Source organism: Melopsittacus undulatus, chromosome 4 (genome assembly GCF_012275295.1).
Source record: "Melopsittacus undulatus isolate bMelUnd1 chromosome 4, bMelUnd1.mat.Z, whole genome shotgun sequence".
Taxonomy (NCBI): domain Eukaryota; kingdom Metazoa; phylum Chordata; class Aves; order Psittaciformes; family Psittaculidae; genus Melopsittacus; species Melopsittacus undulatus.
In genome coordinates this window covers 15,489,173-15,548,607 of record NC_047530.1, presented here as the reverse complement: position 1 = coordinate 15,548,607, position 59,435 = coordinate 15,489,173, and the positions used below count along the sequence as shown (strand labels likewise).

General features: G+C 50.8%; 3 protein-coding genes across 10 annotated transcripts; 2 read left to right on the top strand and 1 right to left on the bottom strand.

The window, feature by feature from the left end:
* Positions 1-2,951: 2,951 nt before the first annotated feature.
* On the top strand, positions 2,952-26,771 carry GNG2 (G protein subunit gamma 2). Its single transcript, XM_005152331.4, has 4 exons — positions 2,952-3,111; positions 21,840-21,906; positions 23,465-23,580; positions 24,605-26,771. The coding sequence occupies exons 3-4, from the start codon at positions 23,494-23,496 to the stop codon at positions 24,731-24,733; spliced, it is 216 nt and encodes a 71-aa protein (XP_005152388.1). The 5' UTR covers positions 2,952-3,111; positions 21,840-21,906; positions 23,465-23,493; the 3' UTR covers positions 24,734-26,771.
* Positions 26,772-30,645: 3,874 nt separating this feature from the next.
* Positions 30,646-44,237, top strand: RTRAF (RNA transcription, translation and transport factor). The gene is made up of 8 exons (XM_005152332.4): positions 30,646-30,794; positions 31,700-31,824; positions 33,337-33,436; positions 34,623-34,709; positions 35,796-35,884; positions 38,941-39,009; positions 43,102-43,150; positions 43,875-44,237. The coding sequence occupies exons 1-8, from the start codon at positions 30,734-30,736 to the stop codon at positions 44,027-44,029; spliced, it is 735 nt and encodes a 244-aa protein (XP_005152389.1). The 5' UTR covers positions 30,646-30,733; the 3' UTR covers positions 44,030-44,237.
* Positions 44,238-44,424: 187 nt separating this feature from the next.
* On the bottom strand, positions 44,425-58,925 carry NID2 (nidogen 2). Of its 8 annotated transcripts, none has more exons than XM_034062490.1 (22): positions 58,614-58,925; positions 57,657-57,965; positions 54,599-54,831; positions 53,900-54,330; positions 53,094-53,243; positions 52,772-53,017; positions 52,284-52,484; positions 51,895-52,113; positions 51,515-51,658; positions 51,055-51,183; positions 50,824-50,967; positions 50,613-50,732; positions 50,279-50,524; positions 49,431-49,670; positions 49,072-49,293; positions 48,750-48,919; positions 47,805-47,934; positions 47,464-47,635; positions 46,809-46,966; positions 46,117-46,240; positions 45,234-45,346; positions 44,425-45,140 (listed from the first exon to the last, which is right to left on the bottom strand). In XM_034062490.1, exons 1-22 carry the CDS (start codon positions 58,800-58,802, stop codon positions 45,130-45,132), a joined length of 4,101 nt encoding a protein of 1,366 aa, XP_033918381.1. In that variant the 5' UTR covers positions 58,803-58,925; the 3' UTR covers positions 44,425-45,129. The 8 variants fall into 8 exon arrangements, with proteins under 8 accessions (XP_033918381.1, XP_033918382.1, XP_033918383.1 ...); XM_034062491.1 differs by having other exon boundaries at positions 49,431-49,667; XM_034062492.1 differs by having other exon boundaries at positions 50,279-50,518.
* Between the last annotated feature and the right edge of the window lie 510 nt (positions 58,926-59,435).

Genomic DNA, 59,435 nt, shown 5'->3' with positions numbered 1-59,435 from the left:
TGTGAGGAGTTCACTGTTACTAGGAGCAAAATCCTGATTTCCTGCAGAGGATGAAGATCCTGTTCTCCCTTGGGGAAGCAGCATCAGTAAAGCTTCCTGGCTGGTTTCTCCAGGCATGCTGCAGACCTGGATGCTACCCTGTGCCACCCTAACACTGGTACCATGGGGGCTACCAGCATCCCCAGGAGCCTGGACACCCCTGGGACCTATGCTGGAGCCTGCCTGCCTTTGCTATCCATCCCTCATCCAAGCACCCTGGGAGAGGTATGGGGATGGAGATGTGGGACTGTGCACTTCTGGTGTGGGGTATACACACTGCATCCGTTCTCCTGGCATCCTCAGCATCCATACAGGAGCAGTGGAGCATCCTGTGCCTTTTCTTTGAGCTCCAAAAATAACCACATGTTACCAGTGATTTCCCTTTGTCCTCTAAAACCAGCCCTCATCCTCAGTGAGGCGAGTGCTGACCGTGGGGTGGCCACAGGTCTTGGTGCCTAATTGTTGATAACACCAGACGTTGTCAGGGCAGCTGACTGCCTCACGCAAGAGGGAGGAGTATGAGGGAGCAAGTGACTTCTGGGATGGGGAATGCATTGTCTGCTACTAAGTATAGCCTCCAGATTTCATCCTTGGCCTCTAAAACCCCTCAATTTTCCTAAAACCAGATGTTTAATGTTATTTTTCATGAGCCAGCCCTGCCGCCCAGGAGGGAAGGAGGGGAGGGGGGTCTCTCCTCCCCATAGACTGTCTTTAGCAAAGGCTAGTATTCTCAGCTAGGCCTTAAATGAATTCCCCTCTGGCATTTGATGGCTTGGCCTCCATTGCTCCTCCCTCATCTCACTGAGGGAGAGGTCCGCAGGGGGAAAAGGTCCTCCAGTTCCCATCCCGGCACCGTGTCCCCAGGCAGCCTTGCACCCACGCTGGCCTTTTCCCTCAGATGCTCCCTGGTGCTGGCTGCCCTTGTGCTGCTCTGCCTTTACCATTTCAAGAGTTTAAGCTCTCACAGGCACACTGCACTTGGCCCATTTTATCTTCAGCCACTCCACTTCAGATTTTGCATCTCCTGTCACCATTTCATGGCAGCCCAAGTGGTCAAAGACTTGCGATTTGTAGGGTGACAGCGTTCAAATGCCACTTTTATGGAGCCAAGTGCAAAATGTGCTTTAAAAGGGGAATGTTGCAGCAATGTCCCTTTGTGCTTTTAAGTTTTGCCACCAGATGACAGCTGGTGGTGCTCTCTCCAGTGTTACACAGCGATGACTCTCACCAGGCAGGTGCCTCACAGAGCATCCTCCTTCTATCAGCCCTTCCAAGCCAGCAGTGCTGGACACACCCTCCGACATCACCCCAATCATACACCAATGACTAATTGCTGATAATTACACAAACACCCCGTGTGCTCCTGTCTCTTTAGCCCGTGACCTTCTGCACCCTGAAATCATCACTGTATGCAACACTTTCATTTAGTGCGGCACCGCATGTACCCTGCGTAGAGTCTGGGGTTCATGTGTCTGGGGTGGGGGACTCTGCCATCGCTGGCCCCATGCCGGGTGCTGCCCGGGGTGGGTGGTGGTGACAGGGCCCCAGGGGAAGCTGGGGTGGGCTCTGCAGGGCCGAGCTCCAGAGCCCTGCAAGGAAACCCGTCATCAGTGTTGCTGTGGAAACGGGAGGGGAAACCCACCCATAGCAGCCAGCGCCCCACTGCCGGCGGGAGGGTGACACGCAGCCCCTCGCACCCACCGCTGCGGGCCAGGGGAGCTGTCACCCTTTGCAGGATGCCCGTGCCCCCCACCCGCGGGGAGCTGCATCCCAGCGCTGCTGCTGCAATGGGCAATGGCACAGCTTGCAGCACCCTGTTTTGGGGGGCTGTGCAGAACCCCAGCTCTGCTGTGCCCCCTGCCCAGAGATACATGAGCGTACTTTCAGTGTATATATGTGTAACAGAGCAGAATTGAAGCTACAGCCACGTGTAGCCAAGGTACAGCTGGGCTGGCTGCAGATGTTTCCGGTTGCAGAAGAAGGAAAGGAAAAGGCTGCCTTATACAAAACCCAACCAGCACTCACCAGCTCTCTTGTGCTTTGGAAATCTTCCACCTGAAATCCTAAAAAATAAGTCATGCAGGTTTACATGGATTAAAAAGAAAACATAAACTATGGAGTCATGGGTGTTCCCAGAGCTGTGCCCTGGAGAGGCAAGTAGGGAATTGATGAGCTGAGAAGGTCTTGAGGGGCACAGAGAGGTCTGGGGGGTGACAGGATTTGAGCTGTGTGGTCAGGGCAGAGGTGTGAGTGCCAAAGGGTTTTGGAGGCTCAGAGGATAGAAGAAGGGATCCCCAAACACGGGGCATTAAAAAGATGAGGGGGAGGAGGGGAGAGGGCAGGGATGGATGCAGTGGGGCTGTGGGTGCAGGGATGGGTCTGTGAGGTGCAGGTGGGGGATGGGGTGCAGGGAAGGTGGGAGATATGTGTGGGGTGCAGGGTATGTGATGCTTGCGGGGGAGGTGTGGGGTGCAGGCTGCATGATGAGGGGTGTAGAGAGTGTGGGTGAAGGGTACGCAATGGGTACAGGGGGTTGGGGTGCAGAATGCGGGTACAGTGGGTGGTTGTGGGGGCTGGTGCATAGCATGTGTGGGGTTCATGGTTGGGGGAATGAGGAAGGGGAGGGAAAGGGACAAGGTGCCGTTGAAGGGACTGAGGCAGGAACGGGCAGTGACTGAGACAGAAACAGAGACTAGGACATGGACCACGGGCACAGGAAGACAGAGAGGACTGATGCAGGCTGAAAGGCAGCAGCAGGCGGCAGCGGGATGTAGAGAAAAGCGATCTGCAAAACCCGGGGCATCAGGGAGGAGAGGAGAGCAGTAGCCAGAGGAGCAGGACCAGGAGAAGAAGGAGGAGGAGAAGGAGGAGGAGGAAGTCGGGGCCGAGCCGCTTCCTGTAGGCAGAGGGATGAGCGCAGACAAAGCTGGGTGGGGACTCGCCGCTCGGGGCTGCTGTTGACCACCCTCCTCCTCCCTCTGGTCCTCCATCCCTCCCTCTGGTCCTCCATCCATCCCTCCATCCCTCCGTCCCGCCGCCGCCCGCCCCGCGGGGCAGCACCGCCGCCTCCAGGTACCGCCGGGCAGACGCGGGGAGCCGGGGCGGGGGGCACTGGGAGGGCCGAGGCTGGCAGCACTGGGGCACATTGGGGCTGGGCAGGGCGGTCCCCAGCCCCCCGTGGGCCCCCGAACCGCTCCCAAATCAGCAGAAAATCCCCCCACATCCCTCAGGGCGCCGATTTCCGCATCACCCCACGGGGACCCCGCGGGCTCGGGTGGCGATGGCACCTGCGGAGGGGGGCGAGGGTTCCCATCCCGCCGGGGGCTGGGTGCGGTACCGCACAGAGGGGCCAGCAAAGGTTTGGATTCAGAGGGTTTGATCCTCAGTTAATCTTCTGATTTGCCATCACAGAAAAGGCTTTTTCAGCAAATGAATGAGACAGTGTTCTTTCTTTCTATTTTTTTTTTCCTTTTCTCCCTGGGAAAGAAGGGGGAGATTTTCCCAGCCCCAAATCCTTGCAGCAACCTCAGCTGGGATGGATCTGCCCCAGCCTGGCTTGGGGGGCGATTTGGGGGAGATGGTTACCCTGTGCCCCACCCCACCATCCCCACCGCGGCAGCGCTCTCCCCATCATTTCAGTCCAAATCCTTATTCTTAGTGGTGGTTCATGGGGTGAGCACTTCGGGTAAAGTAACCCTAGGAAAATCACCAGTTAATGGGGATGTGCTCCAGTAAACCCGGTCCAGGGCTTGCTTGCCCCAGTGGGCGGGGAATCCATCAAAAAACTTTTGTCCTCTTGCCTCGGTCGAAAATGGATTTATTTTTAGGGAAAATCTTGAAGCACAGCGATGTAACTAATTAGTACTAATGAGTAACTAATGAGTTACTAATGATCTTAAAGCATGCTACCCCAAAGGGTGGACTGGAGCACACATTAACTGCCACTGCTGTACCTGCTGCCTGCAGGGCAAGGGATCATTGCAGGTCTGGTTTGTAATTTATTTCCCTGTTTCCTCTGGGCCCCCAAATTACCAAACAGTGATTGCCCCACCAGTGAGCCCGTGCTCACGAGAGGGAAAGGGGCCGGGGCTGTGCGGGTGGCAGCAGCACGTACCCTGGCATCAGGCTGGGGCCAGGCACGAAGGATTTTTCCTTATAACTGGATTTCCCTGAATGCAGCTGGAGCATGCGATTTTAATCCTCTTTTCTACCATATGGCCCCTGGCTGGATTGAAATATGACTCAATTAATTATTGCCAGGAAAGCCCCGGGGCAAAGCCTTTCTCCAGGAGGATGTTTTGAGGTGCTCCGGAGGTTATAATGGGGCTCTTCTCACCCCATGCTGCAGGGCACAGGGCACATGGCTCAGCCCCATCCTGTTCCAGCTCCCATGTTGGCCCTGCAAGGCTGGGCATCAGCCATGCTGCTTCCTTTGCACCAGTTTTGGGGCTTATTTTTTGCTTTTTCAGCCTTGCATTTGCTTGCAAGAAGAAGCAGGGGCTGCTGCTGGCACAGTGTGCTGCTGGCTGCTCACCTGTGACACAAGTTGGGCAGACTCAGCATCATCTGCATGTCAGCTGGAGTCAGCCTCACGTTGAAATGGGGTATCCCCAGCTTGTGGGGGACACACAGCTAGCACAGTGCCTGTACCTGCCCATCCTTTCTCCCAGATTCTCTGGGAGCTGCCAGCTTTTTTTTCCCAGTGGTGCACATATCAGCGTTAAGGATGCTCATGGCAGTGACCCCTGCGGGGGAGATGATAACCAGTGTGCATTGGATCCTGGCACTGGGCTGCCTTATAGCATGTGGTTATCAAGACCAAGAGCAGGTGATCACAGGGTCTCCTGATGGGATTCCTGTGGGTAGATGGCTGCGAGCTGGTGACGAAGCTCAATTATTAGTATTATTTTTATCCCCGAGGCAGCCTGCTGCTTTGCCAGCCTGTGCCAGGGTGGCTGCGAGTGGGAAATGCGATAAAGAGACAAACTTTGCAAGGATGGACCGTGCCTTCCCACCCAGCAGGTGCAGGCGTGCCTGCTGGGCTTCCAGTGCTTTGGTTCCAACCGGTGGTGGCCGAGGCATCACTTCTCCTTTGGAAACCGTGTGAGTCACCAGAGGAGGACAGCGAGGCGCCGGCGCAGGCTGTTACCATAGTAATTAGGGCTGGTGAGTCGGAAGAGGAGCCCTGTGTACCCCCAAAAAGTGCTTCTAAAGGGCAGCCATGCCTCTCCATCCCGTGTTTCAGTGCCAGGATGCTCGAGGCCAGCCAGCTTGAGATGCATGTGCTGCCACTAAGGACCACAGAGCTGCACTGTCTGCTCCCTGCTGCTGGCCTGCTGCCTCATTTTGGGTTGGGAATAAGGCATTTGCCCCAGAAAAAGCACCGTTGTTGGCACAAGTTGTGTCAGTTCTCAGTGTGACTTCTCCAAGTGTGTCATTCCTGCGCCCAGAGCAGGATGCAGGAACAGGATACAGCCGTGCGCGTTCACAGCTGGTGTGGAAGCAAGAGGAGTGAGCAAAGGGATTGTGTGGGTTTTCCATTTTTCTTGCTTTTTAGGTTCTTTTCTCACTGTTTCTTCCTCTCTGGTTTCTTGCTCAGCTGCTTTGTGGGGTCGCAGTGGCTCCTGGAAGGAGGGGTGGGTTGAAAGGCAGAGGGAGATGGTACCCCACGCTGTGGGGCAGGGCATGGGGTGCAGCATGGTTCATTGGCAAGGGGATTTTTGTGCTTGCCCTTGCACAGTTTTATTGCCTGCTAACTTTCAGTGAAGCTTCAGCCCTTCCTCATGCGTGTTTCTTTCTTGTGTATGCCACATACACGGTGCAAACACCCCCAAAACTGGTCCCTTTAAAGTGCAGGAGCAGCTTTGTGCCCCTAGACTCATAGGGAGAATTGAAAGGGGGGCTTCTGCTTCTGCGTGTCGGGGAGCATGTGATGTCTGTGGGGGAGGTCAGGCTCTCTCCCAGCATTCTGCACACACTTGGCATGGGCCATTGGGCAGGAGCCATGTTTAGAGGCAGGTCTGAGCTGGGGAGGATGGGATGGGCTCCAGCTGCTGGGAGGACACAGATTTGGCACTGTGGAAAAGTAAGGCTTGCTCTAAAACCCATCCAAAGTCATTGGGATGGTGTCTGTGGAGCCTGGGCTTTGGATCAGGCCAGGGTTATTTACTGATACCTTTGACTGGAGTGGTGCAAGTAAACCACCAGTGTTTTGTGGGTCGGGAGGCAGCAGGAGCTGGATGCAGCCAGCCCCTGGGCTGGGCAAAGATGCAACCATGCTGAGGCCAAATGCATCTCCTGCATTTCCCGCAGCTATGATGGGCTTCAAATACCAAACACAAATTTTCACAGGCTCAGTGGGGAAAAAAAAAGAAATAATTCCTGAAATGACATAGTACCAAACCTTAAAAAATTGCTTTTCGTACGCAGTTGAGAAACCCTCAACAGTTCCTGGGCCGCAACTGTACTAGGACCTGCTCATCCTACCAAACCCAATTGGTTTTTACCTTATCTGGTCCTTCCTTTGCTCTTCACATGCAGTTTCCTTTGCCTTTGTCTCTTGTCATCATTGTAATTTGGGCTAATTAGTTTATCCAAGGGAAGGTCCAGGCATTGCTGGATTGTGGTTGGTGAGTGTCAGCAACATAGGGAAGTCTCTGGTCATGGGTGATGCTTTTGTCTAGCATCCAAAAGCCAGCTGAGCTGCAGGTTGGTTATTCTCAGGGGTGCTGCTGTGAGTCCCAAAGTGCTGTACTCAGTATAGCAGAGCACCCCAGGAGCTGGCATGGGGCAGAGGTGGTGCCATGGTGGATAAGATCCTTTATCTGAGTTGGTATCTTGGTTTACAGGTTTATTGTCCTGCCCTTGCTTGCTCTCCCAAGGGCTGTAGGAAGGAAAGTTGACTCAGCTATCTCTGTTCCTCCCCTGATATTCCCAACAAGTGCCTCTCCCAGCTGGGAAGGGCCTAGCTGAGCATCTGGGTTTGTAAGAGAGAGCAACTTGGGTGGGAAGGAGCATCCTTGCCCAAGCCTTGGAACTCATCAGAGATATCAAACGTCAGTGCTTCTTCCTGGATCATGCGAGATCCCACTGAAGAGGAAAAATCCCTGGGATTTTCCTGCTGCAAGCTCCTTTGTGTTGCAGTTTTACCCCACACCATGCTGTTCAGCATCCCTCCTCTTGCTGCCTGCAGCATCCTCCAGACTGGTACAGCTAAACCCCAGCCCTGAATCCTAACTGCTGCCTGTGCGCAGAGCCACCAGCTGCACTGGGGGACTGTGGGATCATCGGTGCCCCACCCCACCACTGCTGCCTTAGTATAGAGACACAGCACTGATTATGGGAGATGCCCAGAGTAAGTCAGTGCCAAGTAATCCCCTTCCTCTGTCTGTCTGTGCTCAGCAGCCCCAGCACTCCCCTGGCTGGCACCATGGGGAAAACAGTGACACTGTTTGGGTGGGTTTCTGTGCTAGTTATTGTAGGGTCATTGCAGTGCTCTGGGGCCTCTGTGTGTCAGCCTGCTGTGTTAGGAAACCTGCACTCCTCTGATGACAGCACAGCTGGATCAGTCCCTGCAGCTGGATTCACCCTGCACACCCCTGGCATGGTGGCCAAGAGGGCTGTGCAGGCCCTGCACCTCCTTGGGGCTCTGAAACCACTTTGGTGTGAAGACTGGTGAGGAGTTCAACAGTGGTTTGGATTTTATGCCAAGTTGTTGCAAACACCAGCATGGCTCCAGCCCTGGGCTTGTGCAAGGGGGATTTGAGCTAACACTGAAACCTGGATTTGCTGATTCTCTTTCAACAGAAACTTGTCTTGGCTTACTAGTCAATAAGGAAATGTGGCATTAAGTCTATGCAGGGAAAAGCAGTAGTTGTGATAGAACCAGAGCACTTACTGCTCCTCCAGCTTGGGGACCTGAGGACAAGGCAGGGTGTCCCTGTGCACCCGCCAGCATCCACAGGGATTTGGAGAAGCATGTTTTCTCTCTTGCCTGCTCCTGTCTGAGCTGTGTCCCAGAGGACAGACCAGGAACTGAAGCTGGATGAACTGCAGGAGCATTTAACCTGTTGTGGCATCACTCTAACACGTGATGGCATGGGGAGCGTGGCTAGGCATCTGAGAGCCACAAGCCTGAGGTGTGAGTCCTTTAAGGGGGATGCTGAAGGGATGCTTCTGGCTTAAATTGCCTTAAAATCCTTTCCATAGCTGTGAATTTCTGCAGACTGAGTGCATTGTGCTAACTGTGGGTTTGGAGGAGTTGTACTTTTTGGGCCATTTTGGGGTAGAAACTGCCAGCTGCTGGTAGATGTGAGATGCTTGGTGCTGATTTCATTCCTTTTTGGTCCCAGTGTCTTTGGTTTTGCTTCAGAGTAGGTGCAGCAAAGGGAGGGAAGCAGGATAAAGAAGGTGTTGAGAGTCAGGGAACAGATCCCTAACATGATAGGGGTGCCAGAAATGTGTCTTCATGATGCTGAAATGTGTCTTCATTCCCTGTCAGCAGGGAATGCCAGGACAGTGCCAGTATGCTTCTGCATGTAGCAGGAGTCATCGTTGGGTCTTTGTCTGGTTTGGCTGGTGTGAGGAGCACCACAAGATGAGCTTTGGTCTCTGGGCTTGTCCCTTTCCTTGACAGTGTCTGGTGGGTTTGGGCTTATTGGGCTGAACCCAAACTGAAGATCTGTGTTGTGGCTGCCTTGGTCATGCAGTGGGGCTGGGCTGGATTGCCTCAAACCCTCTGTAATGGGTTATCATCACCAAATGGGTGATAAACAAAGGGGGCCTGAGAAGAGTGGGACAGTGATTGCCACCCAGGTTGGGGCTCCAGCTTGCTCTCCCCACTGCTGTCAGCAGGAGGAAGGAAACCTGTGGTTCATTGGTGTTTCAAGGCAGAAATCACCTTGCAAGAGTTTATTCTCCATTTCAATGTGTTCCGCCTCAAGCAGACCTTGGGAGGAACAAGATGTAGAAGAGTAATAAGTATTCATCATCTGCTCATGGGGTTGGGGCTGTACCCTGTGGAGAGCCTTGGGTCAGGCATGCAGTGGACACTGTGGGGCAGAAGTATGTGGGATGAGTTGAGGAGACCAACTTCTCCCCCACTGCTTCTTTTGCTTTCACATCTGCACACACCATTCTGGTGGGGATTAGTATGGCCCCAGTGTCTGCAGACATGTTCTCAAGTTAATACAGTGTTAGTGGCTCCTTATGTATGGACTGCATCCAGCCTGTTGAGCTGTATCGCTTTGGGGGAAGGTGAAATGTCCCTGGAGATTCCTTTACAGTTATGGAGCCCAAGAGTGTTGTCTCCTCACTGCATCACTGCTCCCAAACCCTCCTGCCAGATCCTCACTGCCTTTTGCCTCTTGAAAGGGTCATCTCAGGTGGAAGGACACCGAGACCTTGGTCCAAGTCTCCTGAGGACCAAAGTAGCAAGAGAATTTCTCAGTGCCTAGAGCAAGTTTAGAGGAGGCCATGAAGATGCTCAGAGGCCTGGAGTACCTCTGCTATGGAGACAGGCTGAGAGAGCTGGGCTTGTTCAGCCTGGGGAAAGGAAGGCTCCAGGGAGACCTTAGAGCAGGTTCTTGTGAGCCCTGAGCTGCTGCAGAACAGCAGATTCTCTGTGGGTTGTGTCCTCCTTTCCAGGGTCCCAGCAGGTGTGCAGAAAGCATCTGACTATTGTGTTTGCATGGTGGAGACTTCCTCACCTCATATGCTGCTTGCATATGAGGGGTTTGGGGTTTGTCCTCACGGCTGGCTTTTGGCTTCCTTACCTGCTCTGGAGGATGTTCCATCAGCTTGCCATACAGTTTTATCTCAATTGCATTATGGTTTTATTGGTTCCATGGGATCTTTTGCTTGTATTGCCTCTTGGACTTGACCTGTTTTGGCAAAAGCTGTCCCCATAGTGTCATGCAGAAACGTGGCCAGGTCTTCTCCATGTAGCTTCATCTCCTCTACATCTCTACATGTCTTCTTGGGTATTTCCTACCCCTTCGCTTGGTCTGCAACGGTTTGGGGTCCTTAGCAGGGGTCCTCAGCCATCTACAGCCTGTAAACCTATCTGAACCTCTCCTAATTAGTCTTCAGGACTGTGTCTGCTGCTGGAGCAGCTGTGCTCATGCTGAAAAGTGTCTAAGCAGAGCTCTCTTACCTTGGATGGCAAATTGTTGAACGCTGACCAGGTCTGGTGGAGTCCCATCACTTTGTGTAGGACCTTATGAAGAGGCAACAGTTTGTGCCTCTACCATGGGACAGGAGCTGCAGCGTGCCCCAAGGACAGCATTTCAGAAGGGCTTTAGTCTCAGTTATTCAAGTCACGCTGACCTGATTGCACTTCATCTCTTGTATTTTTTATATCATGGAGACGTGATGGTGTTTGTGCGGTGCTTGCAGGGCTGGTACTATCAAAATACGTTGCATTATTTATCAGCTGATTTAATATAATTGCTGCTCAGCCTCACAGCCCTGCTTGGGGGGTTTGCATTTGTGTCCAGTGCTTCCCCCACTCCGCAGCCAGTGCTGGCGGGGGATCCCTGCCTCCTCCCTCTACACTGTGCAAGGAGGGAATAAGAAGATGATTTTAATGCAGCAATGCATGCTCATGGAGAAGTGTAAGCAGCAAATAAGGGAGGCACTGATTTTTAAATTATTATGCTTTTAAAGCCTGAATCTAAGCCCTGTGTAATTTTTGCATTAATATGTGTAAAAGTTAGGTTGGCTTTGAATCGATATTGCTCCTCCATCCTATCTGGAAGCGAAACCCAGCCCCCAAAGAGCAGCTGCCTTCATTGATTTTCATAGCTCATGCTGGGAAAAATACAGGAATCAGGCTCAGAGCCCGTGCTGAGGTTTCCCAGCAGCCAGGTAGGCAGGGAAAGGCGCTTGCCCTTGGGAAAGCAGCTCACAGAGCACCAGGGACCAAGCACAGTGGCTCCGGCTCATTTGGGAGTAAGATTAAAGCTCCGGGAGCAGGCACAGGGAGGATAAATGAAGCACGTGGTGCCCGTGGCATGGCCAGGATGGACTGGTCTCTGGCACAGGAGGTACTGATGCAAGGGAGGGGAGGGAAAACCAGCACGGGCAACACCATCTTGTGCTGTTTAATGCAGGATTTGCACGGTTTCTTTGGCTTTAAATTTTTTGCCTTTATTTTTTTAGTAATGTTTGATTATTACAAGTGTAAAACCACCACCCAGGCTAGCAGCTCTGGGGTGGCTTTCTCCTCCTGCCTGCATAATACCAGTGTTTGTTGAGCATGTGTCATTTCAAGATACAGCCGGAATAATGTGTGGTGGTAAGAGCAAGGCTGTTGACTCAGCAGGAAGCGTGGCAGGGAGGCTTTGCCTCCCTTTTTTAAGGCAAAAATGGGCTGGTTCAGGAATTTTGGGCTCCATGGGAAAGCCAAGATGTTGTGTGTAGAGGTTAGTTAGTGATGAGCACAGTGGAGAGGGGCTGAGGTTGGAGACAGGCTTAACAAGCCAGGCAAATAGCGTGGGAAAGGCTGCTTTGCAGGAGCACTGTGGTCAGGAGAAATGCAGGTGGGTCAGGGCTTGAGCTCACAGCTGTAATGGTGCTGCCTTTTGATCCCCGATCCCCCTCCACATCCCTGTCCCAGTTCTGTTGTGATGGCCATGCCCTCCTCTCCTCATTGCATTGGGAGAGGACCCAGGTGTACTTGCTGCCTCCATTATCAGGTCCTACTTTAGACTGAAATGCATTAGGTTACAGGGAAAAAAAAGAGGCAGCAGCAGGCCACAGAAGTTAAATTTAATTGCAATAATATGGGTCAGTTCACCGACCGAGGATGGAAGAGCAACCTACTTCTCCCCAGCCAGCCCCAGCTAACCTGGTTTGCAGCCCTGCCAGGGCTCTGCATCCCTGCCAGCATCCCTGCTGTGAACTGTCAGCTTGGAGGATGCTGAAGCCAGTGCAAGCCACAATGAATTACTATTCAAAGTTACTGATTGTGAAAATACAGAGTAGCAAGTGCTATTTTTCTTTTCTTCCCCCCTTCCCATTTCTTTCACCCAGAAACTTGCTAAAATCACCCATGTTTAGTGGTGATCCTCCACCTGCAGCTTGGGATCTGGCCATCAGCAAGGGCTTTACTCTTTTAACAGATATCTTAGTGCTGTTGTACTGCAACAACTTTGTAGTGAAGCCTTTGTGGAGTAATTGTAGCTGCAAGAAACAAGATTTTACTCCATAACCCATGCCTAAAGCACATCAAATCTCAGAAAGTAATTACAAAGCTCTCCCACCTCCATGCAGAGCAACCACTATTGGAGAAGTGGCTCTAATGGCACCAGCTCTGGATGCTGTGAAAAACTGGGAAAGAAAAAAGAAAGGGAAAAAAGCTCCCCACCCTGTTGCTTTGATGGCAGGGATTGGAAGAGAAATACCAGGCAGCAGCACCAAGGCTTTGCTCTACTATAGCAGATAGGCTGTGACCTGTTTGCTGTATTTGAAGCTCGAAATAGAGCCTTATGAGTAATGTGGTTCAGGTGCTTATCACTAATTAATTAATTCTTTTGTACGGTGGATACCTAATTAAAGCAGTCTAAGGTAATTCCTGGGGGGGCTTAAAACTAATGGGATGCTTATCGGGGTTGTTTCTTTGCTGATGCAACTTGGTGGGTGATTCCCAGCGGCTGGAAAGGGTTATTAGGCTTTGTGTGAGTGTTACTTAAAATAAAATTCTAATAAAGGTTTGATCCGGGTGAAATCATCAGAGAATGATTCCTCATTGCAACGATTTCTGCAGCTGAGGGCTTCACATACCGCAGAAGTTACTTGAGCGGAAAGGTGAGGTACTTGCGTTGTAAGCAAAAGGAGCACGTTTGGGCTTATTTTAGCTGGGATAACAAATGCCTTATGGAAGGATGAGCCCAACAGCCTGACACCATGGCAGGAGCTACTACAAAATCCACGTGCTCCTTCCCATTTCCTGCTGTCACAGGGATGTTGCCCTCTAAAATGTGACATTTTAGCCAAATTAGGGCTTGCCCCAATTCCTTTGGGGTGGCTGTGCCCCTGTGCTGAGAGGCAAGCAGTTGGTAAGTCACTGTGGCCTTGAATTCCAGGTGACTGTGTGGCACTCAGGGTGGGTTTGTCCCTTCGGGAATGGTTGCTGACACAGCCAAATGCCCAAATTATTTTCCAAAGGCAATGCTATGTAAAATGCCTTCACCTTGATCACTCCTTCCTTCTTCCCTTTGCTTTCAAACCTAATTTTCACCTTCCCCTAAAGGTCTTTATCTTGACCATAGCAAATAGTTAAGAGCAGGATGCTGAAAACTGAAACCCAAGAATGGATCGGTTAATTAACATGAAATAATAGCTCTTGGCTGCTTCCCTTAATTAAGGGTCAGGAGTTCAGAGCTGTATGAACAGATGCTGAACTCCTTTTCCTGGTACAGGGGCTCATTGCTTCCTTGGCAGCTTTAGCCATCTCTCTTTTTTTCCCTGGGACAAGCAGCACAGAACTGGGGTTTGTGAGCAAGGTGTGTACAAAGAATGTATTTCAGGGTCAATTTGAGTTGTTTTGGTGAAGAAATCAAGAAATGAAGCAATGGAGAAGTCATGGGTGTGATGATGCTTCTAGTTAAAGGGTGATTTGGGGTTTTTAGAAGTCTCCCTATGGGGAAAAAAAAGAAGTTGTTTTTGTGTGTTTTTGCTCCTTTCTGGCCAGCTGTAAAGTGGTGTGTTGACCTAGACCCAGAGTCCCCTTGACAGCAGAAGCTTCTGCTCTGAAGTAAGGGATACCCTCCCTGCTGCCACTTCATCGGTTGGAAGCAGGTTTCATAGGGAAGATTCTGGTAGTCAAGAGTTGATCGAGGTTTCAACAGGAGTTTTTTATTTGGTCAGTTCATTCATACTTCTACTGTATAGCTGTTGCCTCATGGGTGCATGGCTGTTGGTAGTGCTGGGTTACCACCAGCTGCTCCTGACACAGTTATATCAGAGTCACTCCAGCCTGGGAAGAGACATGCCAGGGTGAGAATAATCCTAAAGAAAGGGTTTGCTGCTTTATGTAGCATGGGTACAGTGCACTCTGGAAGAGGAACTTGGCTTTTACTGTCTATTGATGCAGTAGAAATGCAAAATAATAAACTCAAGTATTTTCAAGGATATCTACATAGTATTTTAACCGATGCTAAAAGGTGCGTTGGACACGGCTGTAGATAGTACCATTGACCTCCAGCCTGGGCTGACCCCCATACAGAGAGAAATCAACAACAAAAAACCCCAACCCTGAAATCACTTTCATTTTTGGTGACGTGCAGCAGTGGTTTTGCTCAGCCCCGATGAGGGCCACAGAAGTGGAACCTTTGCTTAAACCCTCTGCTGCAGGAGAACCTGAAAGGCGGTGCTGGTGATGGCATGACAGGATGCATGCCCTTATCTGTTCCTTCTGGTGTATCACACTGAACATGACATCTGAGGCTTCTTTATTTCTGTGCCAAAGTATAAGCAGCTTTGCTTTCTTAGACTACTGGACCACATATTTGGGCATCCTTATTCTGCAGTATTTGACCAAGTTCCAAGGGCACCCATCCTTCCATTGCCTGATCTGCACACACTGCTGGGTTTGTCCCTTGCGCATTAAGACCAAACACTTTTTCTTCAGTGTTTTAATGCAAATGATGGTGGGATGGCTTTTCCTTTTCAGAGGAACATCTCCAAAGGCCTTGGGACAGGGTCTGGGTTCATATGGCTTTCTGGCTTGCTGGAAATACCCAGCTTTGTCGCCCAGGGAAACAATGCTGATGTTAAACCCCTGACCTTCAGCACACGGATTGGTGACCCTGGTGGCATTCCTGTGGTGCTAGAGCCTTGTGCTGATCCTGGAGCTGGTCGGTACCTGGCCAGAGAGACCCACCATTTCCTATGACGGGTGGCAGGAGGGACAGGTACAGATATCCCATCCCAGGCTGTGCTCTCTGCTCCTTCACCCAAAAAAACTGTGAACACCCTGCTCCCCCCCACAAAACAAAGCTAAAACCCCAACCAAATAAAAAGAGGAAGTTGAGGTTGGTTTCTGTTTGCCTCTGTTTTGAGCCGTTAGGATGCCCGTGAGAAAATATGAAGCTGAGATTCTCACTTTTGCGTGACACCCACAGCACAGTGACTGCTCCAGCGAAAGGACAGCCCTGTGAGACCTGAAATGTTCCTGTGGGGTTAGAGCCACTTGCCCCATTGCAGCTGCTCCCTGCTCCCCTCTGGATCTGTATGTGCCTCCTGGGAAAGCAGTTTCTCCTGGAGTCAGTCCTGTTGGGCTGCACAAGGACGTGCTCAGCTTTCCAAATGGGTGGGGCCCCTGATATATGAAGGACAGAGACCTGTTGGAGGCCATGAAGATGCTCTGAGGGCTGGAGCACCTCTGCTATGGAGACAGACCAAGAGAGCTGGGGTTGTTCAGCCTGGAGAAGGCTCCAGGGAGAGCTTAGAACAACCTTTCAGTACTTAAAGGGGCCAACAAGGAAGCTGGAGAAAGGCTTTTGACAAGGATCTGTAGGGAGAGGACAAAGAGGGATGGCTTTAAACTGACAGAGGGAAGATTTAGGTCAGACATTAGGGAGAAGTTCTTCCCTGTGAGGGTGCTGAGGCCCTGGCACAGGTTGCCCAGAGAAGCTGTGGCTGCCCCATCCCTGGCAGTGTTTAAAGCCAGGTTGGACAGGGCTTGGAGCAACCTGGTCTGGTGGAAGGTGTCCCTGCCTGTGGCAGGGGTCTGGAACTGCATGAGCTTTAAGGTGCCTTCCAACCCAAACCAGGCTGTGATGTTGCTAAACCTTTAGTGCTTGCAGACCTCATGGAAAAGCATGCATTCAACTGCAGATATTAGTGAGATCTGGACTGCAGTAGTGGTTGGCTCTGGCAGCACAAAGTGGATGGAGGGGGCATCCAAGCCAGGCTCCCTGCAAAGCCAGCTCAGTGGGAGCTCTTTATTTAGTGCCCCAGCAAAATTAGGGAAGAGAAAAATCTTTGCTGCAGCTCCCTCTCACTCTATTTGCTTTGCATTGCTTTGATAACAGGATTTGCCAGGGGAGCCAGGGCTGGCTGAGCCAGCAGCAGGATGGGGTTTGACTCCAGTGCTGTTTTCGGGGTGAAATAGGGCTGAACAGGGCTGCACAAGTCTAAGATGGGCAATGGATATAGCACTGCTCCGAGCTGCTGTGGAAGCAGTGGGAGGCCAGGCACCAAAACCCACTGACAAAGGCAAAAACATTAGCACTGGGCCCAAAACGGGCACCCATCCCACCTCGCCCCTGTTTGGCGGGAGGGATCCAATGCTGGTGTGATAAAGAAGCTGTTTCCATGGCAACAGGCTCATTTTTTTTTTTCCACTCGGGTACTGCTTTATTTATTTATTTGCCAGCATGCCTCTGATCTGCGAGCTGCTTCGTTGGTGATTTAAGCACTGTATTGGACATCAGGTGTAAAAAATGGATGTTGGAAAGGGGAATAAAATCCCTGTGGATGCTGTGGCTGAAACCACCTTCAAGGATAAGGTCCTTTTTCCCCCGCAAAGCAGTGTGGTGGGAGCCCATTGGCACAGACCTAGCTCCTATTGTTTTCTTTGCTTAAGGAAATAATGAAACACATGTCGTTTGGGCGTATTAAGGCTCCTTTCCCAGCCAGGTCTGCAACTGCTGCTGAGATCAATGTGACTATATCAGCTTCCACCCCCTGGAAACACAGCTCTGCTATTTTTTTTTTGTCTGTAATATTTTTGTGTTTTTCTGTATATATTTAGCAATTATTTTTCAGGCGAGCCGCATATTTTTAGCAATGGCTTTTAGCAAAAGCAACAGGATGGCTTGAAAAGCCAGCCAGCCCCACACAAGGCATTCCCACGCTCCAGCCGGCCGGTGACCAGCAGTGCTGGCTGCAGGGGTGTGACAGCACAGCCGTACGCTCTGTTATCTGTTCCGGGTGCTGCATCACACCTGGGTTTTGGGGAGGAAAAGGCAGTCTTCAGGAGAGCCTGCTTGCCTCAGTAGGGACCGCATTGGCCCTGTGCCTGACTGTACCCCTGGGATGCAATGAGCTGGGCTGGCCTCAGCTGCTGGGATGTGCAGGGGCCTGGAGCAATCCCAACACAAATGGGAGGTGGAATAAATCCGTCTGTTACAATACTCAGCATGGCACCTTTTCTGGACCAAGAAAAAAACCCCTAGGTGATGACTACCTGGTAGGAGCAAGTCTGAGCCCTGTGCTCCCCAAAATCCTGGCTGCCCAATGGGGTTCACCTGCTTTGCCACTAACTGTGTGGAAAATACCAGCACAGGAGTGATGGAAAGCGTGACTTTAAAACTGAAATCAAGAAGCAGGGAGGCTCCTGCTTTCACTCTGAAAAGGAGCTGTTCTCAGTGGTGGGTGATGCTGTGTGGTGCTCTTTCAGTCTCGATGGTAGAGGAACGGTGAGTTTTTTGCACTTGCAGACATCAGTGCTTTTGGTTTCATTCTTGCAGGCCACCACTTTTTCCTTTTGGTTCAGCTGGCCCATGTGGGGAGAACGGTTTTCTGCAAGGTAGAGAAAAACCCACTGGGAGGTGAAAAAAGTCTGGAAAATTGGCAACAGATGGATGTGATCCTCAGGCTTAAAAGAGCAGAGGATGACAGTTGGGTGTGCAAAGGCGGCAGACCCCTAAAGACGCAGGAGGTGTTTCATGACACCTGTAAAATCCTATTCAATGCCTGTTTGCACCCTCAAGAACATAAGAAAATGCTTTGCAAGGATGCTGGCATCCCAGCTAGGGTCAGCACTGCCTTTGAACAGTGACAGACTCAACCCAGTGCAAAATGTGCTTCAGGGTGTTTTGTAGTGACAGCTGCATATTTAGTCCAATTACCTTCAATAATCACTCTTAAAATGCATTATTTTAAACTGCATGAGGATTCTGGTCTCCATCCACATGCCACTTGAGGCAAAACCCAAGCAAAAGGGGGAGAAAAGCTCAAGGAGAGGTTGGGCTCAGATCTGTGGGTTTGGGGCTGGTGATGGAACTGGTGCAAGGTGCGCATAGCTCTGTGCAAAGGAAGCGGCAGCTTGTGCAGACGAGAAGCTGGCAAATGAAGGCTGATTTACTCTTGCAAGCAGGGCTGGCAGATGGGGGATGCCAGGGCCCCACAGGAGCACAGTTTGGGAAAGAGGCAGCTTAGCAGGAGGGCTCTATTGCTCTGGCATCAGGAAATGCTCCTTTCACAGTGGCTTTTTTGGGTTGTAGATGGCATTTTGCCTCGCTCATCGGTCGAGGTGGTGCCATGGCAAAGCAGCTTGTGCCAGGCTGTGCCAGGAGGCAGCACTAGCGGCTCACCAGGCTGGAGCCGAATGGGGAGCAGCAGGCAACTTGGCAAATTAATTTACCACTGAGTTAAACGAGTCTCTAGTGGCTGGGCTGTGTGCTGGCAGGAGGGATGGGGTCAGCACCTCTTCGATGATTTGCTCAGGGACAGGGGCATGGGAGCAAAACCAATGTTCTCCCTTGGATCAGGAGAATATGTAAGAGGGGTGCATAAATGTGCTGGGAGAGAGAAACGCATTCAGAAAGAAAGGTAGATGTGGTTATGGATGGAGGAGAGCTGGTTGTCCCTTGACCTGAAGCAGTGGTGACTTTTAATGTGGAGCGAGTTAAACCCCAATCTCATCCTGTTGTGCAGCAGCTCATTGTGTGCATGCTGAAGCAGTGATGGTGGGCAGCTCATGGGCTGGGTTTTGTTGTTCTATATCCTGGGTAAACACTGAAGACCGAGCAGACCAAAAGCAGACACAGCCATAAATGCTGGATCAAGTGCTGTAACGTCAGGAGCATCCCTCACCCTTTGCTCAGCTAAATTCCAGTTTTTGGTCCTGATTTGGCTGGGTGCCACTGATAAAAGAAGAAAATGCCATTCAGATATGTCAATGGCTCTTCATTAAACAGTCAACAACAAATTAGGTGCTTTTTAGAGCATAAGTACCAGCTAGCAAAAATCAGCAGCAAAATTTCTGAGTCCAGACATTCACTGCAAGCACTTTCACATCCTTTTAAAAGAATGAAATCTCTTGCCACATACAGTAAATAACCCATGATGCCTCTGCACAACAGGCAAGTATCAAAACAACTTGGCGAGATCCTGAGTTGTGATTACAGTGCAGAGCCCAAAAGAGACAATATTAATGTACTGTACATGCTAAATATCATTAGCATGAAAACAGAATAGCATCCTTAGTCATTAACCTGTGGTCAGGAATCATATTATCCAGCTGTACGTGCCATTAAATGAATGAAATAAGGCACCATGCATTTCCCCTTTGAGTGTCATTAAACCTGTACAAACCTGCTGTGTCCAAGGGCTGCTGTCACCTGCTGTGCTGGGAATACCTGGATTCCCCAGATGGGGTCAACAGGCTCACTGCATCCACCAGGTCCCCAGCCCCAGCTCTGAAAGCTCCACTCCCAGTGCCTGCCCATGGAGGAATGACGCTGCTAGGAAATAAGCTGCCTGGAAAGAATCATAGAATCACAGAATGGTTTGAGTTGGAAAGGACCTTAAGATCATCAGTTCCAACCCCCTGCCATGGCCACAGATGCCTCACACTAAACCATGTCACCCAAGGCTCTGTCCAACCTGGCCTTGAACACTGGCGGGGATGGGGCATTTACCACTTCTCAGGGCAACCCATTCCAGTGCCTTACCACCCTCACAGTAAAGAATTTCTTCCTTATATCTAACCTGAACTTCCCCTGCCTAAGTTTAAACCCATTACCCCTTGTCCTATCTCTACAGTCCCTGATGAAGAGTCTCTCTCCAGCATCCTTTTAGACCCCCTTCAGATACTGGAAGGCTGCTATGAGGTCTTCACACAGCTTCTCTTCTCCAGGCTGAACAGCCACAACTTTCTTAGCCTGTCTTTGTATGAGAGATGTTCAAGCCCCCTGATCATCCTCACATCCCTCCTCTGGACTTGTACCAACAAAGAAATAACAATTTCTTTCTGACAGCCATTCAAATACTTCAGCATTTTCCCTCCAGTCTGAGGATTTATGTATTTTCCAGGGTGATTTTAATTTGTCTGAAGTCTGACGCTCTCGGCATCTACCCACTATCTACTTAAATACTTATTAACTTATTCAGCATGGAGTCCAGCAGCAGTCCAAGCACCTCCTTGGGTCCTGGGGAAGAGAAATAAATACATGTATTGCTTTGGTGTAGGTGGTGTTGCTCCTGGATGAGGGCAGCAGGCAGCTGCCTGCAAGCATCTTAGTCACCCTGGTGCTGCAGAGGTACCTGCCAGGGTGTAGTTTGGATTACTGCAATTAGTAATAAAGAGGCATTAGGGGTAGAAGGAGAGGAGGATGCGCTAGCTTGGCTTGGCTTATGTCAAAGCCATATGCTAAGGCTTTGGGTTTACTCCTGGTGGTTCACTTCAAAGTGCCACCTGCTATTTTTCTGTATTCATGTTGAAGGAAGCACGTCCAGTTGCTCACAGCATGGAAACTCTGCAAATCCATCACTGGCTTCAAACTGGTTCAAGTTCATACATGAGGTATCTGCAGAGGGCCCAAGCGTGGCCAGCTGCTGGTGTCACCAGGGTGCTGTGAGCTGGCTGAGCATCGGCCAGGTCCCCACCATCATCCCAGCAGCCCTATGCACAGCGGGGTGCTTGCACAGCTGTCCCTTCCCCTGCCTCAGAAGGGTCTGAGCCTTCTCTGGCCTTATTTTTGGGCCTGTTTTTTCCACCTCACTGCCTCTAGAGCTAGATGTAGTAAGAGCATGAGAGAGTTTCCTTGCAGAAGGCTGGTAGAGCGGTTGGATACATATATTTTTCAAAAGATCAGGACTGTGGCAGCTGTACAGAAGCTCTCAGCAGTCATCCCTGTTCCCATGCCTATTTCCATGACATTAATCTTCAGTCCCTAAGTGACTTCCAGCACCAGAGCACCAACAGATCAGGGTCCTCAGTATGAAATGGAACAACAGCACTGAATAACATTTGCTGCATTAGAAAGGTCTCTGCAGCATTCAAACCATGAAATGGCATGTTGGTTGATGAACATCTCTATGGTCACTGGCTTTCCCACCAGCCCAGGACCAGCTGCTGCACCACAGATGTGGTGGCACCACCACCACCATCCACTCTGTGGCTTCACAGGGAGAACTGAAAGCAAAAGCAGGAGAGAGGCACCCTGCTGCTCCAACACCTCTCCAGCAAAATGAATGGGAGAAAGCTGAGAAAAACCAGTGAAGAAACAGGGCACAAGCTGGAGATAAACCTCAAGCACTGGCACAGAGGGCAATGAGAGCAGACCTAGGAGGAGCTTGGGCTGTTACGGAGGCATGGTGGGAGCTGGACTGTGGCAAAGGGGGGGGAGGATTTTGGCAGTTTTCCCCAGGAGATGTTCTTTCTGCCCTGCCACGTGCTCTCTGCAACAGACGGTTAAATTGCATCCCCTCTTGCTGTGCATCCTACAGCATGCTCGGATGTGCTGTGGGGCTGCTGGGGAGCAGCTGAAAGCCTGGCTGCCAGCAGCCCTCGGATAGTTGCCCACTGGCTTGAAACCTCTTCCTGTGCTGAAAATCTCACTGAATGTGAATAATGTCACTGGGGAATGTGCTTGGAAGGCACAAGGAGGTGGGGGGATACGGAAGGAAACCCACAGCCTTTCTGCCTTCCTGGCAGAGTATGGGAGTTGGCATCTGCAAGGACTCTGGGTTTCCTGATGCCATAAATAATGGTCTCATTGCATTGACTGGCATCACAGCAAACTAACCTGGCTCCTTTTTTCTTTTTTATATTCTCTTAATCAAAGGTAGTGAACAGCCAAGAGGAGCAGATCTTCCCCTAGAGGCACACATCACCGGAGAGACCTGCTTCTGGTAAAGGATAACTCTTCCTCGCGGCCCCCATGGGGCAGGGGTGGCTGGGGAGGAGTCTCGTCTAAAACCCCAGCTCCCCTGGCACGACTTTGCTCTCCAGCCACCTTCAAGGATGGGCACCTTGCTCAGTGTCAGGTTGTTTCTTTCTGTGCATGAGCCTGTCCTCCTCTACGTCCTCCAAGATTGGCTTGAGTTGAATGTGCTCACAGCTTTTCAGTCTCCTCCCTAAAAGGATCCTCATTTTAGGGCTGTGTCATCCTTGTCCTATTGCCTGGGACTGGTGGGAGGCTCCCTGCACCCTACTATTGCAGGACACTCCTCAGAGCCCCGTTTTGGAGCTCGCAGGCAGCCCCAGCCAGGCAGGGGCAGCACGGCATGGCTGTGCCCACACTGTATAATACTTGCTGCTTGCAAAAGCACTGGCTGCTGGAGGAGCTGAATGCTAGGTTTCTGGCCACCGGAGCTCAGGGCTGTTATAAAGCAGTGGAAAAACATCCGTGATCAAGATGGTGTGGACTTAATGAGCCTGCCTGGGGTGGAAATCTTGAGAAACAGGAAACTCCAGCATCCTGTTTAGCATCTCAATGTTCAAGTTGGCAGCAGGGACAAAGCAAGGGAGGCCAAGGGACACAGGGCAAAGGCTGGGCATGGGCACTGCTGTGGGGCTGGAGTATGTGCCTGGTTTGGGGCAGGGTAATGAGCCTGGTACTGCAGTTCCAGGCAGCCCAGGGCTGCCCAGGGGGAGCCCATTCTCTGATTTCCTTTTGCTTTGTTGTTACCACCGCCTTTCATATAACGGCCAAAGACAGAATAGATCCCAGCTGGGGTCCTGCTGTGCTCAAGAAGGTCCTAGTGTCACCTAAGCATGGCTCATAGGGCATTCCCTGCTCTGGGAACAATGGAGAAGGCACAGGAGGGTACCACTGGCAGTGTGTGACTACCCACCTACCCACAAAGGCTGATGGCTCATTGTCCTTGTATAAACACAGGATTCAACCCTGGCTCAAATGCCTGGGTCTGCGTCTCTCATATTCACATCCGTATTCATACAGCTCAGCTCTAACAGCTACACACAGAGGGCTGGAGCACAGCCTGAGAGAACTGGAAGTATTCAGCCTGAGGAAGAGAATCTCCGAGGAGACCTTAGAGCAGTCTGTCGTTGCATAAAGGTGCTGGAAAGAAAGCTGAGAGGGACTTCTGACAACAGCACATAGGGATAGGACAAGGGGGAATGGCTTTAAACTGATAGAGAGCAGATTTAGATTAGGTATTAGGATAAAGCTCTTCCCTGTGAGGGTGGTGAGGCACTGGCACAGGCTGCCCAAAGAAGCTGTGGCTGCCCCATCCCTGGCAGTGTTCAAGGCCAGGTTGGATGGGGCTTGGAGCAACCTGGTCTAGTGGAAGGTGTCCTTGCCCATGGCAGGGGGATTGGAACTGAGTGAGCTTTAAGGTCCCTTCTAACCCAAACCATTCCATGATTCTGTGATCTGGGGTATTTTTCAGGGCTGGGAGCAGCTCTGCCCAGCCCAGCAGTTCACTTGTGTGCTTGCACCCACAGCCTGTCTGGAGAGCACGCCTGGCCTGCCCATGGCTAGCAACAACACTGCTAGCATAGCGCAAGCCCGCAAGCTGGTGGAGCAGCTTAAGATGGAGGCCAACATTGACAGGATAAAGGTATGAGAGTTTGTTCATCCTCTCCAGGCTTTTTTATCACTTGACACCAGCTCAGAAGTTGGCTGTCAGCTCAGAGTTATGCTGAGAGGTGGTGTCTGCTGCTGAGCAGCTGCCAAAAGCACATTATGGGAGCTGGGATGCGGTGGAGGGTGGTGTTTATGGAGGATGTTTGTCTTAAGTGATCCCTATGGCTGTGGCTGAAGGCAGCAGCAGATGCTTGCTTGTGGAAGGCTTCTGGAAGCATCGCCTGGAGCTCTGCCAGGGGAAGGAAAACCGACTCTCCCTGAGGCATCTCACCTTCTTGGGAACAGGTTAAACCCATGCTGTTTGTCACACTTGCTGTTTGAAAGTGTGCTTTGGGCAGTGCTCGGTGCTCAGCCTTGAGGTTAGCAGGGCAACTCTGAAAGCCTGTTTCTTATGGAAATCCTTTCCAGGAGGTGTTCCCTCTGCTTTGACCGCTTCTGCTCCACCTCAGTGGAATTGCTGTTTCTGGGCATGCAAAATCTCACTGGCTTCAAGCTTGAGATCCCAGAGGGTTTATGTTCTCCACTGGGGTGGCTTTGGATGACAGTCCTGAGCAGAATGGTGCTCTGGGACTGGCTGATGGCTGCGAGAACCTCTTTGTGCTTGCAAATCTAAACCTCACCTCTTAGGTTCGGGGTGAGCTAGGGCAGCTCAGGAGCAGCTGTGGATGTCCCTGCCGAGGGATGGGGGGCAGAGCTGGCAGGGATGTGGCACCTGCTGAAGTTGATACTTGCTACACTCAGGTCAGGTGAAGGATGAGGATGGATGAAGGATGTGAAGGATGCTCATGGGAGTGCATGTTGACAGTAGAGCTTAGAGCCCAGATGTGAAAAACCAGCCCCACCAGGGACATGCTGTTGGCTCACTGGTCAGGTCTTTGGCTAGCAACGGTGTTACCTGCTCAGGGATGCTGTGAGTCCAGCCCCATGGGCCATGCCATCTCTCAGGTGGGATGTCCCCAGCACAGCTCCTCCCTAATGCAGGGCTCCTTCTATTCCAGGTGTCAAAAGCAGCAGCAGACCTGATGGCGTACTGTGAAGCCCACGCCAAGGAGGACCCTCTATTGACCCCTGTCCCAGCCTCAGAAAACCCCTTTAGAGAGAAGAAGTTCTTCTGTGTTATCCTGTAAACCCTCGAAGAGCCTGACCAGCACTCAGGCCACCCTGAACACTGATGTAGAGTTTTTAGGAATGGGGACAACCTGCTAGTCTGCAGAATTTAAACAAAAAATAAGTAAAATACATGGCCTGGAAGCTACAGAGATGTGCATGTTTAAAGAACCTGGCTACCTTTGGGGGAATAAGATGATCTGCATTGCGAGGCAAAAGATCTGAAGTCTGTAGAGTTGCCTAGAAAGAAAAACAAAAAAACACAACAAAATATGTAAAGAATAAATCTGTGTTACTTTTCTGCTCACAAAATTGTTTAATTGTTCCATATTTAAAAGCACCAGAGCTGTGCTGAGCAAAGTAACTGCTAAGGATGTGTATAGCCTTCTTGGAATGATATTGTTGGTTTCTTTCCAAACTATTCTTTTTTATTTAAGTTGTCAGATATATAGTGACAGGTTAGATGAACTATGGTGTTACTCAATGTTTGGTCTTGTGCGTTTTAGTTCCGGTGGTTGCGTAGCACAGGGCCCTGTGGTGGGTTAGCGAGGATGCAGCAGCTCCTGCCTGCCCCCCGTGTGCTGGCAGCTCCGTGTTCCCAGAGAACCCCACTTGCTAACATTTTGTATATGATTAGCTTCAGCTCTGCAAGTAAAAGTGAATCATGTGTCGTGGTTGGTGCTTCATACTCCTGTGACGACGTTCAGTGGTAGTGCATGAGAGTTTGTCTCTGTTCATCCGCTCCAGATTTTTCTTTTCTATCATTTAACACCATGTGCTGGTGGAAAAAGCTGTAGGGAGGAAACCGAGGTGATTCTGACAGCAAAGGCAACTCCTGCAATGCCTTAGACGTTCCTGAAATACCTCCTGTGTTAGGGTACCCCTGGGAGTTGAGGGGTAGCTAGAAATCCGAAAATCAAAGTCGACCACTTCTTTCCGGGTCTTTCCTCTTTTCCTACACCTCTGTGCCTCTGCCCTCCTCGCTTGGTCCATGTCCTGCTCTTTTGGCTTCTCAGCAGCATCTTCTCTCCCTGGGGCTGGATCAGGATGCTGCCCCATGGAGGGATGCTGCCCCACAGCAGGATGTTTCCGCCCCTTCCCACACCCACTGCTGCTGCCCCACTGCAATGGGTAGAGAGGGGGAGCAGTCTGGGGAGCGTGGGGCCACCCCTTCATGGAGGTGCCTGATACCTTGTTTACGCACAGCCTGAGCTCTCTGTCAGGCTGGGGAATTACTCCCAGGTCTGGTTCATCTGCTGCCAGCGTTCTGGGGACACAAGCCACCTTCTTTGGATCCGCTTTGGGTTTAATACTTTTGTGGACATGGCTTGTCTCTTCTTTCCGCTGCTAAACAGCTCCCGGCTCTCCCCACTCATCTACACTCCTGGGGAACTTTGGGAATCATGACTGGGGGATTTGTGTACAAAATTAGGTGGGTGTCACATAGGGGGTTTGGGAGTCTGCAGTGACCTGGCTCAACTGTAGTTCTGAATCAGGTATCAGCTTAAAAATCCCTGTGGATCCAAGAGGGCAATAGTCTTTATGTACCTTTTGGAGAAACTTTCTAGCCCGTAATAAGTGCATTTTTGTTTTTTCTACCTTTTCATACTCTTTTTCTAGTCTTCCACAGAGAAGACCAGTTTTTCTTACACTAGACTCCAAACTTTTGGCATCTGGGAACATTTATAGGACATGAGTAGCCTAGATTGTCCCAGTCCTCCTACCATGGGTTTCAGCCCCCCCTAACCTTGATCTTTTTACTACAGCTTATGTAGCTTTAGGATGAAGGATGGATGAAGTCATTTGTTCTGCAGCTGGTTTCATTCTTGGTGTTGCAAGGCAGATGTGTAAATACCCCGTCCCCCATTTGTCTTTTGTTTTTAATGCTGATTTACTGTCACAGAGAGTGAAGCGCAGCCGGTCTGACCCGGGGCTCACACCCCAACCCTTCTCCAATGCTGTCACGAAGTGGTTTGTAATAAATTTTTTAATGACTTCTGTATTTTACAACTTGAATTCTTAATATATAAATGAAGAAATAAAGATGCATGAAGGGTGTGTGTGTGGGGAGTGTTAAATTAACCTAAACTACTCATTGAAGGTGTTTTACATTGCTGGTCTTTATTTCATGTCGGTAGTGGTGTTGACATTGGTGTGCTGCCAGGTATTTCACCCCAGTATTTATATTTGCACAGATACGCCTTTGTTAGCCAAGTAGAGATCGCCTGCCAAGATCGTTTCCCCCCTCGCAACAGAAATACCAGCCATCTCTCCATCCCGATGCTGTATTTCCAGCATGGTTTCAAATGACATCCAACTCTACCCCCAGGCTTTTAAACAAAAAATATCTGGAGTACTGGAAAAGGACTTTTATTTTCTGTCCAGGTTGCTGGTGGCGGGGCCAAGTCCATCCCTCCAGTGCCAACCTGCCGCTGCCAGGCTTTTGGGGAGGGGGTGGTGGTAACCGAAAGCCAGCGTGGGGAGGTCGGCGCTGTGATGTAGCGCATCGCCATCCCATGTGGTCTCTGTACTCGTTGAAAATAAAACTTTGGATTTGTTTCAAGCCTTTGGAGATATGCTCTGTGCGTGCCAGCCCCTGGGGAGGTGGGTTTCCATCACGGTTCCATCGAGGTTTCCATCCTCGATCCTCTTCCCGGTGGGTTTAGAGGGTCTCCCCAACAGGATGTGGGCTTTGGCAAGAGCTTTGTGCCCATTGGTGAGGAAAAGGGAAACCTCTCGGGGTTTCAGCCACTGACAAGCCACATTCCTGCAGGATAAGCCAGCACAGGGAGGATCGGGCTCATTCAGGGTGTGACATTGCTCAAAATCACATCATTCGGAAACTGAGAGACACCTAAAGCTCTAGCTTCGGTGTCCATTCCTTCTCCCTCTGCTTTCCTTCTTCTCCCATCCCTGGCAGTGAGTACGGGCTCTACCCAGTGCCACCTTCAGTACACCCACATCTGGCCCACTTGGTCCAGCTCAGAGCAGGAATGGCCTCGTTTGGGGCTGTTCTGGGGAGACTATGAGGATCTGAGTCCTGTCCTGGCTGTGGTGTGAGGCTGGGAAAGGGGTTGCACCCAGGCTGCAGCAGAAAATCCCCTTGTTCCCCTTGCACCCACCTCCTTTCCCCAGTGCTTCCAGGAAGATACTCTCCTCCCACCAAATTTAAAGTCCTGAATTTTCACTCTGGTTTTGAAGGGTTCTCCTGGGCAAATGATTTCTCAGCTAGGCAACCAGCCACAGCTTGAGGCTGCTTAGCCTCAGGTAATCTCTGGCCCAGGAGGAAGGTGGCAGTGTGGGTTTTGCAGTGAAACCCATTGCCATTGAGCTCAGCGTGGTGTGTAGGTATTTCAAATTTTCTATGCATGTTAATTGCATTTCAGCAAGAGGTCAATGTTGTCCACTCCTGGGGAGACAGAAGAAGCATGCCCTGACTTTCCTGCTCTGGCAGGCTTGACCCTCAGCTCCCCATCCCTTGCTGTGTCCATTAGGCCAGCTTAAAAGCAAAAACATTGGTGTCACTGCGAAGGAGCAAACCAACTGTCGCTCCTGCAACACCTCAGCTGCTTGGTGTGCCAAGCCAGGCAGTGTTCAGCTGCTGCCATACCTCGCTGGCTCTTCTCCATTGCCAAGGCTTGTTCTGTTTCATCTTCACCTCCCCAGGCTTCAGCTCCAGAGCAGCAGCAGCACTGCCAAGCCAGTAGCATCTTGCTGAGCTGGAGGAGGTGTGGAACACCCAGGGAAAGCAGAGGTGAGATGTTGCTCCCTGCAAGCCATTCTGTTGCCTACCCCAGTGCCAGCACCAGGCCCTGTAGGGCTTGTTAATTAGAATAAACCCATTTGCACTGATTGCATTCATTAGATACAAGAACATTATATTTGCAGCATGGGAGGGGAGGGGAAAACCAGGATGGGTTAGGAAGGGCAAGAGCTATCCTGAGGGTGATGAAGGCAAGAGAGGAGGAGGAGGAAGGCTGGAGAGCCTCATCCTTCTGCAGGCATGGGACCTGTATATTTGGCCCCCCACACCTATGCAGAGGTTTCATGACCTCTGCTGCTGGTCCCCCTTGCTGGGATGGACAACATGTGACATCCATGTGGCTGAGAGCATGTGCCCTCAGATAGCCACACACCCCAGGGACAGTCCCAAGCTCCTTTTAGCTATGCTAGAGACTTTGCCCCTTTGCTGCTCACTTGTATGTCACCCTCTGTGTGTGTGTCAGCGACACGCTAAGGTGCTCATGGGCTATGGCTCTGAAAGCTGAAGGAGGCAGAACCGACTCTTTGTGAGGAGCCCCTGCCCTCAGTTAAACCACTCCAGGAACAAGCCAGAGGAGATACAATGAATGGGAGAGGAATGGTCCTAAATGGAGGCAGAAGCCTGCACAGTTCCCCCTGGGTCTCGGGGCAGCCGTGGGGAGGTTTTGGCTCAGCCCCATGCCACCCTTTCACTGCAGTGCAGTACCGGTGGCTGTGCTGACTGCCAGCTGGAGCGCTGGGAAGGGCTGGCATGGAGAGAAATGTCAGGATGAATATTGCAGTGGCTCGTTGCGCTGTCAGCACCACGTCTGTGAAGTGCCACCCTAGTCTGGGAGGGATGAGGGGTGGGGATGGTCTCATTCCTATCCCAGGCTCATGACCATCTCCACACAAAACCACCCTTGAACACGGATCCTTCACCTGCTGGCTGGCTCTTAGTGCAGAGCTCTTCTGCAAGATGCTACTAGAGCAAAAAGTCCTCGTGGTCGTAAAAGACACCCCCCCCCCCCCCAAGAGATGACTGAAGTATACCTGGGAGCAAAGCCTGCAGCAGCAGCAGTCACATGGAAAATGGTTTAATTCCAAGATGGAAGTGGCAAGGAAAGGAGCGGGGGTGGGGGACTTCAGGCTCACCTCCTGCCCATCCCTGTGAAGAAACTCCTTTTGCTGCTTCCCAGGAGGATGTTGGAGCTGCTGAGACAGCTCCAGGCTGGGAAGGATCTGTGTGAAATAAGGATGACTCACGCATGGTTTGAAGACTATGGAGGAAGGCTGGGTTTCTAAACCCCAGAGAGCACACCAAGAAGAGAAAATAAGCACCCCTTCTCTGCTGGGCTGGCTTTTCCCCCTCCTGAAAGGTCAGTTCTGTTCTTGCCGAACTTCATGAGGGACTCCCTGGCGTTTGCAGTGGTGTTGGTGCATGTTAGAGTGACCAGGAGCCACAACCCTCCTGAGGACAGCAGCAAAGACCCCATACATGGCCAACCTGTGACTCCTCATTCCCCACAGCTCTTGCTGCCGGCACAAGGCATGGCTCAGTGCTGCGGCTGGGGACAAGCGCCCGTGCCCTCTAGCCCCACATGCAGCACTGGCTAGTGCAGTACCCCACTGCTCCCCAGTACAGCCCAGTACTCATCAGTACAGCCCAGTACTTATCAGTACAGCTCACTGCTCCCCAGTACAGCTCAGCGCTCCCCAGTACAGCTCAGCGCTCCCCGGTACAGCCCAGCGCTCCCCAGTACAGCCCAGTACTCATCAGTACAGCCCAGTACTTATCAGTACAGCTCACTGCTCCCCGGTACAGCTCAGCGCTCCCCGGTACAGCTCAGCGCTCCCCGGTACAGCCCAGCGCTCCCCGGTACAGCCCAGCGCTCCCCGGTACAGCCCAGCGCTCTCTAGTGCTCCCAGTTACAGCTCAGCATCCCTCAGTGCTCTCAGCACAGCGCACATCACACAGCCTCCCGTTGCCGCCTGCACACCGGCCCCTACGCGCCCTAGCTCCGCCCCCTGCCGAGGCCCCACCCCCTGTCGCTGTCCTCCTGCCGTCGTGTCAATAAAGCTGGATGAAGCGCCACTTTCCCTTCCCGGCAGCACCCTCCGCGCTCTGGTTGGCTGTAGAAGCTGCCGCTCAATGCGCACTGGCCAATGGGCAGGCAGAAAGCGGGGCAGGGGGGTGTTCCTTCCCGTAAGGCCTGTGGGCCTGGCCGGAGCGCAGCGAGTGACGGGGCCCGGCTGTCAGCGGAGGCGCCGGTGCCGCCATGTTCCGTCGCAAGCTCTCTGCGCTCGACTACCACAACCCGGCCGGCTTCAACTGCAGGGGTGAGCGGCGGCGGCGGGGCTTCGGGGCGCCGTGGCTTCCTCCCCAGCCCTCCCTTCCCGCCGCTCTCCTCACGTAGCCACGGACCCGGCTCCCCGTGCCCCTCTCCGAGGCCGGGGATTGCCGGGGCCCCTCGTCCTTTTTATCCGTGTCCCTTCGCCTCAACGCGGGGAAGCGTCCCACCCTCATCTCCGCGGTGTTTCCATGTCTACCGTGGAGGGGGAGCGAGGAAGGGAGATGGAGGCCGGGAGGGTCTGCTGGGCTCCGGGCCTTAGTGCGTCGCTCTGCGCGCAGGGTTCAGCCGCAGCATAGTGATCAGGAAAAGATGCCGAGTTTAGGCCGGAAAAGCCGGGAACCCCAGGCGTTATCGTGGTGTGCGCAGTTTGGGTGTCTGAGCCTTGTTCGAGGGTGGAGCGGAAGGAGGGTTGCAATGCAGGGACAGACGATATTGTTGCTGTTCTTAGTCTTTTCCCAAGAAGAGTCTTAGTTCATGTGGTGTAACGGGCAGGAGTCATGCAGAAAGCTCCCTCAGCTCAGGGGGGGTTACTGGTATATGTAACGTGTGGCTAGCCAACAGTGTTAGGAACCAAGTATATCATTGTTTCACCTTTCCTTTGTTTAAGTTATAACTACATTCCCAATAAAAACAATGTGATGGCTGATGACTTTTAGTGTAGTTAGTCAGCCATAGCCAATTAGAATGGACTTAAAAAATAAGAAACAATTATTGTTGAGTTTTGATCAGAGAGTTGTCCTGGAGTACATGATTTCAGTGTGTGTATATTAGTGGTAAAATATGAAGGTGCTCTGGGGCATCAGTATTTTTATGAACCAGATCAAAACTTAAGGGCTTGTTCTTGCCTTTAAGGTGTTGGTTAAATTTTGCTTTGTTTACTTCTCCCAACAGATGAAACAGAATTCAGAAATTTTATTGTCTGGCTGGAAGACCAGAAAATCAGACACTACAAGATTGAAGACCGAGGGAACCTGAGAAACATACACAGCGATGACTGGCCCAAATCATTTGAAAAGGTATTTCATTGTTTCAAACACAGTTCCAACTGATGATGTAAATGACAGTTAATAGCTGCTGTAGTTGTAGAATGTGACTCTTGTTTGTCCTGTCTCTGAACTTTTGCATTTCTAGGAATGTAAATGTATTATTAAAATCAAACTGTAGGAGTTAAGACAGTAGAACTTTTTGTACAGAGTTTTTGTTCAGCTTTGTTTGGCAATAGGTGGGGTATCCATTCTAATGATTTTTTTTTTCCTGATTCGGTTCAGTTCTTGAAGTAGAAAGATTGACTACAAATAAACAGCTTTTCTACATTCATGATTCTTATGTACCAAAAGGAAAATGGATTAGGCTAAAGTATTTGTAGGCATTGCAAGCGTGTGCAAGAAAGCTGCTCAAGAAGGCTACGTCTGCTTATCTCTGCACCTCTTATTATTTCAGATAGATGGGTTTGCTCTGCTAAGCACTCAGTGTGGCAAGTAGTGAGTGATCTCCTGAAGACTTATTGAGCATTCCAAGTCACCACAAAGCTCTTGAGCATTCCCTCTTGCTTCTCTTTGCTTTCTCTCAACACAGCCCTGCAAGGAGCTGGAAATGCTGCTCAGTAATGCTCAGTGCTCATTCATCTAACTTTTTTTTAACCCTGGAACTGCATGTTTTGCTCATTGCCCAGGAAGACTGGAGTTACAGTGCTTGTGCTTTGCAGGGAGGAGCCTAAAGTGTTCTAATATCACATGCATGAGTGCACATGCTGTTAGAATTACTGGCAGCTGGCACTGTTGTAGTGTCACTGGTATCTTTCCTGGCTTGGCCAGACTCTCTGTGTTCCTGCCTGGGGGTCTCTGCCTGATAGTGCTCTCTAGCCCCTGATGACCTTTCCCTCCGTGCTGCCAAAGTAGAGGCTATGGGGCACTTCTTTCAGCCAAGGGGCACTTCTCTCCTTCCAGCCAAGGGGCACAGCAGAATATTTCTGTATCCTAGATTTTGTTAGTCTTTGTAGCAGTTTGGGCTGGGTCCTGTGTTCTGGATTCAGAAGGATAGTGTCCCAGACACATTTTTCCCTCCTGTTGTACACAGTCCGTAAGAAGGCAAAAATGACTTCTGCTGCCCCCAGAATCCTTTTATATCAACATTGTGACAGCCTTAGGTAGCATCATTCCTCCTTCCTGCTTTAGATGGTAAATTTTTGCTGTGATTTTGTTCTCTGTCCTTTCTTTTGCCTCCACTTACTGCATAACATGAACAGATAGCAAAGAAAGGGGCATTTTTGTTTCTCTGGTTGCTGTCTGACAATGAGTAACATTCATTAAAAAGCAGGTGCCACTAAATGGCAGGCTTGAGCTATTGGTGGATTGGAGGGCTCAGACGTGTGAGATAGATGGGATGCTGCAGCAGGACATTTCAGTGTTGCTTGTTGTTAACAACTGTAAGGTCTGTGAGAAAGTGACTTGACAGAACAGTTCTGTGCTCCTCCCTAATTCATGCAGGTCCATAACAGCTATTTGTTTTCTCCTCTTTCTGCTCCTTAGTATATGAAAGATGTAAACTGTCCTGTCAAAATACAAGAGCGACAAGAAACAGTGGACTGGCTGCTCGGCTTAGCAGTTAGGCTCGAGTATGGAGATAATGGTATGAGTGAATTTAATACTTCAAAATGATAGGGAAGCAGGGGTTTTCTGTTTAATTTTGGGAAGTATTTGTCAGATTAACACAATGTCAAAAGTATGTTGCTTTCTTAAAAGAAAATATGATTTCATCTGCTTAGTTTTGCACCATGTTCAGATGTGAACTACTGCTCCTGTGGGACAGTATTTGCATTTAATACTTTATTTCTGGATATAGCAAAACCTATTGTATATATTTATACCCTTCTTCCCATGGGATTGCCTTTACGCGAACTTACTCTAAAGTGTATTAAATGCATTTTCTGTAGTACTACATTTATTCAAATAAGTTATTCTTAGAGCCTTGTTTTACAGGGAATAGATGCAGAACTCTTGGGAAGTAAGGCAAGGTTATGAAGAGGTTGAGTTAAATCTCAACAGTCAGCAGCAGCTCATTTCCTTATAATGAAAGTGTAGATAAAAACGTAATTACTGGTGGTAAACATAATAACAGCCAAAGTACTGTTTTCCGTTACCTTTAATTCCTTGGGCAGGGCTGAGGTCTGCTCAAGACAGGGGCGGGACTTAAATACCTGCAATCTGTAGAACTGTTTCTCATTCCTTCATTGATGGAGAAAGCGAGCTGCCTGTGACTCAGGGTTACATAAAGATGGAGGAGCCAGGAGGTCTTGGAAAACCCCTGTGTGGATTGTAGATGAATGCTGCAGTCTATAAAACAATGCCTTCACTGGAAATGCTGTACTCACTGATCAGAACCAGCTTCAGTCTGTAGTTCTTGAGCCCTCCATACACTGCTGATTGAGGCAGAGTGCTGGTTGGAATGATGGATTTTCAAAGTGGTAGAACTGTCAGTGCAGCTTGTTCCGCCTTCTGTGATGAAGACTGTAGGAGGACCCTTAATCAAGAGCAGAATGTCCTGCATAAGTGTGGAGCCTGCTTTACTGCTGCTCTTGGATAGCGCACAAGATTTATGCAGATGGGAGCTGTTGGGGTAGCTCATTAGAATGGCAGCCTTTGGACACATTAGTAGGGAACTCCAGAATGTCAGTGTATGAACCCATAAGGCTCCTGGGCAATTACCACACCTCAGAAATACAGCTGTAGCAAACTACAGCTTGGTACTAAACTTATAACGAGTTAATTTTGTCACTAGTTCTAATGGTGCTCATGTTTGCTTCTTAATTTAACAGCTGATAAATATAAGGATTCTACCCCAGATGGTGCTAAAAATACTGATAATACAGCCAAAGCTGCAGAACCGCTGATTAACTTGGATGGTAAGTGTGCAGCAACCTACTGTATGGGTACATCATGTGGGAATGTGCTCTATGGCCTATGTGGTGTTCTTCAGACTTTAAGTTTTTCTAATACTTTGATAGATACAATTCTTTAAAGCCCCATTTAAAGCTTTAGGAATGCAGAGTTCATATGTTCTTTGACTGCTGGCTGAAACTGCCTCTCTGTGAACAGTGTTTTGAGAGTTACTTGTTTCCACTTGTCTGTGTTCCTACTTAAGGGAAGAGGAACTGCTCCATGAAAATCCTACTGCACTGATACAGAGCTTCTCCTGTTGGGAAAGAAGAAGGGCTAAGGGGAGGATCTTTCCCAGCAGTAAGAGGTGCCTAGACACTTGGTTAGATAACATTAAGTTGGGAGGGCTCTTCTCAGGCAATGAGGAAGCAGCTGAAGGGTGTTTACCTAAACAGCTTTGCAGAGAGCTGTATAAACAATGAGTGTTTGCTCCAGGTTAGGGTGAAATAGCAAGATTCCTTTTGACTATAGACTGTAATAGATCTTAAACAAAGCTAAGGAAATGTGATGGCAGACTATTTCAATACTGTCAGGATACTACATGTTGGCTTGGTCTTCCGCAGCTGTACCTCTCATCACTTTATTTTGACTGCTAGGTGCATTCACAATAATGGAAGTGGTGGAAAATAATTACTAAAATTAGCCCAAAATCCCCCATGTCTTCTCCCATTCCTCCTTCTACAGAAAGACAGCTAGGAATTGGTCCTACCCTCACCCAGCACAGTTCTTTGCAGTGAGAGAAAGATACAGAAAAAAGAATATCTTTGTATAATTTGCTTTATTTTCAGTTTATTGTACACTAGAACATACACAGTGTGTTTGGTGTTGAAAACAATGCTGCTTGTGTTTGGATGTTGTTCTGCAACGTGATTATGAAGCCTGACGCACACTTTGGTTGCTTTGTAGCTAGACTAAGTTGTTGCTCACTGCCGTTTATTCATGGCTTTACCCGTTCTTGAGAACAATACCATACCAGGGAGTCAGGAAGCCAGTTCTGCCTTTTGGAGCCAGTTAAACTAGCACATATTTTTAATAATCATCATTTTTTGCAGTGAATAATCCTGATTTCAAGGCTGGAGTGATGGCTTTAGCTAATCTCCTTCAAATTCAGCGACATGATGATTACTTGGTAATGCTTAAGGTAAGTTTCACAGTTTTATACCTCCTTTCTTCCTTCTTTTCCCCAGTGGCTGATATATGTGTAATAGCTTGTGGTGCAGAACTAAATTAGGACTTTTGAAGCAAAAATAGAAAGTAAAACTCATCCTGTATGTGCCTGTTGGAGCATATAGGAACACAATATAAATCATGGAAATTAATGGATAATTATCTTGGTAAGCAGTTCATTTGTAGCTGAGTTACTGGAGTTCCAACACTGAGAACTGTTGTTCCAAATTTGAAGTATTCTTTGTGTTTTTAATGATCCTCAGAAGTGTTGAGGAACATGCTCAAAGGAGAAGATTGTATTCTAATGTTAGTGGTTAATTGAAACTTGAAGACATAGAAGCTGAGTGATGCAAAGGCTGTTTTTTTTAAAACAAACATCCTAGGGAGTAACCACGGTTAAAGGCTTCTTCCTCCTTTTTTTGTCCTATGAACTGTTGACTCTCTCATGACTGAAGTCAGTTTGACAACTAACCATGGCTTTTAAATGTGGTAAATAGGCTAATTAATTTTCTAAAGCATCTTTTTTATGACTGAGAAAATTTGTACCTTACTGGTGGACCTCTCCATAGTTAGCTGTTAATTTTGGGTCAAACCTGTACTGTGTTTTTGAAGTACTGAATTTACTGAGACTCGCAGTCCTGAGTTCCTCCTTGGTCCTGCCATAATACGTAAATAAGCTTAGTTTTGTTTGGCACCAAAATAAACTCATTTCACTGAAAAAAAATAAGATCCATTTGTTACAGCACCTATGATGATTCCAAATTCTTCTTTGAGAAACTAAATGCCATGGGTAGTGAAGTTTATATAGTGTGTGTTAAGTCTGTAAGAGGTATGCTTAACAGTATTACCACCCTAGCCTGGTTTCTTAATGAAATGACAGCCTGCAATTATCCCATCAATCACTTTCTCATTTTCTTCAGTGTGGTATACTCCTTTGCTTTCCCAAACTAGCCTTTGAACCCTTCATCAGTCTTTGAAGAGTGGTGGAGATCTCGTATGTTAACCCCCTACCAAAAATCTCCAGACCTAAATCCCTACAAAAATCAGTGAAAAGAGGTATCAGTTAGAGAGAGAAGAAACCCTGTGAATGGTGAAAATGAGGATCTGCAGCATGAGCTCCGCTCTTATTAGACAGAGTTCCTTCAGGTGGGCTTAGAGGATTGTCTCAAGGTTAACGGTATCTGGGTACAACCATCTAATACCATCTAATTTGGTACTAGCAGCTTGAAGTGACCAGAATGGGGTTTCTACTGTCTACATTTCTGTCACTGTTGCTACATTTCTAGTCTCACTTTTCTCAGACAGAAGTGGTTGAGCAAAATCACCAGCCTGAAACTTTCTTGCTTTTAATTACAGTGAGAATAGATTTCTGCAATGGCAGTTCATGTTACAGGGGCAATAGCAATGCTGGTTTTCAGTGTTTGATGGTATTAGGATGCAACAGTGAAATCTTTTAAATTTTGTACCACCACAGTAAGCACATTTGCAGAGAATTTATGATCCCTGTTCAGTCTTGGACACTGGGGAGTGGATGTTTAGGGGAGGCCAGAGGGTGCAAGCATGCTACAGATCTGCCAGACCTTGACCAGAGTGGGCAAAGAGCTATCTGGACTCTCGTTTTATTAATTTAAATTGAGGAAGTTCATCAGAAAGCATCTGCATAACACAGTTGGATATCATTTTCTAATGCAAAAGGCACTCAAAATTCTTACACAGGGTCTGGTTTCACTGCTGGAATTTAAAGTTAAACTCCTCATCAAATCACTCTTGTCCAGGCTACTCCCTTCAGTTAGAAAGATTTCTGGAAGTATTCGGTGACATCTTTCTGGTATCATTTCAACTTTAATCATGATCAGAACCAGGAGAAATCTTGGGAGAAAGACACGAAGCAGTAAGACTGCTTCTGTCACATTTGGCTACTCATCAGGGAAAGTTTGAGGAATGTGTTTGACAGACCCAGTTCTTCTGGTAGAAGTCTGCCTGCATGATATTCCTTCAGTTACTTTTAGAGGCATTTACAGCTGTAGGTTTCAGTAACTGGTAGCTCTGATACAATTTCATGCTATGTACTGGAGCCAGTAGAAAGAGATGAGCAGCAGGATTGTTAAAATCAAGGCTGTTCTTGTTCGTGTATCTAAAAATAACTCCTTTCTGCTCTCAGTCTTTTTTAAAACCTGGGTGTGTAGCCTTGCTCCAGGTTTCTCTGCATGTGGAAGATGGTTCAGCACCTGCTAAAAGATGCTGATAGCAGGATTTGGTTCCTGAAGAAACTGTGTTGCTGCAGCATTAAAGGTGTGTGTTCTAGGAACAATAAAGATGGTGCTGCTGCTTTGGGATTGTGATTAGCTCATTCTGTAGTCATAGAATCGTTGAGGTCACCATTAAGATCATCAAGTCGAACCAGTAACCCAGCACTGCCAAGTCCACCACTAAACCATGTCCCTGAGTGCCACATCTACAACTCCTAAATCCCTCCAGGGTTGGTGACTCCACCACTTCCCTGGGCAGCCTGTTCCAGTGCTTAAAAACCCTTTTGGTGAAGACATTTTTCCTAATATCCAACCTAAACCTTATCTGGCACAGCTTGAGGCTGTTTCCTCTCATCCAATTGTTTGTTACTTGCGAGAAGAGACGAACCCTCACCTCACTGCAGCCTCCTTCCAGGTAGCTGTAGAGAACAATAAGGTCTTGCCTGAGCCTCCTATTCTCCGTTCTAAAAAACACAAGCTTTATGACTGTTCCTAGTACCTTGCAGGTTTTGGCCCATCAGTGGCTGAAATTAATAGTGTGATGCCCTTGTCTCTTCTGGTTAAGCTGCTTCCCACAGCCAAAGAAATGACACCTGTGTAAGATACTACTTGCAAAGTATAGTGCTATTTGAAAAGGTTTAAGGTCTGAAAGAGTTTTCCAAGAAGTTCTTCACAGAATGGTGGGTTTGAGGTGATGCTGGGTTACAATGTTTCCCTTGGAATTGCAGAGAAACACATCAAGAAATAAATAAATGACTCTCACCTTCAATGTTTTTCCTAGGCAATTCGCATTTTGGTTCAAGAGCGCTTGACGCAGGACGCCATAGCGAAGGCCAGTCAGTCCAAGGAGGTTCGTATATACACTGCATGAGTCTAGTGCCAGTTGTTCTGTATTGAGGGAAGAAGTGTAAGCAGAAATGTCCATCATCTCAGTCGAAACCAATTCTGTTTAAACACTTTGTTTAGGATGGTGGTGGAACCTTCCTTTATCTTTGCCATCCTGATTCGAAAAGACCCAGAGGATTATGGAGAGTAGTTTGCAAAGCTTTTTTTGTTTCAGTTGAATACAAAAAGGTATTCTGATATGATATATCAGTAACTAGCTGTTCCCTGCCTAGTTACTTGCTAGAGGATTACCCTTACTGTTCAGTGCAGCAGGCTGGCAGTGTGCAGACAAATGTGTGACCCAGCTTTTCCTCAGAATCAGCAGCACTGGCTGCATAAACAGATTGAAACATTCCTTCTGTGGAGCGTTTTGCCTCATACGTGCACCTTGTATGTGTTTGAGGGATGTGATATAAGGAATACATTCTTTACTCTTAGGGTGGTGAGGTGCTGGAATGGGTTGCCCAGGGAGGTTGTGAATGCTCCATCCCTGGCAGTGTTCAAGGCCAGGTTGGACGAACCCTTGGGTGATATGATTTAGTGTGAGGTGTCCCTGCCCATGGCAGGGGGATTGGAACTAGATGATCTTAAGGTCCTTTCCAATCCTAACTATTCTATGATTCTATGTCCAATTCCTTTCTCCTGCTCTTCCCCAAAAAGAGGTGGGGAAAGAAACGTATGCACTTAAACCTCAGATTTCGCAGAGTTATTTTCTAACCACAGGCAGGATGTTCTAAATGATGGCTGTGGTTTTTCAGACTGTCATTTCTTAAATATCCCAGTTTTCCAGCTTTTCCCTCTGGCATATGGCACAGCAGCTGCTGCATTAGTTCTTGGGTGCAGTAGGGAATGTGGCCTCTCTTGCTGTGCAGGTGTATGTTTAGAAGCATCCCTGCTAAAGAAAGTGGATCTGGTCAAAGAGCGCAGATCCCTTCATCTTTTCTAGCAGCTGCTCAGAACAGTTTATGCTTTACTTACTGCCATAATATTGCTTATGTACTAAGTAGCAATTCCAGGTGCTCTTAAGTTGTAGTGCAGTAGAAGAAGCATTGGAACATCAAAGCTTTGGTTTTGTATATCCATAAAACTGTCAAACGAGCAGGAAAATATGAAAGCAGCTGAGATTGATGTGTTCATTTAACTTTTGATAACAAATGTTAATAAAAAGCTGCTTTTATTTGCTGTTTGCATAGCTGCACAGCTGATATGCAGGGATCAGAACGGGATTTTCTGTGTTTGACAAAGCTAGCTGCTTTGAGGAACACTGAATTTTTTTTTCTTGACAAAGAATTGTTCATATTTGATAGGTGTTCAGAGCATCGTCAGGGCTTAGGTTGGTATGTCACTATGATATGTGTCACTGGGAGTGTATTCTTGTTAGAAATGCTGAATTTCAAGTGAGGTGGAGAAAAGGTGGGGGATTGGAGGTGGGAAAACAGCTTTGTGTGCCAACAGCAATCATCAACATTGTAATGTAGCAGATGAATAAAGAAAAATGCTTAAAAGCAGAGGGAATAGCTGAGCTTCTGGTTTTGGCTGGCTTGTTAATGCCAGAACGCTAGCCAGTGCTGCTTTGTATAAGCCTTGCCCCTGGAAGCAGGTGATAAATGTCTGACTGCAGCATGGCAGATGGCTTTATATACAAAATGTCATGAGTAGCATGCCTGGCAATATCAAGATAGGGTGGGGAAAAGATAAAATAGACTGAGAAATGTTCTCTGACTGAAGGATATATATGGGGACTCTGGTGAGGAAACTTAAACTGCTGTGCTTGTGGCTTAAATGCACCAAGTAAAATGAGATTTATCTTGTTTGGTTGTCAAGGTACTTATTTCAAGATAAGACATAACACATATGGTGGGGGTTTTGTTGTTTTCTGGTTTGGGGTTTTTTGGCTTTTTTTAGATTACATCTGGAATGGCTGGTAACTCAATGTACTTCATGTCTAGACAGGATTCAGGTTTATACTGGCAGGCTTGTAGTGTGTTATAGGTAGTATCAGGTACAAAAATGTCCTTCAGGATCACTGTAAGGATGCTCCCAAAGGCTATACCTGGGGCATATTTGAAAACACAATTAAGTGGATAATTTCTCTCCCCCGACGCTGAAATCTGGAAGCCACCTCAGAGTATCTAGTTTTACTGTTGACACTTCCAGTTACAGGACATGTTGCTGTGGTGGTTTGCCCATTGCAAATGTTCTGTGCAGCATTTTTAAATTTTGAGGGAAATGTGGCTGTGAAATTAAGCAGTCTGTGTAGTTACAGATTTAAAGGTTTTCTTCATTTCTTCATTTCTCAATCTAAGGATGTCTCAAAAGACCACCTCTGAAGGTGGCACTGTGGTCACTCTGTGTTGGAGGTACCTGTAGTGGCCCTGGGGAATTTGTCCACAAAGAACTGACTGAATCAATACTTTGCTGCTTTTATGGCTTTGAGAACACACCAGGATGGGAAGGAGCAATTTGCAGCCTTATGTTTAAAACTGTTTTCTTGAAACATTTATGTATGAAGCCTGATACTGCAAGAATCTGTCTGAAATGGTGAATCCAGAGGCCACAAAGATGCTCTGAGGGCTGGAGCACCTATGCTATGTTGACAGGCTAAGAGAGTTGGGCTTGTTCAGCCTGGAGAAGATAAGGTTCTGGAGAGACCTTAGAGCAGCTTCCAGTGCCTAAAGGGGTGAACAAGAAATCTGGAGAGGGGATTTTGACAGAGGCATGTAGGGACAGGACAAGGGGGAATGGCTTTAACCTGACAGAGGGGAGATTTAGATTTGCTATAAGAAAGAAGTTCTTCCCTGTGAGGGTGCTGAGGCACTGGCACAGACTGCTCAGAGAAGCTGTGGCTGCCCCATCCCTGGCACTGTTCAAGGCCAGGTTGGATGGGGTTTGGAGCAACCTCGTCTAGTGGAAGGTGTCCCTGCCTATGGCAAAGGGGTTACAACTGAATGAGCTTTAAGGTCCCTTCAACTCAAACTGTTCTGTGGTTAGTGGTGTTGTTATCAACAAGTGGGTTAGATTTTAAGATAGAAGTTGAACATTTTATTGAAGAAGCCATGAAAAAGAACCACTCTTTGAAAATGGGGTAACTTCAATGACTAATGGTCACTGTTTTGTATTTAGTGTGTGTTTGATCAACTCAGGTTTTTTTTACATGTCTATAAAGCCTTTAAAATAAATCCTCACTGTTTAGAACGTTTAGAATCCCATAATTGTAGGAACTAATAGTATTGAACTTGAATGTTTTGTTGTGCCAAATGCGAGACATTTGGCAAATGCTCAGAGACAAATGTTGGAAATAAAAGTTACAGAGGTAGTAAAAGCAGATTATAAGACTTGCATTGTTGAACTCTAATTTGATGTGCATGTTGTAACATGGTGAGTGATTGTTTAGCATGGCTGCTCCTCTCCAGCTGGAGAGAGCAAAAGAAAGAGAGCAGTACTTGGAAATGACCACTAATGAAACTTTTCCTTGTACTGTCTTAATAAAGCAAGTGTTTAGAAAATGGAACGTTTAGCTTTATTCCTAAGCTTAACACTTGAGAAAATGCTTCTGGGGATGTTGATAGAGGTTGCAAGTTCACTGCTTGAGAAACTTGCTTGATTACGGAGTATTTTTACAGTTCTTTCAAATTGGGCAGTGCTTTGAAAGCTGGCAGCTGTTTGAAGGCACTAGTTCCTCAGAAAGCCTGGTTTGTGCATGCTTTTTGTTTGTCTGGCTAGCGATGTTGCTGGATTGGGTGTTCTTTCACAGTACTGCTGTTGGCCTTTTAAGGATTGAATGTGGGCAGCTTGTATCCAATGGGGTTTGTTTGATGAGTCGGGGCATTATTAAGCATGAAGGTTTTTCTTTACAAATACTCTGGGTTTGAGGTTTCAGGACACAAAGGCACTCGTGTGTAATCAAGCACGATGACTTTTCAAAGTTGTCACACACGTCTGTATAAGCAAAACTCAAGTGGCCTCCAGAGCTACCCACTGTAGCACTTGAATTTATTTTCCAAACATGCAGCATGATGTTTCTAATTGTACTTGAATATGCTTTTTCTTTTTGAAGGGTTTGCCTGTTGCTTTAGAGAAACACATTCTTGGTTTTGACACAGGAGGTAAGCAATTCTCTTAATGTTACTTCTAAGTAGTCTCGTCATGTTACTTCTAAATACTGATGTTTGCCTTTGACAAAGTATATTGCTGTCAAATACATAGCTAATGTGTACAGTAAAAAACCCTGTAGTGGAAAGAATTGTTCCCTCCCAGCTTGTTATTTACGAGCACTCCTGGGCATTTTGTTTTGGAACAGAAGAGCATAAATCTTTAACTGTGGAATATGTTGTTTCAGAGTAATGTTTAAATAACAGCTTTTAATGGCAGCCACGTTTGCAAGTGGGAGGAATGCATCTCACTACTGGTGTAAATCGTGTTTCTACCAGCAGAGGACCCCTGTGCTGCTTCCCTGTGGTTTAGTTCTATAATTTACCTCAAATCCTAAGCAGTACAAGTTGGTATGACTTGATAGGTTATTTTGTAAGCAATAGCCAGATGACCTGGGACACCTCTAGGTTGGCTTCACTTTTGCCCCCTATACACCTTAATTACTTTTTGGATTGTTTCATACTGACCGAACATGGCTGTGAAAAGGGCTGCAGGGAGCTGAGCAAGGTTTTGCCAGAGCACCCTGTCCCTCTCTAGCAGCAGGGAAAGTTGCTTCCTGTTTCAAGTATGAAAACCATAAGCATGAACGAAGTGCAGAGCGTTAACTTAAAGTTTTCTTAAGTCCTTCATGTCAGATGAAAATGCTTGATACGACTTCTCTTTCTGCAACTCACCCAGATGCTGTTCTCAATGAAGCTGCCCAGATTCTCCGGCTGCTGCATATAGAGGAGCTCCGAGAGCTGCAAACAAAAATTAATGAAGCGATTGTAGCAGTTCAGGCGATTATTGCTGATCCCAAGACGGACCACAGACTGGGGAAAGTCGGGAGATGAACAGAGAAAAGCTTTCAGTCTCTTGTGTACTTAGTACAATTAGGAACTACATACAGCTCTGTACAACCCTGGCATGCAGTTCGAAATAGTATTCTTTTACTGTTTTGAAAGAAAACAGGAAATGGAATTCTGACTTCTAAGGAATTATCATTTTTCTCTAAATAAATGAAGCTGGGGAAAATAGACAAATTGTTCTGAATAGCTCTGAGTTGGCAAATACGCTTTTTTCTTTTTCATTGTGTTTGGCTTTGTGTTGAGATGGGAGTGTTACACAAAGTCTCCTCAGATTCCTCTTTTGTTGAGGTTCTGCCATATGAACAGCTTGCCCCTGCCTTGCTTGCGGCTTCTCCACTCTCTACCCTACAACTGAAATACTTAAAAACTAAATCCAAAGGGAAACTTAAACCGACCATTTTATTCAATTATTGTAATAACCTAAAAAAAGTGAAGCATTACATCATAAATGGTATTTCTGAACATGTATTGGTCTACATTGGGTAGGTCTATGAAGGCACTTAGAAAAACCAACAAGCATGAACAGACCAATTCGAGCATATTCTTCTAATATAAATACTAAAAGACATGCATTGAGGCAGTGGTGAAAACACAGAGTTGTCTTCCAGAAAATCTTCAATGCCTTTGCCACATCATGTAACTGTTCTGCACACTGTTGGAGCACACATGGTCGCTGTCTTCAGGGCTGCACATTACTTAGACCCAGCAAATACTGCATTCAAATCTCCCCATAGGCACTTATTTTTTTGGCTAAAGGACCTGTTGGTCAGGTTGTCAAAAATGAATCAATTCTTTGCTAATAAATCATTTGAATAAGAAACTACATTTTAAGTTTGCTTGCCTAAGATCCACAGGACCATTTTTATTTTTTTAGTAATATATTGATGTTTTCCACTTTAAAAAAATACAGTAGTAAAGACTTGAGGTATCACTTCAAAAAACACTAAATAATCTTTTGTAGAAAAGTAGGTTGCTTCATTGGCCTTGGTTAAGGGTTTCTTCCCTCTTAGTTGTGTGCAGTGACAGTTTTCTGGGTCTGAAGTTCTTTTGGGTGCAAAGATGGTTGTTTCTCGAAATAGCAGTTACTATCTCCTCGCTGCAGAGAGAAATGGATATCTTTAGCACATCAAGCACACAGCAGCTGTTGGTTAGACAATGAAGGGTGGGTGGGTTTTGTGGTGGGTTTTACCTCCAGGGCAGTAGGGATATACTGCAGTTATTCCATAGAGATGTGATCGCTGCTCTGGAAGGTACTCCTCGGTAAAGAAGCCAGTTTCCTTATCAACAGCTATCACACCATCCCTGGTGATAAGGGGGAGAAGTGCTTTACTCACCTATGAAACTTGGGATTTTCCCCCCATCTATATACATTTAGGAACAGAGGCAGCTCAAAAGACTGGTCTGAACACTTGCAGAACAAGGGGAAATAAATTTTCCCCATAAAATCTACATCTAGTTTGTTCAGTGTCTCTTTTTGGTGATCCAGTCACACAGATGGCCTTCCAAGGAGAGATTATCTCCCTGAGAGTCTCCTGCAAGTATGACAAGCACTTAGGCATTTGTTGTAATCTGCTGTGGTTGGATCAAAGTTTTGAGAGCTTCCAGCTGGAGTGGGAATAGAGGCAAGTTCCTGATGCTGAAGGCCTTGGGTAGTGGGGGGGAAGGGAACAACCAAGAACAGAATATTTTCTTTGACTTAATCTAGATTCAGAAATGTGCCAAGTTTTAGTTAAAAAAACCCAGCAAACCCAACCACTATTTCTGTCCCTCCTGGGAAGCTGGGGTTGTTCCTAAACAACTGCGCTGAGATTTACAAGCGGGTGTTGTTGAACGTGGCACTGCAGGAGACACTGAGAGTGCTCTGGTGAGATTCCAGGACTTGGGGACCAGGGAGCAAGCTGGGGATATATTTCATTTCCCCCCTCCCTGGCTCAAAGGCCCTCTAAGCTGCTCACTAGCACAGCTCCACAGGGAGTGTGGAGCCTGGCTCCTGGCCACTTTGGGGAGCAGAGCCCTAGGAAATGCTCCTCAGCACTGCCAGCCATGGGAGGGAGGGGGTTTTCTTTCCTTACCGTCTCCAGTCCGTATGGTAGAAGTGATTGGCGTAACTGATGATGCTGAAGGGGTAGTTGAGGTTGTTCTGTATGACACGCCGACCCGTGCCATCAGGGAATGTGCACTCCAGATGCTTTGTTCCTTTTCAAACACAGGACAGTTATCAGGCCACAAAAATAACCCCACCGAGCATGTTCTTTGTATTCACTGAATTTTTAAACAGCTTTTCAGCCTAAGGGTGTAGAAGCACCTTATGCTGTGAGCCCCACCAACCCTGTTACACAAAGTCCTTCGGGCAGGACAGTGGAAGGGGGCAGAGAAGCACAGAGGTAGCAATAGGCTGAAGACGTAAGACATACACAGAATTACAGAACGGTTTGGGTTGGAAGGGACCTTAAAGACCATCCAGTTCCAACCTTCTTTCACATGCAGGATCACCTTCAAGTAGAACAGATTGCTCCAAGCCCCATCCAACCTGGCCTTGAACACTGCCAGGGATGAGGCAGCCACAGCTTCTCTGCGCAACCTGTGCCAGGACCTCACCACCCTCAGAGGGAAAGACTTCTTCCTAATATCTAACCTAAATCTCCCCTCTTCTGCTTTAAAGCCATTCCTCCTTGTCCTACCCTTACTTGCGCTTATACATAGCTGGATTTCCCCTTGAGGCTTGATATGTCTTGGTCTGATCCATCCTAGGTGAAGAAGTTACCTGCATCTGCCCAACAGAGCAGCTTGGAGAAGGGGTCAAAGGTCAGGCCGTTGGGCAAGCCGATGTCCTTATTCACCAGGACCCTCCTGTTGGCTCCATTGACAGTGGATGTTTCAATTTTGGGTGCCTCACGATTCCAGTCCGTCCAGTAAAGGTTGCTTGGGAAAAAAGTACATCATGAACAATCAGGACACACAACAGGAGTGGTCGGAGATGAGGAGCATTCTCTTTGTTACTGGCTGCCTCGGAGAGAGGCCAGGTTTTCCCCTTAACAGTGCCTGAAATCTTTATTTGATTTGAAAAATTCTCTAACAGAAAACCAGAATAATGTCAAACATGTTTACAGCCCAAACTGTAGCTCCTACATGAGGGCGAGTCTTGGAAGTAGCACAGTTTGTATCACTACAGCACCCTAGAGGCACAGCTTGTGTTTTTGAACACCAGGCGTGTTTCAAAGCTTTCACAAATAATGTACATCCTGATGCTGAAACAGCAGGTTTAGCCAGATCCTGAATTATTCAGTAAAAGAGGGGGTGGGGAACAGAGCCAATCCCTCCTGTGGCTGTGCAATGCAGGATGGGTCCTTGGCACCCCACTGAGTGTCCAGCTCTTACACCTTGCAAAGCCCCGCATGCAAATCCGCACTGCTGCTCACCCTCGGACAGGGTCCACCGCAATGGCCCGGGGATTGACGAGGTCTGTGTCGAAGAGCACCCGTCGCTCAGAGCCATCCAGCCGGGCTCTCTCTATCTTATCCAGGCCACTGTCAGTCCAGAACATGGCTCGGCGCAAGTGGTCCACTGCCAGCCCCTCGGGGCTGATGAGTCCTGCCGGAGGTAAGGGCATGCTCAGAGCTGCTCCTGGACTCATCACAGCATCCTGACCCAAAGCCAAGGGATGTGAGGGTGCAGTGGAGGACCCCAAACCTGTGATGGGCACAGGCAGGCGTGGACCCTCTGCTGTGGCTTTGGGCAGGTTTGGGAGGTGGGAGCACACCTGAGCTGATGATGGTCTCTGGTTCAGCACCTGGCTCCAGACTCGCCCGGCTTATGGTCCGTCCGGCCACATCAGTCCAATAGATAGTCTTCTCCCGGCAGTCATAGTCAATCCCCACCACGATGGAGCCCTGCCAGCATTGGAGAGGGACACAGGGTGAAATTGTGCCTGGACCACAGCCAAGAGCCTCATCGTTATCCCACCAGCCAGCACCGAGAGCTGCCCAGGGCACACTGCAAGATGGAGCAAGAGCGAATGACACTTCAGAACCCTTTTCCCTGGGAAACCCAACACTAATGGGCTCCTACTGCAAGTCCCCCGGTTGAATGCTGCAGCAGAGGTTTTTAGGCCAGCTGTGGCAGGCACACATCCACATCCAGGTGGGTTTGAAACCCTTTGGCTCAGGGAGAGACTGCTCCAACAGTGAAGCCAGCCCAGGGAATGACCTTTAGGATGGAGAAAGGCAATGCTTGGCAAGGTGTTTCAGTTCCCCAGGGTGCAGGGAGGGTCATGGCCCGGCTTCCAGCATTCCTCTCCCTCAGTCTGGCTTGGATGGAGATGCACATGGCCATGCTCCAAGAGGAGTCCAAGGAAGGGAAAAGGCAACTTTGCAGTAGAGACATGTGGATGGCAGCCCAGGGCAGGTGACTAAAGACCAAGGGACCTCTGTAAGCACCCATGCTCCTTCCCTCTGCAGGCACCCCACGTCTGTGACCTGCCCCTCTGCTTGGGGATGGCTGGAGGAAGAGGTGAGAGCACTCCTACTCCTTCCCAGTGCCACAGCAGTCAGCACGACTGATGTCCCACAAAACATCAACCTTCAATCAGCCTCAGACCATCAGAGTGCAGACAAGAGTGGTCCAGAGAGATGTGAAACACATCAACCTATTCCTAACTCCCTCCCAGTGGTCCTGCACCCCGGACCCAATGCTGGAGATACTGTACGTGCAGGGAGAGCAGGGTCTTCGCTGCCTCCTTCTGCAGCCGTGTGCCGTTGAGTGGGAGGTAGCCGATTTGCTGTCCCTGAGCGTAGAGCAGAAATGTCCCTGTGGCTGGTGGGGACACATCAGTCCGGGGCGAGGGCCGGACACTGGGCGGTGCGACACTGGGGAGACCTGGCACATAAACAGGGGAAGACAGGGGGAAAGATGGCTCAGGGAGCATTGGCCCCATGGCTCCGTACCTGAGCAGGAATGGGGTACAGCACTGAGAGCCTGTGCTCTGCTAGTTGGCGGGGGGGGTCATGTTTGGGGTGCTCAGCTCTTACATGGGGGGGTGCTGCCAGGCTCTGAGCGCGTGCCCTGGATCTCCCTGCCGCTCTCGTCCACACACCAGCAGTACCCGCTGTCCCCATGGCACTGCAGTGGGGTGAAGTTGCCCTCCACGTCGCACTGTGGCACATACTGGTCACTGCGGGGGCTGCCCCCGTAGTGCTCCAGCAAGCTCTGCTGCCAGCGCTCACACATGGTGCGGGGCCGCTCTGTGGACTCTGCACAGGGATGGTGACAGTCACCCCCTGCAACGGACCCCATGTGCAAGCCTGGGGGGACTCAGGGCTTTGCCAGAGGCCCTGGTCCCCCTCTCTTTGCTGGGTGCCCCTCCACGCTGGAGTGCTAAAGCACTGACCTGGGGTCCCGCAGCGAGGTGGTGTGCTGCCCGGTGCCGTACGCGTGCCTGCGATCTCCTGCCCTGACTCATCCACGCACCAGCAGTACCCGGTGCTGCTGTGGCACTGCAGGGGCCGGTACCGACCCTCCTCGTCACACTGGGGCACATGTCCATTGCTCACAGGTGAGGGTCCCGGTGGCACCTCCCGTGGGTGCAGCCGCGCGTGTTCACAGGGGGTCAGCTGCTGGACGGACTCTGCTGGCAGCAAACAGCCCTCGAGGCTCAGCGGGTGCCATGCAGCTCCCCTGCACCTGCTTGGCACCTGGGCTTGGCCCTGCTTCTCCCATGGCTGCAGGTGCTGGGTGACGAGGCACCACTTGGCCTCCCTCCTTGTGCTGGGGCTGCCCTTCTCCAGCCCTCTCACTAGCCCATGGCTGTCACCTCCATCACAAGATGACACAGTAGGTGCCCCAATGGCCACTGCTACTATAGCTCCATGGGCTAGGATGCCCTAAAGACCCAAGAGCCCATGATGTTCCCAGCCACCCATTCAGCAGCACCCACACCTAGGCCGTGACAGTGAAGCCCCCAGCTCAGTGGTTGAGCAGAGGGTCACCTCCTCTCTGTGCAGCCCCACTGTTCCCACTCTGCAGGTAGCTGGGGCCAAAGGTCTGCACCCATGTAGGATGGGCAGGGACAGGCAGCACTCTTCCTGTGCCAGCACTTTCCCAACACCTTCTGTTACAGAGCACAACAGCAGCCAGGGCTGCGAGATGCTTCCCACCAGCTGGGTGCCCACCAGTTGGGATGCCAACGAGATGCAGATGGACCCCTCACACCCTCAAGCACCACGGGGCCGCACTGACCTGGGGTCCCGCAGCGAGGTGGTGTGCTGCCCGGTGCCGTACGCGTGCCTGCGATCTCCTGCCCCGCGGCATCCACACACCAGCAGTACCCGGTGCTGCTGTGGCACTGCAGGGGCCGGTACTGACCCTCCTCGTCACACTGGGGCACATGTCCATTGCTCACAGGCGAGGGTCCCGGTGGCACCTCCCGTGGGTACAGCTGCTCGTGCTGGCAGGGTGTCAGCCGCTGTGTGCTCCCTACTGATGCCGGGACAGCCAAAGCAACAGCAAAGTGAGGACATGAGAACTTGCCTGGGGCAGAGCTGGGGGTATGGGGCCAGCCAGACAGCCTTACCATGAGTGCACTGGAAACCATCGCCCTCATAGCCCGGTTGGCACCGGCAGGAGAAAGAGCCTGGCGTGTTGTAGCACACAGCAGCTGGGTGACACGGGTTTTTGGCACACTCATCCATGTCTGTGCATGGGGAAGATGAGGATCAGTCGGGGCAGGCCACCCCAGCAGCCATGCAGTACAGGCACCCTGCAGTCCCCCCTGCACCCTGTACCGGAGCAGCTGATGCCATCACCAGTGTACCCAGGGAGGCACTCGCAGGTGGGCTGGCCCCCGGCACGGATCAGGCAGCGTGCCCGGTCCCCCGGCGCACATGGGTGACTCCCATCCTCGCAGGGGTTGCTCACTGGTGCCAGCACTGCGGGGGCAGGAGGTGAGGGTGGCTGGGGCAAGGCCCATGGGGCACAGGGGTGGGGGAACCCCAAATCACAGGGGTGGCACTTACACACACACCCCTGCCCGTCCTCCGCCGGTCGGTACCCGCTGTGGCACTCGCACCGGTAGCTGCCTGGTCCATTCAGGCAGATAGTGAAGGGGCCGCACTGGCTCAGGCCCTCTGCGCACTCATCCACATCTAGAGAAAGGGGGAGACACCACCAGCAGTGGTGGGACACCCTCATTTTGGGCTCTAGCTGCTCCTGGCCTGGGGTGGGACGTCCTACCCCAAGCTTCCCATCTCACATCTGCCACTTCCCCCATCCCCACAACACTCCCCAAGTGTCCCCCACGGCCTCCTGTCACCCTGCCTCAGTTTCCTCGCATGAATCATCCATATCCTTGGTGCAGCTCTTGAGACTGCAGGTGCTATAGCACCTCCTGGCACCCCAAATGGCAGTGGCCATCAGTGTCCCCTGGTGGATAGGATGCACCTGCTACTCCTCGCACCCAGCCACAACCCCACTCACCTCGGCAACCCCGTCCATCCCTGCGGTACCCAGCAGCACACTCGCACGTGTACTCCATCCCTGTGCCAGGCTGGCAGTGTGCCGTTGCCTCGCATGTGTGTGTGCTGTCATGGCAGGGGTTCACTGGAGAATTCTCAGCATTGTCTGTGGGGAAGGCAGGTGTTAATGGGGCAGGAAAAAGATCAGGGAGATGTGGGGCTCCCACTCCTCCCTGACACTAGCATCACTGCTTTGCCACAGCACCTTTGTCCAATGCAGGGACCTGTGGCTGCAGGCCCCCAGTGCCAAAAGAATCCGATCTCCTTTGGCTGTTTAGGGGCAAAGTGAGCAGTGGCTGGCACCCTGGGGTCAGCACTGTGCAGGGGGGTGATGGAGCTCACCTCCTGCTGAGCCAATGTGGGCAGCGAGTGCGTAGCGCAGGACATGCTCCTGGCTGTCGTAGAGGGTGAAGGCATGAGCCACACTGAGGCGCTGCTGGGCGAGCAGGCGGGTGTGCGGGCAGCCGGCAAAGGTGATGTTCTGCCGCAGGAAGTAGGACATGGTCTGGTTGGCAGTGCCCGCAACCAGGATGTACTCCCGCTGAGCAGAGGATGTCACAGCTGCAGGACGGCAAGAGAAACCCCATCGGATGTGGGCGAGCTGGCTTCAGCAGAGATGCTTCTTGGATGTTGGGAACCGCCGTGGGAATGGGGGGGTTGGGTTGCTCCAAGCAGAGCACACAGGGATGGTGCCTGAGAAACTAAACCCAGGGTGTACCATGGGCTCTTACCTGAGCTGGAGTAGTGGTAGAGCTCTTTGTAGGGAGCAATGTGGACAGTGGTGTTCTCCTGGAGAAATGGCACCCGGCCCTGGATGTGTGTCTTCAGGCTTAAGTAATTGTCTGCCCCCAGGCCCTCGGCTGTCTGAGTGACGTGGACTGTCTCCTCCCCAGGGTAGAAGGTCACCTCCAGGTTCTGGGTGAACTCGGCACCTGAGCAGGAAAAGGGAACAGGCAGCATTCAGATGTAGGACTTTTAGGGAATATATGCCCAAAGCTTCCCTGCTCCTCCAGCACACCCGTGAAGGCTCACAGCAGGCAGGTGACTGCCAGCTGAGGCTGAGGAGGTGATCGGAGGAGCCATGGGGCTGCCCCGAACCCACACCTCTCACTACATGCCCCACGCCACACATCACCCCACATCTGAGCAACCCACCCCATCACAAGCCATGTTCCCCAAAGCAAAGGGACTCTGAAGTGCATCCCGGGTCCCCGCTCACCAGTGATGCTGAAGCCATTCTCAGAGCCAGGTTCCTCCAGGGCAAAGAGCCATGCGAAGAGCCCGCCAATGGGCAGGAGAGGCAGGAGGGCGCGGGCAGCTGGCTGGGGCACCCCGCTGATGGCCGTGTAGGTTCGGCCATCACTGCCCACGATGTATGCGTGCAGGTCAACATCCTGGAAGCGGACGGACGCCTGTCCCACCGTCAGGCTCCCGCTCACCTTCCCATTGAGGCGATGCACAGCCCCTGGGTAGGGAGACAGGCATCCCTCGCAGCGGCCACCCAGGCACGGGATGCCCGTCCCCCCCCCTGCCCCACGTACCTTCAGGCAGGCACTGCCGGCCATTGCCATAGTAGGTGGCCTGGCAGTGGCAGCAGGCACCGGTGGTGTAGTCAGTGCAGAAGGCGTGCGGGGAGCAGTGCCTGTGGTGCTGGGCACATGTCTCTCTGCTGGCTGCGCTGTAGGTGAACACTGGGGCCAAGGGGAAATGGTTCGGGACATGGTGACAAAGCCACCCCTCATAGGGGGTGGGCACCTTGCCTCTTTAACCCAAAACCACTGTCAACACTGTCAGGAGACAGCCCAGCTGGTGACTCCCAAAAAAGCTTCCCAGGATGCACAGGGAAGGCTGAGGGGTTTGAACCTGTTGCCTGATTTCAGGCAGCTCTGACAGAAGGTGAGAGATCGAGTTCCTGTTTATTTCTGGGAGACAGCAGCCCAGGGATGGGGCTTTGCTCGTGCAGGCACACGCTACAGTGGCTCTGCAGCCCACTCAGCAGCAGTGGGGGCACAGGGCCAGCTGTGGCCCCGTGCCAGGACCTGTCCCCTGAGCTTCCCGTGCTCCAAGCTTCCCTCCTCGCTATGTGGGGCAGAGCAGCAGCAAACCCGGCAGGCAGGGATGTATGGTGGGCAGGGACATATGGCTCCAGCAGCCCCTTGGCAGCAGGATTTGGCTGGGAGGAAAGGAGCTGGAAGGCCAGCAGCTTTGCGGGAGCAATGCCAGCCCACACTAGCTCCAGCCCCAGCTGCCTGGGAGGAGATCAGCTTGCAGCAAAGAGGCCTTTTTTAGGGAGCCACCCACCATGAGATGCCCCCACTCGGTCATCAGAGGGGCTGTGGCCACTCACCATCAGGGTTACCATGGACGTCTTCCTCCACACCAACACCATGGTGCCCAGAGCTGTATGAAGAGGGGCTGGCAGAGTAGCTCTGCTGGGCACTGTGATCCCCATTGGGGTGCAGCCGGTGGCTCCACTCCTGCCCCAGGGATGCAGGCAGCCCCTTGGGAACAATGCCCTGCAGCACAGGGGTGTGGGATCCACGGTCAGGATACAAGGTGTCCGAGCTGTGCTGCGCCAGCAGCTCCATGGATGTGTGGTCGGCACGGTTGTAGTGGTCAGCATGGCTGTAGTGGTCGGCACGGCTGTAGAGTGTGCGGGTGTAGTCGGCACTGCCAGATGCATGACTTACAGGCGCAGCTCCTGGCTCCACATGTTCTAGTGGTGCCACACTGCCCACGTGGAAGACCCACACGCCTGGTACTCCCGTGTTGCTCTCCCTGCAGAACAGCAGCACACAAACACATCCGTCACAGCCATGGTGGAAAACCCACCCCAAAGGTACCAGCCCTGCTTCACACCACCCATCCCAGGATCACAAGCACAACTCCCAGAAAGCTTCTGTGCATGTGGAGCTGAGCCCCCCGCCTCAGCCCATCACCCCAGACAGCTTCCCTCCTTCTTCCAGCCTTATAAAGGCTCTGAGGGCTAGGAGAAGGTGACCCCAGCCCCCATGTCCAGCCCACACAGCCCCCAGACACCACGCACCGCTCCAGGTTCCTCAGAGCCGGCTCGCTGCTGGCCAGGCTGTGGAAGAGCCCATCCCTCTTCGGATCGTCGCCATCCCCCCAGCTGAAGCCCACCCTGGCCGGCAGCTCCAGCTGGACATTGTATGACTCCTTGGGCCGTGTTCCCAGGAACCGGAGGCCGCCCTCAGGGTAGAGGAAGATGGCATAGGTGTCCTCATCATTGTAGGCTATGACTGCCTGGAAGGTGTTGAGCTGACAAAGGCACAGCAGGACAGACAGACATCAGGGAGGGGCAGGATACCAGCAGAGGACTGAGATAGGGAAGGGGACCAGGGATGTGAAAGCCAGTTACCCACACACCACATTGCATATAAGTGTCCCGAAAGAGCCCTTTATCAGCCTGCAGAGAGACCTCCTGGGGAAGGGTAGGAGCAGGGGCTGCTTGCGTGTGGCCAAACCCCAGTGCAATGTGCTGGGAAGGACACTTATCGTCCTCCACAAGAGCCCATGACACAGCCAGGCCACCTCCTCTCAGCTGCATCAGTGCAGGGGTATCCCTTGGAGCTGTCACCAGGGAGGTGACAGCCCTGTACCATGATGCCCAGAAGCATCCCTGGCCATGTAACCCATGCACCAGGCTGGTGCACTGCAGCTTCCTTGCTCCCATCCTCCACCTCCTATCCTGCTCCTGACACCAGCAGCCCCTCTCCATCCCATCAGCACCAGAGGAAAACCCGCATCCCGCCCCCCACTTCCCCAGGAACAATTTTAGCTTGGTTTCCTCAGGAAAAAACATGCATGTGCTCCTGCCTTCCCCACACCCATACATCCCGCTATAGGCATGCTGGCTGCCTGCAGTGCCAGCCCTGTGAGCCTTGGGACTGTGCCAGGAAGTGGGACCACAGCAATAACCCATGGATGGGAAGGCTGCAGTGAGCACAACCCTCATGAGCCATATCGTAGTCACCCCAAATGAGGGGAAACCAATGATTACAGCATTTGGACCAGCCCCCAGCCCCACATCGGTCCTGCTCTCTGGATCAACAAATACAAGCACACAGCAGCAGCAGCCATTCCCCATGAGCTGCAGGGAGCAGCAAGCAGGGAATGCGCCTGAGTTAAGGAAAAATGATTAAAATCCCATTTTCACCCCCAGAGCAGCAGCTATGAGAGTGGGGGCTCCCCCCACACCACCCCCCAGCCCAACCCTGCCTGTCCCTGCAACACCAGCCCCAGTTTTGGGGTGTGGGGCCCCCAGGGCATCGCAAGGTTTCCTGGCAGCCCCACAGGATATAAAGAGCCTTGTTGTGTGCGTCGCACACTTGGGTATTCAGAGACCCCGTGCAAAGGCGGCCAAGAGCTGGGGGGGCATGAACCCCCCTTGGGGCTGGATTCCTCCCCCACGCAGCCAAATTGCAGTGGCAGCTGCAGGGCTCATTTTGCCTTGTGGTGGGCAGCAAAGGGTGAACCAGGGGGTGACTCTGATGTTCTTGCACTGCGGGATGCAAGGCAAAGACAAGGAGGTCAGCCCCCGGTTTGTGGCTGACTGCTCCCGGCAAAGAGCTGTAAAGGGCAAATTCCAACCCAAAGGGCAAGTTTTGCTCCTGCAGAAGAGGGGTCAGCTCTTGCCCTGCTCCTGCAGCCCTGGGAAGTGTCACTGCAGGGAGAAGGAGCATGATCGTAGGGTCCTTTCCAACCCTAACCATTCCATGGATCTATGTCCCGAAGGCAGGGGATGGGGGAGCCTCTAACCCCCCAGGCTTAACCCAGGTTTCTGCTTGTGATGTTCAAAAAAGAATGAGTGGCTACTTTCCAAAGCAGGAAGTAAAGGCTTTGAGGTCAGTCCTGGTTCTGAGCAGCAGGAAGACAGCTTTTCAATAAATGGCATGTTGGGTAAGAAAAAAGTGGGTTTGGGGACCTTTTCAGCAGTTTTTTAGCTTTTTAGCTAAGAGGGGATTCAGCAAAGCATGGGCACAAGCTGCATTTCAGTGGGTCTTGAATGAAGCCTTCCCTTTCCTTGTTTCCGAGCAAGACCAGTTTCATTTTAAAACCCAAACCAAATTCTCAGAGAGGAAAAACAACAATCAGGAAGAGAAGAGGAGGCTGCATTTTTGATGCCTGCAAGGTCGCTGTGAGGCCCCTGATGGCATCTCCTCAGCTGCTTTCCCAAGTTTTAAATTAGAGGAAAAAATGTGCGTTGTTTCCTTCCAAACCTCATTTTCTTCCCTTCTTGGCTTCACTCTCAGCAACCCTCTACCAAAGGGCCCTGGAGCCAGGGGGGATGGTGGCAGGGACAGCTCCCAGTGACTTGTGGGGACATGGTGGCTTTGGGTTCAGCCCAAAGTAGAAAGAGCCCATCACCCATCGCACCGCTCTGGGTGCTCATCGCAGGAGCTTTCCTCTTGCAGCTCTTCACATTCAGTTTGTTTCAAGAAGCCCATCCTGCAGGCAGAGCGTCACCGTCACCTCCTCAGCACGTCATCAGCCTAAGGTGACAGTCCATGTGCCAGCAGCAGCTCCAGGGTTTTCGGGGAAAGCAGCGTTGGAGGTCCACCCACCAAGAGGTTTATCAGCCCATTAGAGGAGAGAACAGGTCACCTCCTGACCTGGTGAACACATACGAACTTATTTTCCAGACACAAAATCAACCCACAGTGGAAACTCTGAAGCCGGTTCCTTACCAGCAGTGCTATAAACCTGCAGGCAGAAGGAAGGACCAGCCCCAAGCCATCAGAAGCAAGACGGGTGACCCACCAGCTGCACCTGGCCCAACTCTGCCCTGCAAATACAGAGCCACCATCACTGTAAGCAGGGAAAAGCCTGAACACTTTCAACCATGGAGTTGAAGGCAATCTCTAAAGCTCTTCTGCCCATCAGCAAAGCTGACAGATCTACCACTGCTGCAGCTCTGAAGAAAGAGGAGAAGCTCCATGTCTTCCCCAGTATTCATCCAAGGCTGGATCCACCATCCAGCTGCCCAGAAAGATGCAACTGAGCGTTTCAGGTGCTAGACAAGGAAGACTTATCCTCCCATGACATGTAAGGATGGGTGTCCAACCTCAGCCTATTGACCTCACCTTCCTGGAGGGCTCGGTGTCCTGTGAGAGCTCCTGGTAGGCACCCACATCCTCCCAGGTGGCAATAAATGCATTGGTGGGCATGAAGGAGCTAGTGGTGTGGGGGAATCCAGCCTGGATATAGCCCACAGCCTGGTCCAGCACATCTGGAGAGTTGTCTTGCCGATAGTAGATGTTCCCTCTGTCTCCAGAGGTGTCAAGGTCGGCCAGGAAGGGAGCAATGACAGGGAAGTCTGTGGGGAAATCATCATCCACGTACTGTGTCTCCCTGGGGAAATCCTGGGTGGAGATGACCCCGTTGGTCCCCACCTGCAGAGAGAGTGATGCAGGGTGCTCAGGGGCAGCAGAGGCACCTCTGCCACTGTCTCCCTGCCATGTCCCTCCCTCTCTGCTGGAGCAGGACACAGGGCTGAGGGCCCTGAGGCCGCGTGGCCCCATCCAGACAGGGAGAAAACAAAGACCCCAGCCTTTTCCATCCCCCCAAGAGCTGCAGCTCAGGCACTGCCCCAGCTGCAGCCGTGGGGAACAGCTGCAAAAGAGAAAGCCGTCTTGTTCCTCTGCAGCCAGAGACACCAGGCATGAGGTGGCAGGAGCGTGGTGGAGGGGGGAAATGGATGGAGAAAAGGGATGCACAGAGGAAAGTCACATGCGGTGGTGGAGGCAGCAAAGACACACATGGAAGGGTGTGGAGAAGCAGTAAGGGGAGATGGATGTCCAGGCTGGGGAGGAAGGGGGAGAGCGGTAGGAGGGATGGAAAGACAGAGTGGTGAAGATATGGGAGGAAAGAGAGATGGTGGGCCAGGACATGGAGAGAAATGTGGTAAGTTGGAGAGGCAAGGAGGGATAGAAGGAGGGAGGTATAGGGATGGGAAGTATGAGAAGATGGAGGGCAGAGGGAGATGATGGAGAGGAGGAAGGGGTCCGGGGGTAAGAAGGGCCGGGCCAGCCGGGACTCACGTAGAGGCGGCGGGCAGAGTGGCCGTAGAGGCGCGGGGCAGGGCGGAGCAGCACCCCGGGAGAGCTCTCGTCGTCGCCGGGCTGCAGCCGCGCATCGCCGCTGGCCGGACCGTGCGGCAGCAGCCCCGGGCGGGGCAGGGCTGTCCCCACCGCCAGTGCCGCCACCAGCACCGCCGCTACTGCCCGCATCCCGCCGCCGCCGGCCCACGGGACACCCCCGACGGTGTCGACCGCACCCGACGGGGCGAACCGGAGCGGAGCGAGGGAGGGAGCGGAGTGGACCCGACGGGGCAGCCCCGACCCGGCGGAGGGAACCGGAGCCGGCGGGGCCGGACGGGGCGCGCCGCCGGCAGGGCGGGTCCAGACCGCGGCCGTGCCGCCATTGGATCCCCCGGCCCCGGCCCCGACCAATAGGGTCATTCCTCAAAATGCGCCCCGAGCTCAAGCCCCCTTCCCACTGCTCCCCTCCCGCCCCCGCCTCCCCCGGGTGTACCACGGTGGCATCCCGGGACATGGGGAAACCTTCGTCCCCGGGCCCCTGCATCCCCCCTCCTGCTGCGGCGCCCCCAGAGCCAGCCCCGCTGGGAGGTGGGAGAGAGGCCCTGGCAGCTCCTCACTCGCTCCCCTCGGATCCCGATCCCTGGAGCCGGGCAGCAACGTGACTCCTTGTCCCCAGGGGACCTAGGGGGGAGCCGGGGGACACGACGGCTGAAACAGCCACCAGGCCAAAATATGTCATGCAGCTCAACTGGCAAGCTCAAGCTCTCAGCGAGCAGATGCGGCCATGGGCTCCCTACACATACACGACAGCCTAGGCACAGG

Excerpts from the sequence above, each read along its gene's own strand:
- GNG2 (XM_005152331.4), top strand. The coding sequence starts at position 23,494 with ATGGCTAGCAACAACACTGCTAGCATAGCGCAAGCCCGCAAGCTGGTG. Across the intron at positions 23,581-24,604 it reads CCAACATTGACAGGATAAAG|GTGTCAAAAGCAGCAGCAGA; the intron begins GTATGAGAGTTT and ends CTTCTATTCCAG.
- RTRAF (XM_005152332.4), top strand. The coding sequence starts at position 30,734 with ATGTTCCGTCGCAAGCTCTCTGCGCTCGACTACCACAACCCGGCCGGC. Across the intron at positions 31,825-33,336 it reads GGCCCAAATCATTTGAAAAG|TATATGAAAGATGTAAACTG; the intron begins GTATTTCATTGT and ends TCTGCTCCTTAG. Across the intron at positions 43,151-43,874 it reads TCTTGGTTTTGACACAGGAG|ATGCTGTTCTCAATGAAGCT; the intron begins GTAAGCAATTCT and ends CAACTCACCCAG.
- NID2 (XM_034062490.1), bottom strand. The coding sequence starts at position 58,802 with ATGCGGGCAGTAGCGGCGGTGCTGGTGGCGGCACTGGCGGTGGGGACA. Across the intron at positions 50,525-50,612 it reads TGGTTTCCAGTGCACTCATG|CATCAGTAGGGAGCACACAG; the intron begins GTAAGGCTGTCT and ends TGGCTGTCCCGG. Across the intron at positions 48,920-49,071 it reads GCCTGGCAGCACCCCCCCAT|GTCTCCCCAGTGTCGCACCG; the intron begins GTAAGAGCTGAG and ends TTTATGTGCCAG.